The sequence below is a fragment of the Leguminivora glycinivorella genome, chromosome 15, assembly GCF_023078275.1.
Source record: "Leguminivora glycinivorella isolate SPB_JAAS2020 chromosome 15, LegGlyc_1.1, whole genome shotgun sequence".
NCBI lineage: Eukaryota > Metazoa > Arthropoda > Insecta > Lepidoptera > Tortricidae > Leguminivora > Leguminivora glycinivorella.
In genome coordinates this window covers 13,150,911-13,222,999 of record NC_062985.1, presented here as the reverse complement: position 1 = coordinate 13,222,999, position 72,089 = coordinate 13,150,911, and the positions used below count along the sequence as shown (strand labels likewise).

At 37.6% G+C, this 72,089-nt stretch overlaps 1 protein-coding gene and 1 long non-coding RNA gene across 3 annotated transcripts; one reads left to right on the top strand and one right to left on the bottom strand.

Annotated features, from left to right (window-relative positions):
* Nucleotides 1-4,798: 4,798 nt before the first annotated feature.
* On the top strand, nt 4,799-7,369 carry LOC125234205. Its single transcript, XM_048140413.1, has one exon. The coding sequence runs from the start codon at nt 4,799-4,801 to the stop codon at nt 7,367-7,369; it is 2,571 nt and encodes an 856-aa protein (XP_047996370.1).
* A 50,384-nt stretch (nt 7,370-57,753) lies between these two features.
* LOC125233928 lies at nt 57,754-67,195 on the bottom strand. Of its 2 annotated transcripts, XR_007177903.1 has the most exons (7): nt 66,934-67,195; nt 62,999-63,113; nt 62,630-62,798; nt 59,450-59,593; nt 58,784-58,861; nt 58,524-58,650; nt 57,754-58,135 (listed from the first exon to the last, which is right to left on the bottom strand). It is a non-coding gene; the product is annotated as an uncharacterized LOC125233928 (long non-coding RNA). The 2 variants fall into 2 exon arrangements; XR_007177904.1 differs by lacking the exon at nt 62,999-63,113 and having other exon boundaries at nt 66,934-67,184.
* Between the last annotated feature and the right edge of the window lie 4,894 nt (nt 67,196-72,089).

The following is a 72,089-nucleotide window of genomic DNA, read 5'->3' as shown; positions in this document are numbered from 1 at the left end:
TCTGCTGCGCCGACCCCAAATAATGGGAAGAGGGCAAGAGAAGAATTAAATAAATCTACAAATTTATTTACTTATTTTACTCAAATAACACGTTCCTTATATTTGTTTAAATAAGTATGTCTAGTTATTGCTACTAGGAAGCGCGTCAGCTTTCGCCGTATATAAGTAATTTGAATGTGCCCTTAAATTTTGTAACCGCTTTGAAGCCGTGTCGACTTTACACCGTTAGATTCAAATAAAAGTTATTTCAAAGAAAAGCCTCGATACACTAATATTTCAAGAGAAGACCGCAGCACCTCGCTTATCTTCGATTCTTGATTTGAACCACTCAAACGATTCTACACTCCATGTGTATTTACTTAAGAATAATTCTGCGTTATCAAGGGAACTGAACCATTGTAACCACAATAAAAGTACAGGGTGGCTAGCCGAATGGCACAATCGCTCACGAAACGCTCACGAAACGAAGCGCTAGTAGATATCTATCTCTATCGCGCTTGCGTATTGGCGCGACAGAGCCAGCGGCGTATCGCTTTCGTTTGGCGTCGGAGAAATGCCATTCGGCTACGGGGCCTGAAATGTAGGCTTTGTATGCGTTCAAATAAGATGAAAAATCGTTCGTAAACGCAAATCAATTCGCACTGAGACCCGATCGCTCCTTTGTTCCTAATATTCATTACGTATTCTCTGTACTGTTATGGGGTACGTATAAATTTTATAGGTTTTATAGTGGGCTGGATTTGTTTGGTTTACATTTAGTATGTCTGCCGTCCTATCACTAAAACCCATCTAACCCACAAATGATAGTTTTGAGATATGGGCAAAAAACATAAAAACCCATATCTCTAGGAAATGTGTCGATTTAGTCCAGATTTATTTTATTCTTAAATTAAAACTAAATTCACGCTAACATTATTTAAAATCAATTTAATTAAATATTGTTTAATTTATTAGAAGTTCGCCATTTTGTGTTTAAGTTATGCAAATAATTCCTAAAATATGTATGATTTTACTGCTAAAACACGGTTAAGTATACTTTAGCCGTTTTTAGGATTGAATAATACATAAAACATGGCTTAATAACGGCAAAGTAAATTTACGTGTTTATAGTAATCGTAACTGAGCATTGCATAATAATCTAAAAACATAGCTTAATAACCGCAAAGACACTAAACAATTTTATACTATCGTATATGCTCTAAAAAAATGCTGTAACCGTTTTTAAGCTATGCAATGACTACTAACATCGAAATAATTTGTATGCATTCCTAATCTAAAAGCCCGCTATATGACAAACCAGCGACGATTACTAGGTTTTAGCTTTGTCATTCTTTTTAAAAGGAGTTTATCATTTTAGCAATGTCCCGTTTACCTGCAGTACCTGTGTGCAAGACTGCACAAACTTTTTATATTATTTTACCTTTTTATAGTTTATTGTCTATGATTTTTTTATATTCCTTTTGTCTATTTTTAGTGATTGACTTCATTACATTTTGTTTTCTCAACGATACCAGTGCCTATTTATTTAATTTCCTTAAAATTTGGTCTTTCTACCGTAAAGTGAAGCAAGTTAAGACAAAACAAGTTAAGTAAATGATAACACGCTCTAAAAGTGCGAAAATGAGTGTAACTCATAAGGGAGACGGTGAGGCCGCCGTGAGGGATACTGCTCCGCCCTTGCAAGGAGGCGAGGGCGCCGCCGCTGCCCCTCCCGGAGCGACGCCGACACCTTCCCGCGTGGCGAGCGCCGTCTCGTCACGCTCCTCTTCTACAATCGTGGCGCGCCAGCTGGAGGCGAGGGCGCAACATGCGCGCCGTCTGGCTGAGATGGAAAAGGAGCGCGAGCGCCAAGCGGCCGAACGTGCCGCGGAGCGCGAGCGCCAAGCGGCCGAACGTGCCGCGGAGCGCGAGCGCCAAGCGGCCGAACGTGCAGAGCGTGCCGCGGAGCGCGAGCGCCAGGTTGCCGAGCTCGAGCTGAAAGCCAGTCTCGCCGCCATAGAGGCGGGCGCTAGCCGACGTGGAAGTCATGGCACGCGTAGTCGTGCAAGTGTACAGGAATGGGTAAATAATACGATGCCTAATACCTTTGAACAACATTTATTAAGTGCCAACCCACCTTTCAGGTCTGTCGATGTTGCGGCCCAGCGCGAGCCACTGGGACCGAGAGAGCCGCACGGCATGAGCGCCGCGGCAAATAAAAACTCTTACGAGCAATATTGCCCTGAAGACGGAGGAGTGACTCGCTTAGTAAATTCGCTCGACAAGCTAATAAATAAAGTAAACCAAACGAAGACGGATTTACCAAATTTTGACGGCAAGTCGTACCTGGATTGGTTAGCTTTAAAACGAATCTACGAAAATAAAGCAGATAGTTTTTCTCCTAGTGAAAATTTAGCTCGATTGTCTCGCGCCCTGAAAGGGACGGCGCGCGAGGCCGTGGCGGGCCTGCTGGCGGCGGCGCGCGACCCCGGCGCCGTGGTGGCCGCGCTCGACGCGCGCTTCGGCCGCCCCGAGCTCGTCGTCATGCATGAAGTGGCAGCGGTGCGTAACCTGCCTAAGGTAAGCTACGACGGTAAGGATTTAGTGATTTTTGCAAGCCGTGTGCGTAATTGCGTAGAAGTTATCCGCATGTTAAATAAGCCCGACCATTTACGCTCGCCTGAGCTGTTTCAAGCACTATGGAGCAAACTGCCAGTGCTGCTGCGTCCACGGTGGTTGGATTATGCTCATTCGTGCAATGGCAGCGCTTCTAAAATAGAAATGTTTGCAGATTTCCTCTCGCGCGAGGTTGACTTGCAGTGTAGATTTGGAGGCAATATTGACCAGGCTTCGGCCTTAATCCCCCGGCCGATAGGCAATAGGGATAAAGTCAACAATATTGCTGAAAATAATCATTCCTCTAATAGCATTGAAACTTCTATAAACTCGAATAATATTTCTGATAATAATTGTTCATTATGTCAACAAAAACATGATTTATCGGATTGTGACAATTTTGTCAAAATGTCAATAAATGATAGGTGGCAATTCATTAAGAAAAATAAAATATGCCATAGGTGTTTGAAAAAAGGTTTCCATAAGAATAAAACTTCATGTATGAAAAAGTATGTAGCGTAGTAGGTTGTGAAATGCGTCATCATAATTTGTTACACGGGTCTAAATTTGAACGTGTCGTCACCACGCACGTCGACGCCGAGGACAACGACGACGCCGCCAACGACGACTCCGAGGACGACGATGACGAGCAAGTGCCATCGACGTCCGGCGTGAGCGCGCCCGCCGCCTGCGCCGCTACCGGAGCAGCCGCGACTACTCCGCTGCCTGACGACTCGGAACATGACATTCTGACGCATGCCACCTCTTCATCGCCCAAGATGCCTTCCGCGCGGCCGTTGTTGAAAATTGTCTCTGTCACCGTGTCCGGACCGTCCGGTAGCGTTGACACATTTGCTTTATTAGACGACGGATCGTCAGGAACATACATAGACTCAGAAATATCTTCTCAAATTGGAGCCAAGACGTCTGAAAGGCTTATCCACGTAGATTGCGTACTCGGTTTAGGCAAGGACGTTAAAGTGCAGTATGTCAATTTTAATATACAGGGTCGTCATTCAACTGAAGTTCACTCCATTAAGAAGGCTAGGTCAGTTAATGGTTTAGGCGCCGCGCGTGAGTTTGCGTATCAAGATAGTGTACGCAAATACCCTCATCTAGTAGATATAGCCGACGAGTTTTGCTACGGAGACGTAAAACCAATGCTGATAATAGGTCTTGACAATTGGCATCTCTCTATTCCCACAGACGTGCGCAAAGGAACCAAAACACAACCTGCAGCTATTTTGACTGCCCTTGGCTGGGTTTTGTTTGGTTTCGGTTGCAGTAAGACTAAGCGGGTTGACGTTGTCAACCATATCTCATTAAGTGAAACTGACGTCGAAAGTGATCGTTTTATGTTAGAACAACTTATCAGGGAACAATTTAAGATCGACGCAATCGGTATATCTAAAAGGAGGCCCGCAATGCTGACGATGAGCGTGCCATACAAGTTTTAGTGAACACTGCTCACCGTCTGCCGAGCGGCCGGTATGAGGTTGGCTTGTTGTGGAAGGCTGATAATCTGGATATTCCTGACAGCTATAAGTTAGCAATGTCCAGATTCGTAAGCTTAGAAAAGAAAATGATTAAAGACCCCTGCTACGCGGAACGTTATCGTCGCAATATTCATGACATGTTATCTAAAGAATACGCTGAACCATGTTCATCACGTGCTGGCCCTGGACGTCCTCTTTGGTATCTACCTCATTTTGGTGTGATTAATCCCAATAAACCTAATAAGTTGCGAACGGTGCACGACGCAGCTGCAAAATCTCACGGCGTGTCACTAAACTCTTTGTTATTGACTGGCCCTGATCTTTTGCAACCTTTGCTAGGCATTCTAATGCGTTTTCGTGAGGGCGCCGTCGCTTTAAACGCTGATATCCGTGAAATGTTTCCGCAAGTCAAAATTATTGAAAGTGATAGAGACGCGCAAAGATTTTTGTGGCGAGATACCCCGGTGAACCGATTAGAACATACCGCATGTCATCCATGATTTTTGGCGCCGCGTCGAGTCCATTCACTGCCATACACATAAAAAATAAAAACGCTTTAGAATGGCAGGAAACTTACCCCGACGCGGCTCGAGTAATCATCGACGACCATTACATGGACGATTGCATTACTAGCTTAGACGACGTCAACAAAGCTGCTAGGCTGGCAGCTGAATATTTACTCCGTACATGCGCATGCCGGCTTCGAGATGCGCGGCTGGACGTCGAATAATCCTAGTGCGCTTTCGTTGTTGCCTAAAGAGTCTTTGCTAGAGGTATTACCTCGCGCCAATAATGGAGACGTTGAATTGGGCCGCCTGTCTACGCCCGTTCGCACGCTGGGCCTTATATGGCAGCCCTTCAACGACCTGATTGGTTTTAATACAGGTGTAAAAAAAGATACGGTGTTACCTGAAAAATTAACGAAACGAGAGGTTCTAGTACACGTAATGAAAATTTACGATCCGCTTGGGATCCTTGCCCCAATCGTCGTTCGTGGCCGTATAATGTTCCAAGACGCTTGGCGCAAGGGTTTAGACTGGGATCAAGAGCTCTCTCAATGTGACAGCGCCGCGTGGAAGTTATGGTTTCAAGACCTGATCTCCACTTCCAGTTTGCGAATACCACGCCGCTACAACTTGAGCGAGCTCAAAGTAGAGGGATGCGAGTTACATGTGTTTTCGGATGCGAGTGAGTCTGCCTATGCTGCTGTGGCCTATTGGCGCTTTCTATATGTAAATGGTGACGTGAGACTCTCCCTCATCTGTAGTAAAATGCGCGTGTCCCCAATTAAACCTGTCTCCATTCCTCGTTTAGAACTTCAAGGTGCACTAATGGCTGCGCGCCTTGCTACGACAATATGCGAAGCCCATCGGTTGAAGCCAACGAGACGTGTTTTCTGGTGCGACTCAATGACTGCGCTAGGTTGGCTTCGTAGTGATGCGCGTACCCTTAAACCCTTTGTGTCCCACAGAGTTGGTGAGATACTGGAGCTTACAAATATCAGTGAGTGGCGTTGGGTACCGAGTGACCTAAACGTAGCCGATGACGCTACACGCGTCAAACGTTTTGTGTTCTCTCCAGAATCTCGCTGGATCTCAGGGCCTACCTTTCTCCTGTCCTCGTCCTGGCCCGCTGAACCTAAAATTGATGTTAGCGGATTAGGACGTGAAGAGTTTAAAAATATCATTCATCTGATCACCGAGATTGAGCTGCCCGCACCAATATCTGCAGATCCGTATCGTTTCAGCTCATGGCTGAGAATGGTGCGAGCAACGGCAAAGGCGCATCAATTCATATCATTATTGCGAATGCGTAGTATGAGAAGACGAGACGCGAACTTCAACCTCCCTCGTCTTGAAGGACACTTATGTACCTTCCATCCACCTTGCACATCCTCTCCTGGTACCGCGAACCCCCCTTATAACCAACCAAGAATAACTGCGAACGATATCCGTCTAGCTGAAACCCATATTTTACGTCAGAGTCAACTTGATTCCTTCAAAGAGGACATTTTGAGAGTAAAGAACGGAGACCCGTTGCCTCGAAGCAGCCGCCTTTTTAAACTATCCCCATTCATAGATAACAATGACCAACTCAGAATGTTCAGTCGTATAGCAGCTGCAACAGGCGTCACTGATGAAGTTAAACGACCCCTGATCTTGGACGGAAAGCACCCAGCAGTACGCCTCCTTATAGCAAGATACCACCAAAAGGCTGGCCACGCAAACAAAGAAAAGGTCCTGAACGAACTCCACCAAAGATTTTGGATATTGGGCCTCAGAAATGCTGTCCGATCAGTAACCCACGCATGTCAGTTTTGCAAACTTCACCGCGCCAGAGCATTCACGCCACCAATGGGAGATCTACCGGAGTCCCGATTGGCTCATCATCAAAGACCATTTTCCTTCGTCGGTCTTGACTACTTTGGGCCTGTGCTCGTTTCAGTTGGTCGAAGAAGAGAGAAACGCTACGTTGCTCTATTTACGTGCCTCGTCATCCGCGCCGTACATCTTGAAGTGGTACATAGTTTATCGACAGACGCGGCCATAATGTGTCTACGCCGTTTTATTGCTCGTCGAGGCACACCGCAAGAGATCTGGTCAGACCACGGAACAGCCTTTGTTGGGGCGAGCAGGGAGTTACAAGCTCTTTACGGCAACTCAGTTGAAATTTATGCAGCTAATGAATCAATCAATTGGCGTTTCATTCCTCCGGCAGCACCTTTTATGGGCGGAGCATGGGAGCGTTTAATTCGCAGCGTTAAAGAAGCCCTGAAGACAACCCTAAGAGAACAGGCTCCCTCAGATGAAGTTCTGAGCACACTATTGGCGGAGGCTGAAGCCATTATTAATACACGACCACTCACGCACGTTTCACTTGATTCTGATGCTGACGAAGCGTTGACCCCGTCGCATTTTTTACTCACATCTCCGTCTGGGCCCCCTATTCCCGCTACTTTGACCGAAGCCGACCTCTTGAGCAGAAATAAGTGGCGCAGGGCGGTAAGGCTAGCCGACCACTTCTGGCAGCGCTGGGTCAGGGAATACCTCCCCTCCTTATCACCACGGACAGGAGGAGGATCTCCGCCTAATATCGCGATTGGGGACATCGTAATAATTTGTGATTCAAACCTGCCTCGAGGCTCTTGGCCTAAGGGTCGTGTCACCGCCGTATACCCCGGCAGAGACGGGATAATCAGAGTAGCAGATGTCGCCACTGCTGCTGGGGTGTTTCGCAGACCCCTCAAGAAGCTCGCGAAAATACACGTCGCTCTTTAAAAAAGGGGAGAATGTGCAAGACTGCACAAACTTTTTATATTATTTTACCTTTTTATAGTTTATTGTCTATGATTTTTTTATATTCCTTTTGTCTATTTTTAGTGATTGACTTCATTACATTTTGTTTTCTCAACGATACCAGTGCCTATTTATTTAATTTCCTTAAAAACCTGCACTAAGTTTCAAGAGCAATTCAATTTGTTAAATGAATAAAAGACAACTGTATGATATTGTGACCATTTATTAATGCATAAAAAACCTCGTTATAAGTTATGTTACAAATCAACATATTTAAACTTAATATAATATTCTAACATTAGTGAAAACTAACATAACATTAATATGAAACAATAAAATTCGCTTTTTACATTGCAACAAATCAATTTGCTATACCGACACGGCGAAAGGTGTCGCTCTTGGATATCCAAAGTTATTCGTATTATTACTATAATACACTATAAAATAATGTTTTTATTACCGAGTTATATAAGGTTAAAAACGGTTGACATTGGCAGTTCTTACAAAAAGAAACACGGATTTCATTTATTATTCGCCAAGCAAGTGAAAATAGCAATCTTTATTTATTTTATACTTCAAAAATAAATGGTTATATGTACTTATGTGTAGGTCAGTCCTCCTTTTCTGTATGTAAAACTTCTGGATTTGAAGGGTCTGAATGAATTGGTATAGCAGAATACTTATATATCATACATCTTTTTTTTTCTTTAAACTAGAATCAATATAGAGATTTTTGTTAACAATTTCTGGTAAAATCAGGTGCATCATTGCTTAAAATTGTATTAACTAGGTCAAATTTAAGTCTGTTTCTCTGTTGTTTGTATGAATTGGAGCGGATAAATCAAGATAAAGCTTCATTTTGGATGATACATATGTTGTCATTTTACAATTTTTACATGCTTGTAGTTTCAATGCGTCTGCGACGGAATAGTCAAAAACCTTCTTTCCTTATATCAAGATGAGAAGCATTTTACGAATGATTAAAGAAGTAAACGTTGTTCGATTTTGTTACAACGAAGGATAAACCCAAATTCGATGATCGTCAGCAACGGTTTTAGCTTGGACCAGTAAAAGGGAGTTTTAAAATTGATGTATTTTCGTCAGCATTGAAAATTAAAGCAGAAACGTTCGACGTGGCTAAGTTAGGCAAAGAATTCTGAGGTATCAATCTCAAAAATTCTTGAAACAATACACAACGATAGAATGTTCCTTGGTAAAGATCGAGTTGAGCAATCCCCTTCTGTTCTACATTTATTAAACTTACTGCTGGTGTGATGACTTGTGGTCGGTTTTTCGGTATTCATTTTATTCGCAGATCTCTGTTATCGTTTGTATCCTGAAGTTCGTAACAAGCCTAAAAAAAAAAACATTAATTAATTTGATTTTTGACTGCATTATTAAATCAGCTTGACGGTAATATAATGTTGCGCAAGTAATCCATACCTACATAGGTACTAAAACATTGTAAGGTAAATAAATGCTTACAAAATGTATGTGGCTATGGCAATGCCTACATGGCAATAGGATGGTACAATGTAATTTCTTGACTTTTTTGTTTACGCTTTATTTGTACACAATAGTTTTAACTGGGCTCTTGATCGAATAACTTATGAGTTAGGTATTTACTTGTCGCGGCAAACGTGTGATAATACGTTAGCAAAACGCAAGGTGTGCTTGAAAAAACCTTAAAAAAGATATTTAACACTTACCTGGTCTTCGGTTTCTTAACATTTTAAGGAGAAAATGTTCATTCACCGGTCACTACAGCCTTCGCACAACCTCCTGCGCGCGAGCCGCTCGGCCGACTGTCGGACTGGCGCAATAACTTTGGAAGGTATACTTTTACAACTAGCGGGGTTTTAGCGTAGCTTTGCTGGTTTGTCCTGTTTCAGTGTGGCATTATGAATATTTTTTAGTAATAAATTCACCGTAAAGCGCAGTAACTAGGTTTTAGTGATGTATTTGTAACCGAAATTACAATGAAAGTCTTTAAATACACGGTTAAAGGACTTTAGCCGTGTTTAAGCGTAGTATTTTATTTAAAAAAGTGAATGTTATAAAATGTAATAACGCAATTAAACGGCTTTAATGGGAATTTATGAAGCTTATGTCAAGTAACGTTGTTATAGTTATGTATCGTGTGATAAAACTATGAAGATAAACAACTGCTAAGCGCTTTAATATAAGTTATAGAAGACAAATGTGGGTTTGCGGTTTTATACTATTGAAAAGGGTTATAAAATAGTGCACTTAGCGAGGTATGTCGACTCTGTATCTCGGTAACTAAAAATGGTAAAAATATGATTCCAAGACCAGTCGATGGGGAATTCTTTCCTATTTAAGAATATTTATCCAAATGAAAACTGGTAATATGCAGCTTAGAGGGGTTCTAGTGATAGGACGGCAGATGTGTTTACATGCGTAGTGAATGCTTGTTTTGGCATTATTTATTTCGTTAATACCTTGACCTAGGTATTGTCACAAAATAAGTAATAAATACTCTCGACACAAGCTTAAAACTTTTGAACCTCAGTTTTGACAATTTGGCCCATATTCTTAGCTTGATATGTGTTAAAATGTCAAATATTAATATTAGCGCCATCTACTACACGAGCGTTCCCCTAAGGTGTATCGCCATCTAGGTCACCGTACCTTTTTCGATATGGTTTTGAGGTACGTTTTTTTCTTAGACTTTATCTGTCTATACGAAGTTACATATGTCTTTGAGAGTACGTACAGATATGACACTTCTTACAAAACCGAAGCTAGACAGCAATTCAGGGCTGAATCGGGTTATCATTTTCTATCGCAGCGCTTTAAATAAAATAAATAAAAATAAAAATTGTTTATTTCGGACCAATTAAAAATCCATAGAACTTGTTAGTATAGACTTAATATCTAGGTTGTTAGTTACTTAATATCCTAAGAGTAGGTAACCTATCGATGTTTCGAAAATCCTTTGTCCGATTATCACTTGTCCGAAAACGGTTGACAGAATTTTTATAATCCAAATACATCGTTTACCATACTTTCAATATGCCGCTAGTTTGCTATCCCACATTATCGTTTTCCCGAAATTCAATATCCAGAAGAACGGTTGCCAACTTTATCATTTGACAACCGATTTGTTAACCACCTTTTTATAAATCCCATGCTACGTAACATCGAAATGTCATTTTCCCTAATACCATTTTATAGAAACTCAATAACCAGAAGAACGGTTGCCAATCTTATCATTTGACAACCGTTTCGTTAACCACCTTTTCATAAATCCGATGCTAACGCGACATCGAAATGTCATGTTCCCTAATATCATTGTAAAAAAAATTGGTTAAGTTACGTCACGGAAACAAACATTTGCTAGAAAAGTGGGTTAGGTTAGGTTAGAACTGCGACCATACAGAAACAAACTTGTGCTAGAAAAGTGGGTTAGGTTAGGTTAGAACTGCGACCATACAGAAACAAACTTGTGCTAGAAAAGTGGGTTAGGTTAGGTTAGAACTGCGACCATACAGAAACAAACTTGTGCTAGAAAAGTGGGTTAGGTTAGGTTAGAACTGCGACCATACAGAAACAAACTTGTGTTAGAAAAGTGGGTTAGGTTAGGTTATAACTGCGACCATACAGAAACAAACTTGTGCTAGAAAAGTGGGTTAGGTTAGGTTAGAACTGTGACCATACAGAAACAAACCTTTGCCATAAACCCTTATGGCAAGGATTCTTAAGTCAAGTAAGAACTGCGACCGTGAGGGTCGGCAACAAACTTTTGTTAGAAAATTAAGGATTTACTGAACTTTTGATATAGCGGCTTAATAATATTTCGAATTATAAAACTATACGCCATACAAAATAGCTGTCAAATGATACTTAGGAATTTTAACAAGTGTTAATTCGAATTTCGAAGTTTTGATATAGCGGCTAAGTAATATTTCGGATTAAAAACTTTACGCGACAAAAAGTAGTTGTCAAATGATTCTTAGGCATTTTAATAAGTGTTGATTCGAATCATAAGCGAAACAAAATTACAGCGAAATAAGAATGGGGAAAATAATAATAGGGGAAAAGTACTTTCGGGCAAACAAAACTTAGGGCAATTAATAAAATGGGAAGCGTTTTCGGGCTACTAATATTCGACATTACAATTTTCGACTTTTTCATAGGTAACCCCTAAGAGTAGTTTTACAACTATATTTTAAAATTAAATTAACTAGACTAAACTAAACTAACTAAACATGTATGCGACATGCCCTACTTATTCCTCCCAATCACAACATCGACCCAGTATTTAGTTAGCGGGCAGTCGAGTCGCTCTGCCAACGTTCTCAGCATGCTGTTACTGCTACCTCGCATTCGTCTCAGCAGTGACGCAACTCTCTTGCGCCTAATGGCAAAGAAATCATCCGCCCTTGCCTCTGCAAACATACCTGAGGCACTGCAGTGTTTCGGCAGCTTCAACAGCATTCTGAGGACGTTGTTATATTGGACACGTATTATATACGCTTTATCCCTTTCGACTATTTTAAGCCTCCGCCACACGGGCGCGTTTCGAGGGCGTCGGCGTCGCGTCAGCGGAGCGACACGCCGGCGTGTCGCCCGCCGGACGCTGGCGGGAAGCGCGCGATGCGCGATAGGGATAGCGATAGCGATAGGGATAGCGACAGCGACAGCGACAGCGACAGCGACAGCGACAGCGACAGCGACAGCGACAGCGACAGCGACAGCGACAGCGACAGCGACAGCGACAGCGACAGCGACAGCGACAGCGACAGCGACAGCGACAGCGACAGCGACAGCGACAGCGACAGCGACAGCGACAGCGACAGCGACAGCGACAGCGACAGCGACAGCGACAGCGACAGCGACAGCGATAGCGACAGCGACAGCGACAGCGACAGCGACAGCGACAGCGACAGCGACAGCGACAGCGATAGCGATAGCGATAGCGACAGCGATAGCGATAGCGATAGCGTTGAATTCAGTTGGCGGGCTATGTCTTCCCACAAACGGTTCTTTTGTAATATATTTTTGTAATTTTTATTGGTGGTATTAATCTTTCTACGTTCGAATTCATGATGCCGCAAATCCGTCCGATCGCAACGCGCGCTGTGTTATGTGTGACTGCACAAGCGTTCCGAGGGCGGACCGCTCGCGATGCGCCGGCGCGACGCCGGCGGAGCGCTCTGCCAACGCGCAGAAACAGCGCGCGTTCAGCTCGCGTGCTGCTAAGCTGACGCAACGCTCTCGAAACGCGCCCGTGTGGCGGAGGCTTTAGGGTTGTTAAAAATGGCTAATTATCTAATCGCTGTGGTAGCGCACGCAAAGGGATGTCAAATTATACCAAACCTAATAATTGCATAGTGCAGCAAAACGAGCCGAACTTTCAGGAATCGCCCGATTGGGAGATTGTCCCATCCCTGGTATCACAGTATAATAAAGAGTACTAACGTATAGTATGGCCACTCCCGCTCTCCGCTGAAAGTGCCGCCCAGCCCCTCTCGGTTACCTCACAGTTACCGCCTGTCAAAAACGCGACCAGTCGGTCTGTCATATCTCACTCATACAAGCTTGGAACGCGTTCAGGTACACAAGCTTAGAATGTGTGCTAGGAACGCGCCTCTTTCATATATTTGATCGCCAGTGTCCGAGGCGTGCTAGTATTTTTGCTTTTCTATATAATAATAATAATAAATCCGTTTATTTCAGACAACATATGGTCCAAACAAGCAGTAATAAAAAGGGAATTTCTCATTAAAATAGCAGTTTTTGGAAAAATAAAAAAATACGTGTATCTTTTACTATTGAGTTCTTTCAAACCAAACAATAAAAAGTAGTACTCAAAAATATGAAATACTGTCAATTAAAATAAATAAATCACAGTTCAAAAATACATAATTTAGCAGCAATTTCAAATATTAAAATTATATTTGCGACAATACTGACATTAAAAGTGAAACATTATTATTGGTGGTGGGTTAATATTTAATTGATGAAAAATTCGATACCGCTCGTCGTTTGAGATATGCATTATACCTAACTATAAGAATATATGGTGAAATAGTCTCTCTTTCTCAAACTTTCAAGGATAATTTACTATGCCCTTTTTGTTTTACTCCCCTCCTCGTGCGAAGCCGGGGCGGGTGGCTTGTGTAACAATATGTAAATGTGACACTCGGAAGCGGGCGCTGTCACTGTCAATTTCTTTGACAAAGTAAGTAACGTGTGTACTTATCTGTACACTTGTACAGTCGCAAAACCACAACACTAACAGTTCACTGTTAGATATTCCGCTATCGTGTCATTTAGATCAAGTGGACAAATAGTCATAATGAGCACGAGTGTTGTTTTATGAAATGAGCTGAATGCATAATTATATTTATATACAGTTTCATAGATAAGTTTATCTACTCGTATCATCATCCTCCTTGCGTTATCCCGGCATTTGCCACGACTCATGGGAGCCTGGGGTCCGCTTTGACAACTAATCCAAGATTTGGCGTAGGCACTAGTTTTACGAAAGCGACTGCCATCTGACCTTCCAACCCGAAGGATAACTAGGTCTTATTGGAAATAGTCCGGATTCCTCACGATGTTTTCCTTCACCGAGAAGCGACTGGCAAATATCAAATGACATAATTTTATTATGATTATTTTTCTCCAATTCTATACAGTATAAATTTAGGTAAGAGGTAATATTATCACAGCAATTCCCGAAAAGTTTATACATTTTCGGTAACAAAAAAGGAAAGTTTCATACAAACTACCTGGGACATTTTGGGAAACCTATTGGATCTTGGACTCTATCAGCATACCAATTTTTATCAAAATCGGAGACGTGATCGAAATGTACAAACTTTTAGGGAATTGCTGATCAACTAGTGATTAACTGTCAGTTCACTTTTAAAACGTTCGATATTTGAAACTGTTTTGTTTGACTAATGAATGACTAATCGACAAATTCGGTCATCGCAAATATGACTCTTTCTTTATAAGAAAAAGTTCTAAATTTAAACATAATTTAATAAATAATTGGTTTTTAAAACGGCGCGACTTACAAATCCCTTTGCACGTATATTATGGGCATTTACAGAATTTGGGACCCCCTAATTAGCGTAAGTATTTTACTTTTATCACATTCTGAATGTAGATTATCGCTTAAAGTTTATGTAATTAACACAAAAACAATATTTTTATAGAAATTTCATGTTTAATTATCGTCACAAACTGACAGTGAAATAATTTTTGTTAACAACTTACGCTAATTGGGGGTCTTCTGAAAATGCCCCTTTGAAGTTTAGTTATAGGCATAACTACTTTGCGCTCTAGTGCGAGAAAATAGCACCAGTTATATACTGTAAAATTATTTCAGTAAACATGATAATATCACTAATAGCTGTCATTTTACCGACCGCGTGGAAAGTAATCAGTGAGACAATGCCTCAAAAGCTTGCAACTTAAGACCCTTGTTCAAGATATCCTTTGATCAGTATTAATTAATAGCGGAAATAATTTGAAATAATAATGCAAAGTTAGCGTAAAGTATTAATTAATATTCCGTTAGGGAGTTAAAACTATTACTCGTCTAGAGGATAATTCATATTCTCTTTTTTTCTTATCAAAAAAGAACTCTATGATCATAGCTAAGCAATAGTACATTACATCAGAGGCCGGGAAAATGAGTATTTCCGGCCAAGTGGGTATATACGATACGGCCGAGCGAGCGTGCGAGCGAGGCCGGATAGGGATACGAGGCCGGGAATCCGTTTTCACGCCGAGGCATGTATAATGCTTTTCTCAAACATACAATGAAATAAAAAAAATGCTCTAAAGGACAATATTTTATAAAAAAAAGTTACTTTGCAGGCCTAGGCCTAAAAAATAATATGAAATCCCTTTACAGTCCTCTCGAGTTGTAGCGCCCAAAAAGCGATACTTCCCAGCCCATTTTAAGGAACGTAAAGATTGCATGTTTGAGAAAAAATTATTTCACGCCACCAAAATCGACATTTGTCATTAAATTTAATGTCAACTTTCAATTAATAGTTGTACCGGCTACATTGAGTCTACCACGATTTTCTATAGCTGACTTTACTCATCTTTTTCTTTTTTTTATTATATTAATATTTTTATTCCTTCGGTTTGGAAGCGCTGGTAGCCTAGCGGTAACTACCCACGACTTTCGTTCCGGAGGTCGCGGGTTCGAACCCCGGCTCGCACCAATAAGTTTTTCGGAATTTATGTGCTGTTTTATGTTTGATGTCTGTACTTGTCCGTATATGTTATGTGATCGTCATGAATAAATGTCTTTTATGGTTTTTTTTTATGTTTTTTTCGAAATGTCATTTGATATTTGCCAGTCGCTTTTCGGTGAAGGAAAACATCGTGAAGAAAACCGGATTCAATAAGGTCTAGTTTACCTTTCGGGTTGGAAGGTCAGATGGCAGTCGCTTTCGTAAAAACAAATGCCTACGCCGAATCTTGGGATAAGTTGTCAAAGCGGACCCCAGGCTCCCATGAGCCGTGGCAAATGCCGGGATAACGCAAGGAGGATGATGATGATTTTTATTCCTTCGGTTCCAACTATCAAGGTGTCATTTTATTAGGAATTTGACCAAACATTACAATTATTGTCATAGCTTTATGAAATACGAAGATACAGTACCTACCTACTTATTATTAACCTCATTAACTGGATAACAATACATATTCCTCTGGGATGGAATGGCGTTGGGATGTGACGACCCCATCGCCCGTTGGTTTTACCAGTGCAATCAGTCAACGCAGGGCAGCTTGTGTCGAGCTGTTGGGGAACAGCGACCCCGCGTACCCGAGTGCTCATGGGGAGTTCTGTTACCCGTAAGGCGGGTGGGTGGGACAGGACTCCCTACCTCTGGCTTGCCTTGGCTGGCCGTCCAGAGTGGGGTCGTTAGGGCTACATGCCCCAGGGGTGGAAGTGAAAATTTGCATAAGACGCGAGTTGGTACAGTGGCTTAACAGCCACTGGGCAGAAAGCGGTGTACACCTCTCGACACCCTTGAGTTCTCACACCGGTGTTGCCCTTGAGCCATCTTGGATATCGCTTTTTGTGGGGGCCCATCTTGTGGGGACGAGTCACCGTCTGCCGGAAATAAAATTGGATACCGTTTTATTAGGCAGGCGTCCGGTTTTTTATCCATAGCCCAGTATTTAGTCCATCACTTTCATCAAAATAGACCAGTTCATTTTAGATTCCATTAACTCTCAAATAGTCCTTACACCCTGGCGGGTGTTGCCTCTGCGTGTGTCCCATGATACGGGCAAGGGCAACATCCGCTCGGTGTACCCCTTACATTTCATTAAAGTGTCGAAAGGGCCTCTACGCGTTGGCTTCGGCCCCGCGCACGCCTCCCAAAGGTCCGGAACAGCATTGTTCCGTGATGGGAAAGATATATTCCTCTTATCTTGTATATACCTATCTCTAGCAGCAATGTATGAAAGCATCCCTCGCACATTAAAAATAAATACCCCCGAGCCGACTTTGGTGTGACTGCTAACAAGCGTTTCATTATTTAGAGACAACGACGTGAGCATAATTAAAATATCATATGCAAATGAGTACATTTAGGTATAAACCATGTCATTAATTAGATGCGTACCTTGACTCGCACTCGAAGTATTTTATTAGAGGTTAGATTTGACAAATCTGCACGCCATTGTTGACGACAATACGCTTAATAATTCTAATGGTTTAATAACATTAAATTAGAATTCATATATCATGCTTTTATCATTGTGTGAGAAAACTTTCACATCTACCTATAGGATAAATTATTTTTTAACCGATTCAAACTTTAAAATACTTCAAATATTAGATCAACCTGACATATCATTTATGAACGGCGAATACGCGCGTATCAAACATGATGTTTGACTTTGATGAAGATTCACTTTGGACAATGACGTTTTTTGTCCTAATAAATGTCATTTTAAAACATTTACAGATGACTATTATATCTCATTGTATTATAAATGTATATGTTTTTTATTATTAACCTATATATTTAGACGAAAATATACCTATCAAAATATATTTTTATCTAACCATAGCTGATAGCGTTGACCGGCCCAAAGCAATTTTTGCCTGCAAATATTTAAAAAGCTTTATTGGTTTTAATAAAAAAGTTCCCAGAAATTCTAGCGCATTCTAATGAAAAAAAAAAAATAACAATTTGAAGCAAATTGATCACAGCCAATTTCACCTAGTAGATTTATTACGTAATCATCGACTGCAAATAAGTCTACAACAACAAACCCGTCTAGGGACTCAAAAAAAGAAAACGTGATTCCAGACGAAATAGGTTCTCTGAATTTATTTTACAATCCCGCGCAGTATTCTCCAATTTTGCGCCTTTAAATTGAAAAGTAAGACCAATTTTGCTATGGTTTATAAATTAATTTAATTTTGAAAAAATATTTTTTATTTAGAATAGTGTTTGTTATGTTATGTTTGAACGTGAAACGAAAAAACTGTACGTCTAGCCATAGATCAAAATATATAAGAAGATCATACCATCCTATACATTAAAATGCGACGGCCTAAGAACGCGTATACCTACACCACACATACATAGATGACGATGATCGATTATTTGTAGATTGGCGTTAAGTGTCACTTTCGAGCCATAAATCTATGTCAAAAGTGACACTTAACGCCATCTACAAGTAAAATCGAAACCTACAAGATATTTTTTGTGGCGCCATGTATGTGTGGCGCCATCTATGCGCGTTCTTAGGCGGTCGCATTTTAATGTATGGGGTGGTATATGATCTTCTTATATTTTAATCTGTGGTCTAGCGTAATAGGTACCTAATTACAGAAAATAGTTTTGGTACGTAGCTGCGTAAATCGTACCTTTTCTAAAGTATACCTTATCAAATGTAATTCGAGCATAAAACTACTATTTTGCTATGTGATGTGACCCGATCCTTTAAAACGTATTTAAAGTATAAATGATTTCGATAAATTTATTTGGTTGACTTTGAATTTTGTTCATGCTGAGCTGAACCCCCATGGAGATGCAAATTGAATAGAAATTCATTTAAATATAAATATAGAATACAATGTCCAAGAACACGTTTCGCAATATCAACTGACGCTATAAATAAACCTGTTATAAATATTATTTTCTCAAAAAATGCCACAATGAAATAAATTGAAAACAATAGATTTTCAGTGCAACATTGGAAATCCAATTAAAATGTCAGTTGGAACGAGCATGTTAAATCACGATGGTTCAGGAAAAGGAGAATTAAAACTTACTAAGTAGCAAAGCTTGCGAGCGTAGAGGGTCATAAGAAGGCTTCTCTTTTAAAGGCTGTTGCACCATACAAGGCAATTATAGGTAATGTTAATTTAATCCTTACTATGTATTTTCGCTGGATGCGGGTGGCGCAGGACAGGTCATTGTGGCATTCTTTGGGGGAGGCCTATGTCCAGCAGTGGACGTTTTTCGGCTGATATGATGATGATGATGATGTATTTTCATTGAATTTTGTTCGGATCTTTTTCATGCAATCTGCACCTTTTAAAAATTATGATGTCTTTAGATTAGTAACTTTTCATTCGAATTAATACTTTTTAATGTACTTACACCAGGGGCGGCTCACTCCGCGTTTCTTCCGTACATTTCGACGGCCACGAGTTCCCGGCCCATAAAGTTTGACAACCTTCACGCTGCGCAATAGAACTCAATGTCGCATGCAGTCTGTTGACAGGTTGTTGAGAGTGAGCCTTCTGTACTTGTACTTTTATATATTCTGTGCCTACACCATCACTGCTGTACAGATGTAGTACGAAAAGGGTCTCCTTCGTTAGTTTTTCGAAAACCTTCGTATTTGTCATGCTAGTTCAGTCAATGTCACATCAAAGAATCAAAGATGTCAAAGATGTACATCTTGCACCGATACTGACTGAAATAGCATGACACGTTCGTACGTTTCCACGTCAATATGAAGGCAAATCTTTTCGCCCTACATCAATAAACCTTACCGGCTGTGCCCGTGACGTTTCAAAATTGCATGTTAGAAAAAGAAAATAGAGGGTGGTGAAAATAATATTAAGTTGATGCCAAAAATGGTAGCTGGTTAGTGCCTACTTATATGGACCTAAACTACCTAATATTAGCCGTTACCACAGAGAACCTCCTATAGAGTAGCAATCTTGTATATTTTGTTCGCGATACGAGTCACCAGTGTTTGGGGTGCGAGGAGCGGGCGGGGAATGTGTTAAGCGCGCTGTGATTGGCCGTTTCAAGGACGACGGGCAGTCGCGCCAGATGAAAAGGGACAGAAGTATGACTGTCCCTCTACTGACGCGTAAGTGGCCAATGTAAGTTGACCTATGCCGGCTCTGAATAAATTATAAATATGACTTATTTGTGGAATGTAATGCCGTCTGTTTTTAAATTTGAGCTTGTTGTTACCTTTCCACACTACAGGTGGACATCTTTAAGGCATCAAAATACCCTTTTCCAATTTTTTTGTGCGAAAAAGACGCGCTGCTTTCGGGTCTGTTACTTGGTCGATACTGATCGGGCACGGCGAGCGCCCGCGCTTATATCAGTGCAAATACTAGGAAGGCTGGCGACCGCGAGTCGTCTTGTAATGGATGTCTATAGGGGTTGGTCTGTGGCCGTTACACAAGTAAAATCTTCCTCAATTACTATTTTATGGACGTGACTGTACTCGACAACAGCTTATGGAATTCTTACTTACTGCTTACTGCTAGCCTTTCTCCGCAGACGTTTAGTCTGGTTGCCTTTGGCATAGGCCTCTCCCATATTTCTCCATGTTTCTCTGTCTAGAGCTTGTCTTCTCCACAAGGCTCCAGCTACCTTTCTGAATTCATTTTCCCATCTCATTTTTTGTCCGCCATCCTTCCTTTTGCCATCTCTTGGGTACCATGATGTTATGTCCTTAGACCATTTTTCTCTTTTATCTCGGAGCATGTGGCCAGTCCATTTCCATTTTAGTCGCTTCATTGTCTAATTTACGTCAGTTATCTTTGTTCTTTTTCTAATGGTATCCAACTTTATTCTATCTTTAAGTTTTATATGCAACATGCTTCTTTCCATGCTATTTTGGCAATCTTGGAGAGCTCGCCTTTCCTTGTCCGTTAGGGCCCAAGTATGGAATTCTAGATTATATTAAAGTTAAAAAGTGCAAAATCATTATTATTCCTCTAGTTAGAGGCTTATTATACCAGTTGTGGCTACTAGCATACGAGTATCCCATTTCATACGAACATGACTAAATTAACCATACACGACTAACTAACGCATCAACAATTTTCATCTAGACTTCATGAAGTTGAGTATGGCTACCGGCGTTGAAGGGTAAGCCTCCGTCACAGTATATTAAATAATACAGTGGAGTTTAGTATCAGTGCACTTCAGGTGTCAGGTGAATATAGATGGAAATCTTGGCTATGTATGAGAGGATTGCAGAGTTAACTTCCTGATACATTGAAATATTCCAGTCATTCCATCAGGAAGCTACAATGAGTCATGACATGGTGATTGGTAATAGTGCGGGGTGAGAAGGGCAAAGGACATTGATAACATAGGTAGTAAAGTGGTTGAAAACATATAATTTGAACGCATACCGTTTGTACTTATTCGAGAAATTGGCTTAGTTAAATTTCGTCAGTTAAACATAACTGGTTACTAAGCGAGTTTCATTTGAAATTATTTGTTTCGCAATGAAAATTACATGTTTGGTAACAATATATGCACATAAATCACGCCGACAAACCCCCCCCTACACGTAAAGTGGGGAGTGTTTTTTTTTTCTTTTTCATTACAGGTTAACGTGTGATGTGTTGAATAGGTATCTAAAAACGAATAGGGGTTTACGGAAATCATTTCTTGATATTGTTAGTATTTACGGAAATACTCGCTCCAAAAGTTACAAAAAGGGGGATCTTCTGACTTTTGAACCATAAGTTTAAAAAATATGAAAAAATCACAAAAGTAGAACTTTATAAATACTTTCTAGGAAGGGATTATTATGAACTTGATAGGTTGAACAGATTTTGAAAAAAAATACGGGAAACTACGGAACTAACGGAACCCTACCCTGAGTGTGGCCCGACAGCGACACGCTCTTGGCCGGTTTTTACACTCAATAGACAGGTGGGTACGTACGTAAATAACCTTGTTCGGGGATGAATTTTTCGTAAACATAGAAAAAGCGTTGGCCCACTGTTACTTTTGCCACTGTGCCGCCGTCGTGGGGATTAAAGACTATATTAAATAAGTTGGCCAGGTCAGCGACAGATGGCTTAAATGATTAAGTTTCACTTAGGAAGCGAATGGAACTTTTATATCCGTGGAAAGTTATAAGGTTAGTTTTCCTGTCTCCTTTTAGACATAACGCACTAAGTAGCTTTTTATGACCGGTGTTTTAAAATCGCTAACAATGTTACTATGTAGGTACTATTTTAATACAATAATTGTTTGTAAAGCGGAATATTATCAAATAATAGATTTCGATGTAGGGAAAAAATCAAATTATTTTATTAAATATTTTATTATTTGTTTTTTTTAAGTAGTAACACTACTATAATTATATAAACACTACTACAGCCGCGTTAGCTGGAGACCCGGCTTCGCCACCAGTGAGCTTGATCGCTTTTTCTTTAGTGTATGGTATCTATTTCAGTTTATAACTAATAGATTTGTTTCCCAGATATTAAATATGCGTGCTTTATTATACTCACAATATTAAATTAAATTAGATTAACGAATTAGAGAATTAACCAACCAATCGGTTTAATATTTACGAAATCGGAGACTTCTTTAATTAGTCATGTATAATCGTTTAAAAACAATATAGATTACAGAAGTACATTTTTTTAAAACTTCAGATTTCATCATTTCTTGAAAATGAAGAGCATTTAGGTATCCGGTGCTACGAGAAAATATAATATAGGCAAATACAGTTGAGTTTTATCCATTTACCATAGAAATCGAGTGAATAATAGTTAGTGGCAACTTTTGTATAATGGAGAAAGAACTAGCAAAAAAGCCAAGTATTTTCAGCAAACGTATTTTTAACCCCCGACGTAAAAACGAAGGGGTGCTATAAGTTTGACGTGTCTGTCTGTCTGTCTGTCTGTCTGTCTGTCTGTCTGTCTGTCTGTCTGTCTGTCTGTTTGTCTGTGTGTGTGTCTGTCTGTGGCATCGTAGCTCCCGAACGGATGAACCGATTTCGATTTAGTTTTTTTTATTTGAAAGCTGTGTTAGTCGGGAGTGTTCTTAGCCATATTTCATGAAAATCGGTCCAGTAGGTCGCGGTCGGGGGTTTTTTCAAAATTTTAATTTTGTGGTTAGGTTATTACCTTATTGTAATGAAAAATCTAATAAATACATATAAGCTCAGCAGGATTGTGAAATTCGTTCTTTAAAATTCTGAGCCACCATTTTCCATTTTTTTTTTCTAGAAGATCTCTTTGAATTTGGAACGGAATATTTTTCGGTTTTGTGACGGAATAACAGTTTATTAATAAATTTTAATATCCTATATAAAATCCTTAGAAATTATAATAATAATAATTGCGAGCTCAATACTTGTAAAAAGCTGTTTAAATAATAGTAGGTATGATGGTTTAGGATGTGCGATAGTGCTACACTCTGGTGGCAGAAGAGTAACTTACAAATAAAATTAACAGAATAATGGAGTGACTTTGCAACCTTTAGTCCTTCAAACTTTCTTTAACTACTAACATTTAATCCCCAAATTTCCCAAAAACGCCGATGTGAACTAGTCTCAAATAAATCTTCGCGAATTTTAGGGAGTCCCCAATTTGTGACTCAAAGGACGGCACTGAAGGCATTTATTTAATCTTCGACATCAAAGTGTTTAATTACCCACTAAGCCTACAAACATAACATCAATTTGGCGACAACAGGGCCTCAATTTGATTCATGCTTGAATAAACAAGTAGATATATTAGGATTGATGATTTCAGTTCTCAGTTTAGCTGCTCCTTATAAGTATTTACATATATTTACTAAATACTTGCTTGATACGTAATAAAGATGGGAAATATTCAATACATTAAACCTAAGTTGTAAACTCATTTTGCCTACTTACCTATACCTACTTTTTTTTTTTCAGTAGCCTACATAGTGTCCCACTTCTGGGCAAAGGCCTCCCCCCTAGATTTCCAATCCTCCCGATTAAGTGCAGCATCCGTCCAGTTGTTAAGAAAGGAGTCCAGGTCATCCCGCCATCTCTTTCCGGGCCGACCCCTCGGGCGTTTTCGTTTTGGCACCCACTTCGTAGCTAGCTTAGCCCACCGCTGTGGATGCATACGCCGTACATGGCCTGCCCAGTCCCACTTCAACCTGGCGGTTTTGACCCCAACGTCGACGATGGCTGAGATACGCGTCATACTCGTGAACGGGTGCCGTCTGTGAAGACCGGTCTGTTTAAGCTTACTGGGGCTGTTATAACTTAGTAACTTTAATTCTAATTTTTATTAAATTAGGACACTTTGTTCGGTTGTCGTTTGTTTCCTTTCTTTTAGTGAATATTTTAAATATATGATTTTGACTCATGGAGACCATATACATCTCTAAGGAGAATTAGATTAAGTAGATATACATTTTATTTTTAGTTGTGACATTTAGAGTCATTTGCACCTCTAAAGTAATTTTAGACTTTTTTTTTTTGTATTTGTACTTTTTATATTAAAATTTAGTGTAGTTCTTGGTTGTAATTCGACATTTAGAGACCTTCTACATCTCTAATTAATTGTATAGAGTTAACTTTAGTTAGAACTTAGAATTAGTATATAATAGTATCAATTGTAATTTCAACTCAATTTTAAATATTTTTTTAAATACCTATGTACATGTGACGTGTAAAAGTGCCCCTGTGGCCTATTTGCTGAATAAATTATTTTGATTTTTTTTTTTGATTTTTTTGAATGCCTATACCTACTAATTTTCACAAATTTATTTATACCAATATTTCTTATTTGCCACCTGAATGGGTTGAAAGAAAACAAATAATATGATATTGTAGTGACGGCCTGTGTGGTGACGGGTTAAGAATTTCACCACCCCTTTTCTTCCCGTGGGTGTCGTAGAAGGCAACTATGGGTTAAATTGTGGTGTAGGCGAGAGGCTGGCAACCTGTCACTGTAATGCCACAGTTTCGTTTTCTTTTAACCCCTTATTTGCCAAGAGTGGCCCTGAAGCTTTAGTAGTTTCATGTGCTCTGCCTACCCCTTTATAGGATACAGGCGTGATTGTATGTATGTATGTATATTGTAGTGATAGGTTGCCAACCCACAATGGAACTTATATTCGACAGTCGATTTCTACGACAGCCTACGAGAGGAAAGGGGGTGGTAAAATTATTAAACCGTCACCTCATTGATATACAATATTAGTACCTAAATAAGGTTAAGAAACAAAGACAAGTGTCTATGTCCTAATGAACATGGAAATTAGTTTTATGCTAATCCAGCTGGGTCCCAAAACAAATCTACTTAAAGGCTTACTCGGCTTTTCTTAACTCATTTGAAATAAACAATGGCACAGTAATCTATATTTAGATTTGTTTTCCATTAAAACGTTAAAAATATTTCATTAAAAGCGATACCTTCATATTAACTGGGTATTTATTTGTTGAGATTATAATTTTCTCTCGATTAGGACAGTCAACCAATTGAAACTGTAGAACTATGTCACAGTGACGTTATAAATCAGATTGTAAGACACTCTTATAGCTTGTTATTTTGACATGGTTGTAGAGTGGCATAGGGTTCCAATTGGTTGACTGTACATATGCACAAAGAAAACACAATTATTCAACTGTTCGCAGTTTTACAAATTATAGTCAAATGTCAAAATATTCATACATACATACAATCACGCCTGTATCCCATAAAGGGGTAGGCAGAACACATGAAACTACTAAAGCTTCAGTGCCAAAATATTGGTGCACAAAAGTTGCTCAATAAATATGATTACCTGGCCCTTCCATAATTATGCCCTGGCAGGCAATTAGGGCCACTTGATAAATGCGACTACTTACAAATAGTGCGATAGGGACGGATGTTTTATCATTTATCGCGTGACCATAATTGTATGCCTGATATACAGATGGATATGGACATATTTTTGAGAACATTTTATACACCATATTCTAACACTTTGCTGTCTATTTATCAGTTTTTTTTTTTTTCACTAGATGTTCTACAAAAGTGCACATCTTCATGTAACAAATTAAATCAGTACTTACTTTCTAATATACAGTATTTTGATAGTGCGCTGGTAGCCTAGCTGTATGTACATGCGACTTTTGTTCTGGAGGTCTCGGGTTCGAACCCCGCCTCGCAAAAATGAGTGTTTCGGAATTTATGTGCGAAATGTAATTTTATATTTGCCAGTCGCTTTTCGGTGAAGGAAAACATCGTGAGGAAACCGGACTAATAGTTTACCCTTCGGGTTGGCAGGTCAGATGGCAGTCGCTTTCGTAAAAACTAGTGCCTACGTCAAATCTTGGGATTAGTTGTCAAAGCGGAGCCCTTCTTCCCATGAGCCGTGGCAACGACCGGGATAACGCAAGGAGGATGATGATTCAGTATTTTGATATTACCTTGCAAAAGTCGGCAGAGATAGCCTAAAAGCAACTTGAAGAGCGAGCCTCTTATAAAGGCGATTAATTAAGCATAATTAACATAAGGTAGCGGTCACTAATACTCGGGGCTGCTGTATAAAATCGCTATAAATAAATGAAAAGTTGAAAAGTCCCGGGAAACTCACGGGAAGTTTCACACAACTTATTTAATAACTCGCTCAGACATGGGCGAGAGATAAAGAGAGAGGTGACACTAAGGGTCTCTTGTACCACCGAAAAAGGTTAACCCGAGGTTAACCCAAGATTTTATATGGAATTTGACAGTTGACAGCCCACTAACCTTGAGTTAAGCGGGTGGTGCAAGTGTCCCAGAGGTCTAAAGTATAACCATTTTCAGAATCATGTCTGTTTCTATTTTACTACATAGTATATTATTATGGAAGTTAAAACAATGACTATTATAGGTCATTAATTTCAGTTTCTGATTTACATTATGTTACCATCAGATTGTAAAAACCGTTACTTGTTAACCTTATAGGCGTCAAAACTGACATTTATTCAACTAAGCATATAAGGTAGGTACAGCGGGGCAAATCTCGACTGGAGGGGCAAATGTAACTGGTCCATTTTTCCCATGTTTTACAATGTTTTCATTATTAAATAGAGTCCACCGGTTATATATGGTAGATTAGTTACAATTGCCCCCTAGTCGAGATTTGCCCCGCTGTACGTTATAATAATTTTTTACTAAGAGTTCGGTATCATACCTATCATAAATATTATTATACTAGTAGTATCGTATCATTGGCTATGATAACATCGCTGTGGAGTTTCATATACGGCGATACATACATAAGTCGGTTCCTCATTACTGAGGATCATGACTAATTGGTTGCTACAGCGTGTCAGCATTAACGTGTCTTAAAATTTGTAATTTGAGCTATCTTCACGATTCTATACACCGTGGCTCGTCTCGGACGTTCGCTGTTTTAATCCATCGCAGTCTAACTCCGCGAAGGAAGCCAAATTTATCCCCAACAGTTTTGTTGCTTTTGGACCAGTTGGCTAGTTCGAAACATCGTGTTTATTGATTTATAACCACTATACAAAATTCAAAATATAAAATTTTGTAAATTGTAGTCCGTTTTTAATCAAACATGGCTAAGATTGAACACTCCCGACTAATTCAGCTTTCAAACCAAAACAAAACGAAATCTAGATCGGTTGGAATTCTACGATGCCACAGACAGACAGGCACACACACACACACGCACGCACGCACGCACGCACGCACGCACGCACGCACGCACGCACGCACGCACGCACGCACGCACGCACGCACGCACGCACGCACGCACGCACACACACACACACACACACACACACACACACACACACACACACACAATGTGAAAATATGCATGTAGACTCAAAACATAATTTGGTTGGCCACGATGCAATGATAAACAAACAGGTCGTATTCACGAAACAAAATATTTTTGTTTGGCTTCTACGAATGAAGTATGTTTTGGTATTTATAGGTAATTGCAATCAACGGTCCCTTAACGGAACCCCAAATTTCGTAAAAAGGCACCCCCGAATATCGAGTCAAAATAAACAATAACCCGGGGCGGATGTCAAGATGATTGGAATACCGACAAATGAAACGGTAATATAATTACTAACCCCCGGGTGATATTCTCCCCCGATAATCTGACAATATTCATATGTCAAGCGTCTAGAATGAGATTAACATTGCACAACTATTTTAGTTCGGTTTGGGGGCCGTGGGCGTTGGAGTATCGCAGGCGGTGAAGGAGGAATTTGCCCATATGACGTACGTTGGCCTGCCATGGAGGGACTAGTCCAGAGATAGGTCAAGCCATGGAGAGACCTGATATCCAGGCGCGAATCAAGACATGGAGATACTTGTTGTACAGAGACGGCTCAATGGACGAGTCAAAATAACGTTCCCGAATGCTTTGGATGAATCAGATGAAAGCTCTTACCAACACACCAATTAATACATGGCCTGCATGGGTCAGAGAAGCGTCTTCCAAGACCTGGCGTAGAATCGTTCGAGATTCAACGTGACCACGACTGCTTTGCCATTAGTAATTTGACGGAAAAGAAGGGCATTGGAGGGCTGGCCATCACTTGGCTTGAGGATACATTTCGTATTACTAACACTAATCAAATCAAACTCTAAAAGTGTTCGGAGGATGAGGAGATGGAATTTATTTAAATAGTGTTTCCACTAAATGGAGGCCAACTTCAGTCAATATCTATTTATTTTCTTTATTCAAAATAAAATATGAGTACTATGAAGTATTTATAACAAACATGTTTTTTACCGGCAAGTGAATCGTATATTCATACTTATGACATAAACACTGCCTTTTCCTAGCATTCTTGCATATACGAGTACGTAGTGCATTTAATTTCAGCCAAAAATCGCCATCACCATTATCTTAAGTTTGTTTTCTATTTTATTTTATTATATGTGTCTCATTTGTTCTCTAATGTTCTTTTTTTATTTTTATTATTTATTAATTTATTGTGTTTTATTGTGTAATTCAGTGTAGCTATAGTATAAGCTGTAAATAGTTATAGTTTTCGTTCCTTACATGTGTTTATTTCATGCTGCGCATACATGTTTTGGGTGGCATTCTAACTTAAAACCTATGTGTATACTATTTTATATCATGTTGTAAATGTCAGCTGTTTTGTGTGCCTAATAAATAAAATAAAAATAAATTTTGTAGGTAGGATACGCAAGAGCGATAGATATATAATATATATATCTACGAGCATTTCGTGAGCGTTTGTGCCATTCAGCTACGTACCCAGTTCAGTATTTTTATATACCGGTTGAATATAAACGCGATATTTTGTCGAAGCGAAGTAAACTTCCACGTGAACGCACTTGCGTCAGTACCCAAGGCGTAAGGCCACAGTATACATAAAAAAAATGACGGCATTTATTTATATAATGAGCACATATATTTGTTTCTGAGTCATGTGTGTTTTCTACATATTTATCGTTAATGCTGCAGCTTGCTGTTGAAATATTTACCAATAAAATATCTAATAACTAACTTCAAAGTTATAAAATTAAGTCCATCATAACATTCTTAACTCGTTCTTCAACCATAAGTGAGTTTTCACGAAAAATTTGCAAAAATAACACAAAAAAAAAAACTAATTAAAATTTTGAAAAACCTCCGACATAGTGGACCGATTACCATCAAACATGGCTAAGAACACTCCCGACTAATTCAGCTTTCAAACAAAAAAAACTAAATCAAAATCGGTTCATCCGTTCGAGAGCTACGATGCCACAGACAGACACACACACAGACAAACAGACAGACAGACAGACAGACAGATAGACAGACAGACAGACAGACAGACAGACAGACAGACAGACAGACAGACAGACAGACACGTCAAACTTATAACACCCCGTCGTTTTTGCGTCGGGGGTTAAAAAAGGCAAAGAAATTGTACGGAAACCGTCTGAAATTAAAAAAAGAGTAAATGTACCTAGTGAAATTACACTGAGCCGGGTTCAGTGGATCATATAGCACTTTAATCAATATATTGTAAAACATTAATTAGGAAAATATTTTCATTATTGATATATTACTCGCCAGTCTAAAATTGCTCTCTGAGCCTAATATTAGAAATGAATTATATTTAATTAATAACAATACAAACAACCTATAAATAAAATACGAATATGTTAATCTAATAATTGTGTTCAATATACTGGTAATTTAATATTTCGACATACCTACTCAATTACCATAATAATGAAATACGCAATATTTCCAATATCTGGCGACCAAGTTACCTTATCGGTTTTATATAATAAACACTATTAATTCGGTTTTATCGACGCAGGCAGCCATCCTCATTATGAAGCCAAACACCAACTCGCCAATGTTTTAATTATCTTTTCAACCATTTTAAATAGCCTCGATCAAAGTTCCACAAAACTTCAATAATTGGTTTTTCGGAAAATATAAATATACAATCAACTGTTTTTTACGACAAAATACAGTGGGACCACTATTGTACGAATCTCAGAGAGCTTTCAAATATTTTGGCGACCATAATCCCATTCCTCACCATTGGTATCCATAATGATCTGCGGTGAAATGAATGGAAATGGCAAGATAAAGATATAACTTGAATATAGGCAGACCCATCATAGCACATACTATTCCATGTAGCAGAGCCAAACTGGAAAAACCAAAGAAAATATACTCACAATGTTGTGTGCGATCCGCAACGTGCCTACGTCTTTTTATAGGACACAGCGTACAAATACAGCTGCAATACACAATCTTTACTAAAAGAACTGTATTGCTGTAATGTTCTGTTTGTATGCTCCATACATTGTCCTACACAATGACGTCATCGCATCCAACATTAAAAAAAACCGGCCAAGAGCGTGTCGGGCCACGCTCAGTGTAGGGTTCCGTAGCTTTCCTTATTTTTCTCAAAAACTACTAAGCCTATCAAGTTCAAAACAATTTTCCTAGAAAGTCTTTATAAAGTTCTACTTTTATGATTTTTTTTATAATTTTTAAATATATGATTCAAAAGTTAGAGGGGGGGGGACGCACTTTTTTTTCGTTTAGGAGCGATTATTTCCGAAAATATTAATATTATCAAAAAACTATCTTAGTAAACCCTTATTCATTTTTAAATACCTATTCAACAATATATCACACGTTGGGGTTAGAATGAAAAAAATATCAGCCCCCACTTTACATGTAGGGGGGATACCCTAATAAAACATTTTTTTTCCATTTTTTATTTTTGCACTTTGTTGGCGTGATTGATATACATATTGGTACCAAATTTCAGCTTTCTAGTGCTAACGGTTACTGAGATTATCCGCGGACGGACGGACAGACAGACATGGCGAAACTATAAGGGTTCCTAGTTGACTACGGAACCCTAAAAACCGATATTTTTATATGACTAATAAGAGTGAATAGGCTTAACAGTTAATCGCTGAGTTCCATCTAACGCCGTGGCTTGCGTGGGCGACGGTCGCGCGATGGTCGCGCGACGGCGATGCGACGCATACGAAGTCAAACCTTATCGATATGGAAGTATGAGAAGCGACGGCGTCTCATACTTCCATATCGATATGGTTAAGGTTATCTTGCGTGGGCGACGGTCGCGCGACCGTCGCCCAGGCAAGACACGGCGTAAGACTGTACTCACTTTCCATCAGGTGTGACTGAAGCTAGAGTCAATTGCTTAAATTAAGATTTTAATGGATTGAAGTGAAAAATGTAGGTATACAATTTTATCAATCATACGCAATTAAAAAAGAGGTTGTTTTGAATTTTTAAATTTACAAAATGCGAAGCCCAGCTACAAAATAATCCACGAAACTGAAATAAAAATACTAAAATCCTCTTCCCCGGTCCAAGCCTTTTTCGTCATGAATAGTTTTTTCACGAAAAGTTGGTCGTCGGGGACTAAATGAAAATTCAGGTCTGAAACTTGAAATAATACTGGCAATTTTTATGCACGGTAAAATCTAGTATTACTTGTGCTGTATTCTGGACATTCTGGTAATATTGTATTCTGGACAATGTTTCTGAACACTGAATCGTTTTAGATATATTATGTTGACCGAATGGGCATTTTCATTGCGCAGGTTTACCCGAAGAAAATACGCAGTGAAATTGGTACTAAAACTCAACATGTACATACTTTTATATACGATATGTTTACTTGATTACAATTTATATAGAGGGTAAATAAATAAATACATATTATGGGACATTCTTACACAGATTGACTGAGTCCCACGGTAAGCTCAAGAAGGCTTTTGTTGCAGGTACTCAGACAACGATATATATAATATACAAAATAAACTGGGGAGCTGGGGAACAGACGCGAAGTGCTTTGCACGCGAATTAGGCCGTCGACTCAGGCAAAAAGGAGAAAGCCCCCGCTCCGAGTCGTTCCTGGTGCAAAAGCTGTCCATTGTAATTCAACGCGGAAACGCTGCGAGCGTCATGGGCACTTTTGCACCGGGAACGACAGGGAATAGTTTAGTAGAATAGTATTTTGATAGTTCTAAGTTTTTATTGTTATTAGTGTTTAGTTATCTGTTTATTTTGAGTGGATTAAAATTTATAATTAAACAAAAATAAATATATAGTCTAATAATATACAAATACTTAATACTTATATACATAGAAACCATCCATGACTCAGGAACAAATATCTGTGCTCATCACACAAATAAATGCCCTTACCGGGATTCGAACCCGGGACCGCGGCTTATCAGGCAGGGTCACTACGCGCTAGGCCAGACCGGTCTTCATTTAGGGGAAAAGGGTAATTTAAGATTTGCGTAAAAAAATCTCGCGATGTCTCGTGCGGTTTGATGGTTTAGAAAAACACTGACGGGCCAAAATGACGAGTACAATAAATTATATGATAATGATTATGATGATGATGATAATTATTTTTATAAAGCGAAATTAACCTTTTTAATGCTCATCTGGATCAAACCTATAAGAATAGTTATACTCGTATTAAACACAATATGCCTTTAAAAGACATCCAAATTGGAACACCGACCCATATTTTCGACGACCTTTACAAATCAAATCAACATTTATTTCCTCCACATACCTAAAATATATCCCTTCCTTTTTGCAGCACATACGGCATTTTTGATATTGACATAATATCCGATCCATATCAGAATAAATAGTTAATATTTATACAGCGTGTGGATTCCAGATGGAATTCCATGTGGAATGTATCCAGTTATAGTATCTGATCATACGAATCGTAATAGAATAATCATTTTGTTAAAAAGTGTCATTAATTAAGAGTAATTAATTTTTTAAATCTGACCAGCAGCAATGTACGCCGTCCAACTTAACTTGAAATGACATAAACATCATGTCGTAATGACGTTTAGGTAGGTACGCTAATACATTGCGTGCTGAATTATTCTGTATGAAAAAATATATCTCATTTTAGATTCGGAATGAATTCGTGTGTTTGTAACTTTGTTTATAGTAATTTGAATTACTGAAATATGTATTTAACTATGGAACTGGCTCCAAATGTACCTAGAAATGTTAAAGTAATGTTTATCTTTTATCGTTTTCACCATTTTTGGGCTAGTGTAAATCATTCCCGCTCCCAAAACCCCATGTATGCTCATCTATTTAAAAAAAAACATGTAGTTAGGCTCCTTAGGTCTGATCTGATACTAATCGTTATTAAGATATTCGCCCGTATGGAATACACTCGCTGTATTAAATATTATAGGACATTCTTACACAGAATATTTGACGTATCTCAAAATGCAATCAAAGTAGAAAAACGTGATTCTCCAATACCTATTACCACACTGAAAAGCCCGAAAAGGTCACTGAAAATGTATGTTTGGTTCTAGTACGTATCCGAAAACGTCGTCAAAAAAAGGTATAGTGGAAGTAAAATATGCAGAAACCTGAAAATATGATCCAGAAACCATGTGGAATTCATAGCTTGGAAGATAGAATAAGTAGGTAACCGTTTAAGGGCGCTGTTCACCTTCTCCATACAATGAAAAATTACAATCTCAAGGAACACCAGTAATTAATTTTTATTTGTTTGTGAAAGTGAGCCTACTCAGTCATTTGACGCCGGTAGTGTCACCTACGTTCACACCGACACGTCACAAACAATAAGTGGAACATTAAATCAAACGCAAGCCCGGGGGGCACTGAGGGTTGCCAGACGATTGCTGTTGTTGAGAATAATCTTAAAATTGTTTTATCTTACCAGTCTCAAAATTCAAAATCAAATAAAACTTTAATAAACCATCAAGAAATATTCGAATTCAATGTACATCATAATGAAAACATATTTAATAACACAAACAAGAAATCGCTTGTAGAGGTACAAATTACAAACAGAATTATTTATATGCTTTTTATTTATTTATTTATTATTTTATTTATTATGTGTATAGTAAAATTAATTAAATTCGACGGTTCCCTAATAGGTAAAACTTAAAGATAATTTAAAAAAAAACCTAGCCTGTTTACCTTTCTACCTAGTTGCATTTAACAGGCGGTTTGTCAAAAAATATTATTACAACATGGATTATTCATTATTGTGGTGTTTAATGGTATTTTCATTACCTGAAATATTTTCCAAAACACAGAAATAACGTTAATTTATTTCACTCTGAAACGATAAAATATTAACCTCAACGCAACATTACTCCAATAAAATACCGCAATTGAAATTGATATTGTATATTTTGCCCTTCAATCTGGTATCCCTAGGGGCACTTGAAATTCCGTACAACGTGACGTGCGCTAAGCCTCACCTGCCAACTTGCGCCAACTCACGCCAACAAGCGCCAACTTTAGCCAACTTCAACTACCACCTTCACTCAACTTGACGGAACTCGCCTTTTTCTGATGCAAAAGTTTGTGTTGTTTCTTAAGAAAGATAAGCTTCCGTTTATGATGTTTTGGTATTGGATGTCGGATACTATTTAAATACTATTATGCTGCGTTGAAAAATTCCGTATACATTACCTACTTATAATAGTCATGTATGAGAATGTTGCGATGGATGTGTGGTGTGACAAGACGGGACAGGATTTGGAATTAGTATATAAGGGGAAGTCTGAGAGTAGCGCCAGTGACAGAGAAGGTGAGAGGAAGCAGATTAGCATGGCGTGGGCATGTAATGCGGAGGGATGAAAGAAATGTTATAAAATGAGTGGTAAATATGAAGGTGGATGGCGACAACGGTAATGGAAGGCCTAAGAAAAGATGGATGGAATGTGTGAACAATGATATGAGAGTGAAAGGTGTTTGTATGGAAATGACGACTGAAAGAGAGGAATGGAGGAGGAAAATCTGCTGCGCTGACCCCAAATAATGGGAAGAGGACAAGAGAATGATGAATAGTCAAGTATGTGTGAAGCTTTCATCATATTAAATTATCAGTGCTGTATACTAATAGTAAATCAATGTAGCAGATTTTTTTATCATAATATAAGTAGTTTATTCATTTGTAACCAGAAGCTTAAGTGGGCTTGTCGAGTGCTGAATGACTTGTGGGCTAAAACGGCAACAAACTGGGTCAACTTCCACAAAATGGAGTCCGGGGATGTGGCAAACCTGGAAGGCGTTGGCTAGATGACCTTGACGCCTTTGACGAAGACTGGTGGGAACACGGTCAAGACGAGACGACAACTAATGCCAAGATTTGGCGTAAGCACTAGTTTTTACAAAAGCGACTGCCATCTGACCTTCCAACCCGAAGGGTAACTAGGCCTTATTAGGGGATTAGTCCGGTCTCCTCACGATGTTTTCCTTCACCGAAAAGCGACTGGCAAAATATCAAATGACATTTCGCACATAAGTTCCGAAAAACTCATCCGAGCCGGGGTTCAAACCTGCGACCTCCGGATTGAAAGTCACACGCTCTTACCGCCAGGCCACCAGCGTTTCCAAACATACCTACTAGGCTCATAAAAGAAATAAATTAATTATTTATCATATTTTTGAAGTATAACTACCTATGTAAGTACTCCTAAAAGTAATAATATTGCAAATATGTATATTTATACATTTTTTCTACTCCCGTACTGTTTTTCGTGAGTCGTGCATAGAACTTTAAAACCCTACATAAAAGATGTCAGGACAAGTCTATCAGTCTATACCCTGAAAACATTTTGTAGCACTAGCACGATAGAGCTGTTAAAGTTCTGTAATACATTGCTACCAACTTAACAAACCAATCACTTCATCGTAGAAAATGTCAGATAAAGCCTGGCATTCGCAGAGTCAAGTCTCGTTCGTTTTCTGCTGCGTTCATTGGCGACGCGTCGAATCGCATTCAAATGTATGAGAACTCGATTCGACGCGGCTCGATTCGTCTTAGTGGCCAGGCTTCAGAGAACCATACCATAGACAGTTTTATTTTCATGTTTGCACTCAAACTGCGTATTTAAAATGGTAGGTGGTCCACTAGATAACTAAGATGACTGAAAGTAGGTATTTGTTGAATTTATAATTTTCTTTCAAAGTAAGTGCTTGGTCGTAGAAAAAGAATTGTATGCAACGGTGTTTAACTGAGTCAAAAAATGCTCGTGGCGTCTTTATTAACAATTTTCGGCTTCGCCTCAAATTGTTACCCACGCCACTCACCTTTTTTTACCTCTTTTAACCACCAGTTGCATAAAATACTATTATAATTCATTCAGACCCGTGACTGCCACAACAATTCAAACTTGCAGTGAAATCAAACAGATATCAGACTGATATTTGAATCCATCAGTTAGCCATTGGGCAAAACGAACGTGCGAATGACAGACGACGTGCGAATGTGATTCCAGTATCATTGCAATTTCGATTTGGAGTCGAATTGGCCTCTTAGTTTCTGAAGTTTAGTTTGAACAATCTATTCAGTCATCATGGGTGAGTTGTCAAAGATCTTAGCCTTTATGATGTTTTGAATTTCAACATTTAACTGGATGCATTCAGAAACCAGAGTTGCTTTGCAGTTGAAAGTTTAGGAGGAGCGTGCTTCCTTCATCATGTGTCCAATTATTTAGTATTTACTCACATTGGTAAATGTTATATAGCTATTTCCCAGATTTCACGCTATTTTACAGGGTTTTCAAAATGTTATAAGTATAAATAAATGGTACAATACAGATACCTTTATTTACATAAACATATTTACATAATTACATAAGAAACTAAGACTAAACTTAAAAGCTAGCTTATGTCTAAAATAAGCCCTTGAGGCATTGTACTGTAAAAGCCCCCTCGCCCCACCTAAACGTTACCTTAAACCCAAAGACCCACTGACCCAATAACTAATCTAAATCTCAAGGAACCCTAAAACAAATCTACTTTAACTATCTGTCTCTGTCTTGCATTTAAACGTTTGGCCATAAAAGTGATGTGATCGTCTAGTAAGTGGTAGGACCCCGTAGTTGTGCGTAGTAACCCCTGGTTCTTTAACAAGGAGGAGAGTTGCATACCTTACAAAACTGGAATTTAATGAAACTAAGATAATTAATTAAAGGTAATTTACTATAAAGTTTTTGATCTTAGAAAGTTAAATTATATTAAAGTTAGGTTATTATGAGAAGTAGATAAATAACAAAAGCAAAGTAACAAAGAACATGTTTTAATCAATGTAATATAACAAACACAATAATAATTTAGTTAAGTAATCATTCATGTAATTGTACTATACTGCAGAATCTGGATACTGGAACTCTCGTCAGTCGTTGGAGTTGGTTGACAATAGCAGTAGCTCAGCTGGAGTAGAAACAGTGGTCCTTGTAGTCCTTCCAGGTGTAATGATGTAGATAATAAATACATAAACATAAAAAAAGGTTTTTGGTAAAAATCCCCAACTCCTACTTGTGACTCCTGTCGCACGAGAAGCGTCGGATAAGCCGAAGTGACTCTAAAGTTATGGAATTTAACCTAATAAAATCTGAATGCTAAAACTAACGCTTCCTATACTAGGTGGGGTATGGAGTCTCCCTAAACCAATCACTGTGGGAAAATCCCTCGATTGGGCTTCCTAATCCCTACCTCCCTATTCCTAGGAGTATAAGACTCAGCGAATGGCTAGAAAACGTTTCACAAGTCCTAATGGTATTCCGATGATTGAAACGTCAAGTATTCACCAGAAACCCCTACCTACTTCATTTCACTCTAAGCTAATCCCATAACCCATTCCCAAAAGCTGTAAGCTTTGATGGCAGATCCGTAGATCAATTTATACCCTTAGGTAATAAATGCAATAGGCCTTAGCCTTAACATGACCTTAGTCAAACTGTAAGCTTTGATGGCAGATCCGTAGATCAATTTATACCCTTAGGTAATAAATGCAATAGGCCTTAGCCTTAACATGACCTTAGTCAAACTGTAAGCTTTGATGGCAGATCCGTAGATCAATTTATACCCTTAGGTAATAAATGCAATAGGCCTTAGCCTTAATATGACCTTAGTCAGACTGTAAGCTTTGATGGCAGATCCGTAGATCATTTTTACCCTTAGGTAATAATTGTAATAGGCCTTAGCCTTAATATGACCTTAGTCAGGAATACAATTCATTAGGTATAAGTTGCGCGAATCGACTGTTTCTATTATACAGTACGACTCCTAACTCTGCGTTCCGCTCGGTTAGTGCACTTAAACCATAAAATGTCCACCTGAACATTATGTCAAACAGCAGCGAAGAAATAACATAGATCTTACTTCGTGCCATCAAAATGAACTGATATTTCATATCAAACAGCAGTGAAGAAATAATAAAGATCTTACTTCGTGCCATCAAAATGAACTGATATTTCATAAATGTTAAAAAACATTATCAAAATTAATTTCAATCAAATATTCAAAATCTTCTAAGTAGAAACAGCTAATAATAATATAGAAAAGAAAATAGTATAGATGGTAAAATTATACCAATGATGTTATTCAACATACATGAGAGAGGATTGTCCACATATGGACTTTTTAGGAATATGATGCATAATATATTCATTATATTTCAGTAATGCAATAATTCTATGTTAACTCATCTAACTTCTCGTTAATATTGATGAGTAACATTTGTTCACATTTAATATATTATTTGGGACATAATTCCCCATAAAGAACTTTTAGTAATATGTTGCATAGTGTATTCATCATATTTCAGTAATGCAATAAGTCTATGTTAACTCATCTAATTTGTTGTTAATATTGACGAGTAACATTGGTACACATTAAATATATTATTTGTGACATAATTCCCTATATTCAATATATTTCAGTAATGCAATAAGTCTGTGTTAACTCATCGTATTTGTTGTTTATATTGATGAGTAACATTTGTACATGTTATATATAATATTTGTGACATAATTCCCCATACTCATTATATTTCAATAATGCAATAAGTCTATGTTAACTCATCGTATTTGTTGTTTATATTGACGAGTAACATTTGTACACATTAAATATATCATTTGGGACATAATTCCCCATATTCATTGTATTTGAGTAATGCAATAAGTCTGTGTTAACTCATCGTATTTGTTGTTTATATTGATGAGTAACATTTGTACACATTAAATATATCATTTGGGACATAATTCCCCATATTCATTGTATTTGAGTAATGCAATAAGTCTGTGTTAACTCATCGTATTTGTTGTTTATATTGACGAGTAACATTTGTACATGTTATATATAATATTTGTGACATAATTCCCCATATTCATTATATTTGAGTAATGCAATAAGTCTGTGTTAACTCATCGTATTCGTTGTTTATATTGACGAGTAACATTTGTTCACATTAAATATACTATGTGTACTCAAATAGTAATCAAAATACATAATAAACAAAATAATCATCTAATCTCATGATATCATAATATAGTTATTTCCTTAGGAAAACATCGTAAAGTCACTTCTTTTATCAAACCGTAATTCAGAACACTAAACAAAAAATATCACTCACTTCTTTACTTTACACTCAGTCAATTTCTGTAAGAATGTCCAATAATATTTATTTATTTATCATCATTAAATTTATACTACAGTATCAAGATTGCTCAGTCTTGCTATAATTCATAATCAAAAGTAAAACTGCTTAATTGTAAATCAAATCAAATCAAATCAAATAATTTACCTAATTACCAACGCTAAAGCGTTCTCTTTTAACAACCGCTTTACATCAGGCGAGCCGTATGCTTGTTTGCCACCGACGTAGTATAAAAAATACGTATAATTGAATGACACTTACTTAATGTACACATAATTCAAGTAAACATAGTAACAACACGCCCAGTATAAGTTGATCCCGACGCGCTCAGTTATCCACCAATAGACACAGTGTAATTTAAAATGGCCGTCCGCCTCGCGTCGCGTCGAACGTGCAATCCAAATTATTTTCAACTTTTAGGAATACACTAAGAAATCACTATTCATATACACAGTAAATATTAAAACAACTACTAGATCGCATTGAAACAGGATATTGGATTAATTCACAGAATATATATTAGTACGTTAAATAGAATATCGAAAGTACAGAATTCGCGACTAAGTGTCGCGTCATCGCGAGTCGCAACAATCCGCCATTTTGAAACTTGAAGGTCAAATCCCAACACTGTCTCGCCGGCCCGCGGCGTGGCTAGTACCGAATCAGTAACGTTACGTCACGGGAATAATTCGCATGTCATTTTCGCTCGGTTTAACGCGATGCCTTTTTAATCTAAATTGTTTATAATTGATACATAACGATAGGCAAATACTTAAACTACGTGGTGAAAGTATACTTGCAATAACAGTGTAATAATGAACTAAAATTATAACCGCGAAGATCTAATCTTACGTACTTTGTAGACTTGTCACAGAGCCGGGATGTAGAGTAGATCTTTAAATTATCAACACTTTATTAACTTTTTGTGTATGTGAAAAATAATGGAAAGCAATAAGCATTGTGTTATAAACTGTGTTTGTGTCTTAGTGAATTGGTTAGTGAAATATTTACACTATAAAAGCAAGTTAGTGTCCCGATGGATTGTAAATGTAAAAAGGTATGTAGCTAAAATAGTTTTATTGCAATTACGTACTTAAAGCGGGGTTCTTTAGTTTATGCCACACGAACTATATAGTATTATTTAAATAACACACATAAAAATGCCAATGAAAACCGTCACGTAATTAATTATGTAGTTCACTTGCGCACTAAAATTATTAAAGAATAATTAATACCTGTTTTCTTAATGTCAGAAGGTCTTCTTTATGTCGCCTTCGATGGCTAGCTCCTTCATTCTTCATAACTGTTCTGTTGGCTTACTCACTAAACCTCCTTATTCTGAACTATGCAAACCTTAGCTCCAGCCTCCTCCGTAGTCACAAAGTACTTCTTCAAGCTTCTCGAATCAAATTACCTATTCTTTTAATGTTATGTCTTCAACGTTCCCGAACCTAATGACCCCATCTGACGCTGCGCTCAGAGTTTTATTCCCCGAATATGACGCATGCGCTGTTCTTGGTGACGCTCCCCAAACGCCCGGGACGCGATTCTCTAGCGTCTCATTGGTTGAAGTTTTTCGTCCAAAGTTCCGCTTTCCTCGATAACAACGCTTACGGCAATAGTGTAAGGAATGTTTGATTTTGTAAATTACGCTAACTTTTATATTTTTATCCCGATTTACTGCTTTCCTCGATAATAACGCTTTTGGCAACAGTTTTAGAAATGTTGATCTTTGTAAATTATGTACGTTTGAATTCCGGGAATAATTATTATTTTTCTATCGTGTGATCTCCCCAGCGTGGCCTTGTGCTGCGGGTAGCAACAGTGATCGTTGTGCGAAATGTGCGTGCCCAAATTCCGAGAATTGTTATTTTCAATTTCCTGGAATTTTTGTTTCTAAGCATATTTAATTTTACAAATACTGTATTCAAATAGTGTAACTATTTGATTAGAATATTACTTATTATGAAATCATACAACACAACATTAACATAGACAATTGTCTAAAAGAAACAAAGTCAGATTATTCAAATAATTATATACATAGATTTGTAAGAGGCGAGGACATCGGGTCGTTACAGTACCAAGGATACTGGCGACATTTCCTCGCTGTATCGCAATGCTGATAACTATAACTGGGAATAGTAAGCAAAACTCTTTCCAGTGGGTGCCCCAGGCACAAACAGGCAAGATGGCCTACCACAAACTACTTTGTCACACTTGTGAATTCGCACGTAAGTGTACAACACTTCGAACGTGGTTTATGGTAGGATTTGTAAACAAATATGATAATCGCAATTCAATTCAAATTTATAAGCTGATAGCACTTTTGTAGGTGGTTTTGCATAGATATTCCTTTAACCGAAAATATCTGAATGCGTTGTACCTATACAGATGTAGTACGAAAAGGGTTTCCTTAGGAAACGTTCGTATTTGTCATGCTAGTTCAGTCAATGTCAGTACATCTTGTACTGACACTGACTGAAATAGCATGACACGTTCGTACGTTTCCGTAACAATTCGAAGGCAAATCTTTTCGCACTAACATCTGTACGTATTTAGCTAACCATTTTGCTAACTCGTAAGTAAACTACTTATCCATATCGTCACTAGGTACTTTAAAAAAAACTTGTATCTCCGTCTGTCAATGACAAGAAAATTGTAGTAAGTATGTATGGAATGCATATAGACTTACTGCGTTTTAACTTTGAGGAGCAGCGTGAGATACGAGATTTTTTAAAAGTAGTGACGATATGTTAAGCAGGCATAAGAAGAGCCTGGAGTAAGTTGGACCGCACGGCTTGGTCACCCTGTATAGTTTATTCGAGTAATGATGCGGTTTGCCTGACTCCGTCAAACTTATCAAGAGCTTTATTCGACTTGCCAAAACTGACGTTTCGTGCTGGCTGATTCACAGTGTGGATGAGCAAGTTGTCGAATAGGTATAATCATTTGTTGAAATTTGTTATTTGCAATCCACAGTTAGGCCACAATTGTGAAAGTGTATGTATATTGTAGTAATAAAACAAAGTTGATTTCTATTACATTGTTTTCTCAATGAATAATAATAATAGGCCATCTATGACATGATTTAAGCAGCATCCTTACGACATTTGCGTTCGTGGCTGTGTAGCCTAATTCGAGAGAAGATTCCTCGTCCACGCACACGGCAGGTATGCTCCCCCAGGAGGGCAGGGGTTAGAGTCCTGGGGGGCTACCATGGAGTGCTAAATCCGTTCAGTTTAGGTTGAGAGAGAGGGACGGAGCTATGGAACTGCTATAGCTTTGTCCCTTTCTCTCAACCTAAACTGAACGGCTTTAGCACTTCATGGTAACCCCCCTGCTCGTGGCGCCTCATGCGTTTATCATTTAAAGAGGAGCATCAGGCATTATCGTGCTTGGATTGACCATCATGGACACCACGCCACGTGGGTTGGTCTTCGGCCAGTCGCTGCCACTGGTTGCATGGAATGTCAATTACTGTTGTAAGTAGTATTTGATGGAATCAAGACTCGATAGAATCAAGATGCTATAGTCAAAAGTAATGTGAAATAGGCGTATTCAATCCAAATCGCCAGGCATATTCGATCTCCTTCCTTCTATTCCTAGTATGTAATTTTTAAGTTTTTTTTTTAAAACCACATCCATTTACCTCTATTTCCAATTAGACTTCTGTGAATCGGTCTACATATATTATCTGTAAATAGTAGACAGATGCTAATGTTTAACCTCCTGGATCCCCCGGTCCTCACTTGAGGACATAAGATCAAAAAAAATCTCCTGTGAAATGTCAAAGCAGCACAACAAGTTTGTAGGCATAGAACGTTACCGAACGAAACTGTCAACCAAATAAAACAGACACCTAGCCTCAGATGGCCAATCAGCGATCAGTGCGGCTTTGACATCTGTCACTATCGGCTACACGGTGTCCCGCGGTAAGTAAATCCGAATTTATCTCATTGAAAGTCTAATTATATATTTTTGTTTGGTTTTAATTAATAAATATATAATGTATTTCATATGCCAGTAAGTAAATTTTATCCATATAGTTAAAAAACTTTGGTTTTATATAGCTCTGAAGTTTATGTACTCGTGTGAGTACTAGCGGATTTAAACAAGTAAGTTATGTTCTCGGACGAGTACAACCGGTCTCAATAATGTAAGATTTTTTATTTCACATAAAAGTTGATTACATTTTAATTCCGATTTTCAGGCTTAAAAAACTGTCAAATAGAGGAAAGAAGAAGATATATATCAGAAGTTATCAGATAGAATAAAATTGTATTAGAGCTAAACACCGTCAGCTGTGATGAAGAAGATGTTTCTGAGGGTGAACTGGCTCCAAAAGATAAAGAGACGAAGATGGAGATTGCACATGCATCTTCTTCATTTAGACTTCATCAGCAAACTGGCTCGTCATATGCCTATGATGACTGAAAAGCAAACAAGGATGCCTTCAAACTGGAAAAAGAGTAGAATCACATGCTCTAAATTATAGCTAGAGCATTTGGCACTACTTCTTTGGGTATCCGTGTCTAACTATTCAGAGAAACTGTTATTTATACTGAATTCCATACCAAACAACAGTCAATACTGTGAGTCTTATTATTTTGTATTGTTAATAAAATTAAGATACAAAATAATTATCTTCACTAGTCACTGATACCGAAAAACACATGTACTAAAAACTAAATTTTAATGTAAGAAGTCCTAATCAATGTAAGACTGAGAATTTAAGTTACTTAATTAAAGCTTAATCTATAAGGTAGGATAAAAATGTCCTATGAAATCTAAAACTGAAGATTAAGGTTAGGTACTGAATTAAAACTAAACTATATGTTAAGATAATATAAAAATGTCCTAAGAAATGTCAGCCATAAAATGTTATTTATTTAGTAAGGAAAATTGTTACTGTAATTTCTAGTTTAGTTTTCATTCAAGTAATTTGCTTAATATGCAACTTACGTACCTTTTTTACACATGTACTAATATACTAATAGTACCTACACAATTTATTCCAGAAGAGTTTAATATCAAACCAAAATTTTATTTTTTGCCTGTACTATTAAGTACCTACAGAAGTATTTTTTTGTGTTTATTATGCATGATTTATAGAATTTCGGTTTATTTCAGACTGAAATAATATAGTTTTAATATAATAAGTATTTTTTATATTTTTTTATGTAATTAAAGTTGATTTCTGTAGTATTTTGTTTTATTTGTTTGGTGTCTCGAGTGAGGACAAAGTCCCCATGTACTCGCCTGAGCCCATAAGGAAAAATCGAGGGGAAAACACTATGATTTTTTTTACTATTTTTCCTACGTTACTGGTTACTTATTAAATCGATTTTTCCAAAAAAAATACAGTTTTTCCAGATTTAATACCTTCAGGATCCAGGAGGTTAAATCTACTTGATTACATTGGATTGTCCATAACATGAGCAATATCCATTGTAATTGTTTTAATCGTCTGATTAACAATGGCAAAAAGTTATTGCCCGCTAGTTAATTAGCTTTACAAACAGGCGTGTAATAATTAGGCATTTCAATTAGTACATTGTAAATAAATGCATTGGTTGCTTTTATTTTTTTAGGGTTCCGTAGTCAACTAGGAACCCTTATAGTTTCGCCATGTCTGTCTGTCCGTCCGTCCGTCCGTCCGTCCGTCCGTCCGTCCGTCCGTCCGTCCGTCCGTCCGTCCGTCCGTCCGTCCGTCCGTCCGCGGATAATCTCAGTAACCGTAAGCACTAGAAAGCTGAAATTTGGTACCAATATGTATATCAATCACGCCAACAAAGTGCAAAAATAAAAAATGGAAAAAAATGTTTTATTAGGGTACCCCCCCTACATGTAAAGTGGGGGCTGATTTTTTTTTTCATTCCAACCCCAACGTGTGATATATTGTTGGATAGGTATTTAAAAATGAATAAGGGTTTACTAAGATCGTTTTTTGATAATATTAATATTTTCGGAAATAATCGCTCCTAAAGGAAAAAAAAGTGCGTCCCCAACTTTTGAACCATATGTTTAAAAAATATGAAAAAAATCACAAAAGTAGAACTTTATAAAGACTTTCTAGGAAAATTGTTTTGAACTTGATAGGTTCAGTAGTTTTTGAGAAAAATACGGAAAACTACGGAACCCTACACTGAGCGTGGCCCGACACGCTCTTGGCCGGTTTTTTTTAATTGCATGATTTTTGTGCAATATTTTTTTTATCTAATTAAAACCAAGTTTCTTTGTTTGAATTTGACGTGATCAATTTTCGCTAACTTAACTTTTATGAGAGATCGCTCCTTTTACCTTTGTTTCCTCCGTACCTACTGTTGTATTTTATTGAGGTATCCAATTACAAAATAATCGCGTCCTCTGTTTGTAAGAGCGTTGACTTACACAATTCACCACTTTTGTTAGTAAAGATGTGCTATCTGGTGGACTAGCACTGCTTTCGTTGGTCCGTTTTGTAGTAATCGAAAAAGTTTAAACCAGTTTTCTACTTTTTATTTTTTATTAGCTTCTCTTGGAGTCCCACTGCTGGGCAAAGGCCTCCCCTCAGTGTTTTACCACCATTTTGAGTAGAATGCGTCCAGGTCGTCCCGCCATCTCCTTTTTAGCCTGCCTGAATCCCGGCCTGCATCGGCTATGGTATTCCGCGGGTCCCAGGCTGTTACCATTTTAGCCCACCGTTTCGGGATTTTCTTTCTACTTTTACTGTTGAAAAAGTAATTTAAGATAAACAAAAAATAACGTAGCCTTTTTTGGGCCCTCGTGAATACTCTATCGTGTTGTGTATGTATGTAGGGTAGTCATAAAACTGTATTATATGATATAACGTCTATATTGCTATAGTTTGTAGGTTAGATATAGGTTTAGCTTAGGAAAGTCTACCGTCTCCAATTCTCCTTTAACTGCTCTAAGGTTAACTGGAAGAAATCCCTTAATGGGATAAGTTCGCCTTTGTACAAATGATAAATAAAATAAATAAATAAATAAATATTATAGGACATTCTTACACAGATTGACTGAGGCCCACGGTAAGCTCAAGAAGGCTTGTGTTGTGGGTACTCAGACAACGATATATATAATATATAAATACTTATATACATATAAAACATCCATGACACAGGAACAAATATCTGTGCTCATCACACTAATAAATGCCCTTACCGGGATTCGAACCCGGGACCGCGGCGTAGCAGGCAGGGTCACTACCGACTGTGACACAACTGGCTTGTGACTGGGTCACAATGATGTGTGTGCTCTTTTTTCTTTCCTGTGTGTGTTCTTATTTTTGTACAATAAAGTGTATTACTACTACTACTACTAATACTCTAACTAGAAATCAGTGTCTAATGAAACAAATGACAAGCTAGTCTAGATCAAAATCCAGTATTGCGGTTACAGGAGCAATAAGGCTGTCATGGCGGACGCGACTAATCCAGGCAATATTAGTTATGTTCCGGACCCTAGGGGTTGCAAGAGTTTTTTAAGTCAAGAGCGGAGAGCGACATACATAAAATTTATGTATTTATGTAAATTTATGTAAATTTATTTAATATTAAATACTAGCTTTTTCCTCCGAATTCGCTCGCGTTAAAAAGAGACAAAAAGTAGCCTATGTCACTCTCTATCCCTTCAACTACACGGATCTCCACTTAAAAAATCACGTCAATTCGTCGCTCCGTTTTGCCGTGAAAGACGAACAAACAGACACACCCACTTATAATATTAGCATGGATATAGGACTTCATACACAAATTGACTGAGTCCCACGGTAACCTCAAGAAGGCTTGTGTTGTGAGTACTTAGACAACGATATACTCATATAGGTGTAAATACTTATAATAGGTATGTACATAAAAAAAAAAACTCACACTCGACTCACAGGAATCGATGCGAAGCGTAGCGTTTCCATGCAAACAAATTTTTATCTTTAGGCCTTTAAAGCTCGGCCACACATGCGCGTTTTGAGAGCATAGGCAGAGCGTTAGCGGAGCGCAATGATAGCGGTGCGCCGAACGAACGCTGGCCTTGCCCCTAGCGGACGCCGGCGGGAACTAACGAGCGAGAATTGAGAGCGGAATGCGCGCGAATTGCGAGCGGAACGCCAGCGCAGCGTTCCTTCGGCGCACCGCTATCATTGCGCTCCGCTAACAAACGCTTTATGTGTGGCGGAGGCTTTACTTATACTTCTTGTTTAAAGTAGAATACTTCTCGTCTCTTAGATTGAAGTTTCTACAGCTATTACATAAATTACCTCAATTTTAAGAGAAACAAAAGTAGGTTTAGTAATGTGCGTTTTTGTTTCTACTTACTCTCCATCTTCGCGACTAGCTTATAGATTGGCCCACAAAGAAACATATTAATACAACTACACCTGACCACGCCTCAGGGGACTAGCGCATAAAAATATAGACTATATTTCATACGAGCGTAATCGGACGGCACGTGCGAGGGAGCAAATCAAGTGGAGAATAAACTTTGTTGATTAACTAAGCGCAACAGAGCAAAAATGTTTCACAAGCTTTTTATAGGCCAGTCGGCGTCAAAAGTGCAATAAACAGCGTGTCAGATTGTCTACTATTCCTTAACTGGTAAATAAGAAGAGATGATTTGGTGCCTATTTGTAAAATGACAGATGTCTATATTTAGAAAAGTTATCCGGGATGTCAGATACTTTTAGTGCGTTGTTTCATTCGCTACTATTGATGCTGACTGTACGTACCTATACTTATAAAATAGTGACAAGAATCGAAAGCAAAAGACACTAAATTGTGTAGAATAAGTTGAAAATTTTCGTGGGGTCTTGAGACAGCGCATCAAGGCAACAATTATCAGTGCTTTTGCTTCAAGTAAATTAATCTAAGGGCCGGTTGCATCACAATATCTGTCACCGTTAAAGCGTTCATTAAATTTTATTGTATGGGAAGTTCCATAGTCGTCTGCTGCGTGAGGATGATGTGTCTGTCAAATATGGTTGATGCTATTGGCCCTAAATCTGCGAGTGTCGTCTTCGAATAGGTCAACGAACCTGAATCTGACCAGCGGTAACGTTGAAAGAGAATGCAGCAGTTGCGCATGGATGAGGGTAGTCCGAGCGGCAACACTATTTTCATTTACCCGTGATCATGATGTATGCAACTGCGTCGAAATATCTGCTCGATGATAAACCGAAAGTTAATCACGGTCAATTTACGTCAAGTGAAACTAACCGTGAATCATTAACAACCTGTTATAGGTAGTACCTATGTAGCTGCCCAGAAAAATACTGAATAAGTTTAAGAAAAAGAAAATCGTAATTAAGCTTTCATTAGGCCTACGAATAAGGCCGCAGACATGATTTGTCCTATCTTTCCTTATCAAACTGAAACCGCCTGGGGCTAAAACACAAGCTTTTCAATAAAGACTCAAGTATAGCTAATAGAAAATTTAGATACGTCCTTCTTATCAAATAAGCATAGCAGGAGGCACCTGCGCCAACTAGTATTAAACTACTATTAAGGTCTACGACGTGCTCGCAACTTCGCTCACCTACAATAATAACCCTGCTACCTAACCCTTTATTGTACTCAAATAATTATTATCCACTACGCTCATATTCCTACTCAAATGAATTCGTATTCTAAGACACACGGCAATGTACATGTCGCAAAACGATAGGATCGTAGGCTGCCGTGATTACAGAAGCATGTTGTGCAGAGGCTAGACGGAAACATAAAAATGTTGTTGTTTTCATAGTAAAATGAGTTTAATTCAAATCATAGTTTTGATTGCGTTGCCAGTTTATTGTGATTAGCTTATTATTTTTTGCGGTCGCGGCTATTTTTACGGAAGACGCGTCTACATAAAATGTTACTTAGCCTAGTTTAACAAGTCATGGAGTTTTCTAGAAAGCTGTTCGGGTCACACAGCTAGGACATCGTGAGACAAATGATTTCACAATAGTTAACTTGCTATAAAGTTAGCCACGAGTGGTCCACGTGTGTGGACCCCTGGGATTGCTATGAACATTTTATTTTGTTATTTGTAGACTAGCTCTAACTATTGATAGATTGAAGTGACGGTGGGAAATTAATGATTCAATCCAGGTGATCAGCTGTTTTAGGTAAATAGTAATAAGGTTTCAAGGAGCTGGCTCAAGTATACATATTTTGAGGAGGATTTACTTACTGATTCTAATAAAATAAAACATTTTAATTGAAACAACGTCCCCTCTTATGCGACGCTCTTTTCACATCGAGTGAATTTCGACATGAGTATTTATCTTTCTCCTACCCTTGAATCGTGTTTAAAATAAATTGCCACCTAAGGGCAGATCTCATCGTTACTTTAATACAAGCTGCCGTCGCTATGCAGAAATTTTATTAGTAACATAATTCTGCATGATGAAAATGAGGAAATCAGATGAAATTAATCAATATCGGGGAGAATAATCGAGTTTTCCTGTTAGCTTTTAGACTAAAATTTTAGGGATACATCACATCTAATATATGTAGGTATTTTTGGCGTTCAAATACAGCTTGGTTAAGTTTGTCTCATAGCAAACAAATACAACTGAGAAAATCAAAGAACACGGAACTTTGGTAGATATGATCGAAAACTCAATTAAGTTATATAATAATACACTGAACAAAAAGAAACTACTTATTAGTTAGTTAGAGGGCGCTACGAGTCCTTGTATAGATTACTCATATGAGAGATAATTTCGACCTCGACAGCTGTGACCTGGGTGGCCGAACGGATTAAGAGGCATTTCCCCGCGATAGGAAAGTACGCTGGTTCGATTCCAGCCTCAGGCACCAGAGGACTTGGTCACTTTTTCTTTCATATATGTAATTTATTTCGGTTTTACTTATTAGTGTCCTTATTATTTCACACAATTAGAAACATATGTCACACGAAGCACGCTAAGTCAATCGTTATTACATATATGAATATCGAAACGCCCTCATAACTTTTTGCAACCCTAATGAAATTTTAATATACCGTGATTTTACCTACACATTCCACCAACCAGAGCGCAAGGGTTGTCACATCGTTCCCGCGGGGTTAGCACGAATTAACTTGGTTGTATTCTGATTTAACCTCTCCTCGTCTAGACATCCAGTTATTGCAGCGAATTCAGCAATTTCAGGTAAATACAGTTTTTAACATTTGTTTGAAATTATAAGTTCAACGATCTGCTATTTGTTTTTGTCCGACATCGCTTATGTCAAAGTTTTTGTAAGGATTTTTACAGTTGTTTATCGCCAAGTATGTAGCTGCAATATCGCAATTTCGTATCAGGTACGATTAGGTCCTAATCTTAGATGTAAGTAATTCATTGATTGATTGTATTCTAACAAAAGACGACGTCTAGACTCTAGAAATCTAGACACTGTTACTTTAGTGTTAAAGGTGCTAAGGAATAGGTATGTCTAGAACAAATATCAATATTCTCGGTATTTTTTCGTGTGTGTGTATTAATTTATATATTATGACACTACAGATACCTACAGATACAGATACAGATACAGATTAAAATATCGCAATTTCTGCAATATATTGCAATATCGCAATTTCGTATCAGGTACGATTAGGTCCTAATCTTAGATTTAAGTACCTAATTCATTGATTGTATTCTAAGAAAAGACGACGTCTAGACTCTAGAAATCTAGACACTGTTACTTTAGTGTTAAAGGTGCTAAGGAATAGGTATGTCTAGAACAAATATCAATATTCTCGGTATTTTTTCGTGTGTGTGTATTAATTTATATATTATGACACTACAGATACCTACAGATACAGATTTGCAGGTTTGTAGGTACCTAGCCATAGTAAGAGTACGCTCAATTAGTGATGTAAATATCAAAAGATTTAGTCGTCAACCGTTTATGAATAAAATCGGAAGTATGTACATACATACATACAATCACGCCTGTATCCCATGAAGAGGTAGGCAGAGCACATGAAACTACTCAAGTTTCAGTGCCACTCTTGGCAAATAAGGGGTTGAAAGAAAACGAAACTGTGACATTGCAGTGACAGGTTGCCAGCCTCTCGCCTACGCCACAATTTTTAACCCATATCCCACAGTCGCCTTCTACGACACCCACGGGAAGAAAGGGGGTGGTGAAATTCCCCACACGGGGAATCGAAAGTTTTTCATGAAAATCCAGAAATTTCGGCAATTTCGAGAATATTTTGCAACTTCCATGTTCCTAGTTATGAATTTACATTTTACGTTGCCTGGATGTACTCGACAGTTGCTGAACCATTCTCCGCTCCACTCATCGCTACGCTTGGGGTTCTACGGCTCAAGAGATTTAGATACCTACTAGCTTTTGCCCGCGGCTTCGCTCGCGTTAGAAAAAGACAAAAAGTAGCCTATGTCACTCTCCATCCCTTCAACTATCTCTACTAAAAAAAATCACGTCAATTCGTCGCTCCGTTTTGCCGTGAAAGACGGACAAACAAACAGACACACACACTTTCCCATTTATAATATTAGTATGGATTACGCGTTTAAAATCCAAAAAGACACGTGCAATGTACATACGTTTAAACTTGGAATAACCTTGATAATCCTTATTACCGCAAGACGAATATTTGCCTGAACACTTGGATTTCTCAAACTCCAATAATAGTTATTTGTTATACAAGGGGGCAAAGTTGTATTTTAACGCCGAGTGTGGAATTGAAAAACGAGCAAGTGAAAGGATTCTATAGTTGAACCACGAGCGAAGCGAGTGGTTCGAGAATAGAATCCTGAACTTGCGAGTTTTTTAACACACGAGAAGTAAAATACATTTGCACTCGAGTGTAACACAAAACTTTTCCCCTCACTATAGCGAGGAAACTACAACGCAAAAGATGCGTTTATCACTGCTTCCAGTAGTTCCACAGGTGGTAAATCCTCTTTATTACTAGATTCACCTACTTTTATCAATTTTAAAGCAGTTAATTTGACTTTATTCAAGGTCAAATTACTTTACCCACTAGTGGATAAAATGCGTTTTTACCCGCTGGTATTAAAGGACAAAACACGTGTTTCCGAGCTAGTGAGGGGAAAATACGTTAATTACATTTCAGCCTCAGTTACGTATTTCAAGAAATGCGAGAGCAAAATAAATAGAAAATATGGCAGAGAAGGATTTAAATTAAATGTGATGACTATTGTGTACATACTCTGAAGATTAATGCTTCAATAAAAAGTTACCTAAGTACTTTTTAATGAATGAAAATTATAATTTTGATTCTGGATTCCCACCTCCTTACTGGTCCTGTCACGGAGCAGAGCTTGTCTATTGCGGCTAAGGGCGGAAACGTCGGGAACAAATTGCATCGGGACTAAATAAATAGTTAGTTTTATTTAATAAAATAGGGGTAAAGTAAATTTAATACAAATAATAAATAAATCAAATTAAAACTATTCTAAACTAATAGTTAACATGCTAAACTAAACTAAAATTAAGACTAAAGAAATAATTAAGTACCTAATTAAGTTACGTTCCGGCTATCACCTGATCCAAAAGTGACAAAAATGCTAGCAGCATTGCCGCGTTGCAGGTTTTAGTTTTGCATTCTTATGTATATTTAAACAACATTTTATTTTTTGGTATGAAATGAAATGAAATGAAATGAAATGAAATGAAATGAAATGAAATGAAATGAAATGAAATGAAATGAAATGAAATGAAATGAAATGAAATGAAATGAAATGAAATGAAATGAAATGAAATGAAATGAAATGAAATGAAATGAAATGAAATGAAATGAAATGAAATGAAATGAAATGAAATGAAATGAAATGAAATGAAATGAAATGAAATGAAATGAAATGAAATGAAATGAAATGAAATGAAATGAAATGAAATGAAATGAAATGAAATGAAATGAAATGAAATGAAATGAAATGAAATGAAATGAAATGAAATGAAATGAAATGAAATGAAATGAAATGAAATGAAATGAAATGAAATGAAATGAAATGAAATGAAATGAAATGAAATGAAATGAAATGAAATGAAATGAAATGAAATGAAATGAAATGAAATGAAATGAAATGAAATGAAATGAAATGAAATGAAATGAAATGAAATGAAATGAAATGAAATGAAATGAAATGAAATGAAATGAAATGAAATGAAATGAAATGAAATGAAATGAAATGAAATGAAATGAAATGAAATGAAATGAAATGAAATGAAATGAAATGAAATGAAATGAAATGAAATGAAATGAAATGAAATGAAATGAAATGAAATGAAATGAAATGAAATGAAATGAAATGAAATGAAATGAAATGATATTATGTACCTACACAAACGGCATCTGCAGAATTACTCCTGCAATGACGACGCCAGTAATGTTAATGTCAAACCTTGACGAAGAGCCTAATTGTTGTTGAAGAAAATGCGGTAAAAATGTACAAACTCCGTCCGATTGTATTATTGGGTTGGTAAGAAAGTAATGAGCGAATCATAACCAATATTGTAATTTTTATTTAATTTATTATTTTAATCATTTATCAAAAATATAACGGCCTTCGATATCTACTTCTTGTCTCCGTCGTTCTGGTAAAGAATGAATAGCATCGGCGAAGAAGTTCTTAGGTTTAGATAAAACTCAGCTATGTACTGTCGTAGATGGACTTGATCATCGAACTTTTTTTCATTCAAGGCATTGTTTAGCCATGTCTGGAGAGTACGGTGGATGAGGTATCACTTTCCAACCTACTAGCTCCAATAGCTTTAGCCGAGTCACTTTTGCAATGTGTGGGCGAGCATTGTCGTCTAAGAAAAAAACTTTAGCATGCTGTGGACGATTCTGACAGATTTTTTGGTTTAAATTTTCAAGCTGATTACAGTATACTGATGCGGTAACAGTCATTCCACTTGGTAGGAGTTCCCAGTGAATAATACCATGAATATCCCACCAAACGGACAGCATAACTTTTTTCGGGTGAGGCTCTGTTTTTGGTGCCTCTATTCCTTTTTCGTTTGGAGCTAGCCACTGACGTTTGCGTGTGTGATTTATATATAAGACCCATTTTTCATCTCCAGTGATAAGATGGTCCAACCAGTTGAATGTGCGGCGAAAAGACAGAAGTTGTATGCAGATATCGGCACGGCGGTTTAGTTGATGTCTATCAAGTTCGTGCGGTATCCAAACACTGTATTTGTAGTTTTTTCCCAACTCGTGTAAATGTGTTTCTATGGTGACATGAGAGCAGCCTAACTCGGTAGCAAGAGTACGACTCGTTAGCCTCGGATCTCCTTCAATTAAGGTTTTTAATTTGGCTACATCAATCTTCACCGGTCGACCAGACTTAGGTTGATCTGATAATGAAAAGTCGCCACTACGAAACCGCTGGAACCATCGTTTCGCCGTGGCCTCAGACACAACTTCAGGAGCAACACGCTGACATATATTACGCACTGCTTCGGCGGCTGAATGGCCAGACTGAAATTCATATAGTAAGCAATGCCTTACATGCACTTTTAATTCGTCCATTTTCTTCCTTATATTAGCTCGGCGACAGCTAGTGAATGACTGACGAGAAACTGTGCGACTCGCCCTTTATATACTTTCGACCATAGAAGATTCTAGAACTCTCTCAAAAATTTTATGTGGAATTCAATCGATCGCTCATTACTTTCTTACCAACCCAATAAAACAATAACTGACATATCCAATAATGCTCCTAAAATCCTAATTCTCATTTCGTCTCAGACCTTCAAAAACCTAATAACTTCTAATTATGTTTCGTTACCTTTAAATTTTCTCATTATTGACACTTTTCACACAAAACTTAATTCTGAAATCTGAACATGATCATTGATATTGATCATTTTGATGTTGGATTTTTTGTCAGACATCACAGCTCTTGTAAACTAGAAAAGCGCTTGAGATTTCAAACCGCATCGTTACTGCGCTGCGTGTTTCTGTGATATTCAAGGTTTTTTTTAAAATTTTCTAACCGGCAGATTTCTTTGATTAGTAATCAAAAATTACCATGGACGTGCTGCTGGGTCAAAAAGTTTCAAGCTCTTGAAAATCATGTTGCAATGAACGACGACCGGTCTGGCGCAGTCGGTAGTGACCCTGCCTGCTACGCCGCGGTCCCGGGTTCGAATCCCGGTAAGGGCATTTATTTGTGTGATGAGCACAGATATTTGTTCCTGAGTCATGGATGTTTTCTATGTATATAAGTATTTATATATTATATATATCGTTGTCTGAGTACCCACAACACAAGCTTTCTTGAGCTTACCGTGGGCCTCAGTCAATCTGTGTAAGAATGTTCTATAATATTTATTTTATTATTTTTATTTATTTATTTTAATGAAGAATCATCATTGAAAATCATTTTGAATGAGTAAAGTCGTAAAAATCACTTTTAAAAATGTAATTGTGTGCAGTCAGCATAAAATGCAGCGGATAGACTTTTTTGATCACGAACTGTATAGATTCCTGTATATTTAGAAAATTTATACACTCTAAAAAAAATTTGTTTGCTCCTATCAATATTTTGATCGTCGTAGTCAAGCATCTTGATTCCATACGAGCCTGATAAGATCTTAGACAAATGGAATAAGGTAATTTTGATTGCTCTTACTTTTGCAACGTAACTGAGACAATTAAGATCTTGTTCAATAATTACATGAAAAATAATTAGGCGAACTAAATTACCCTAGTAAGTTCAACTAAGCACTTGATAATTATTATCATGATACGTAACTGTATCAACTAACGCAAACCAGTTAGTTCAACTATGACGTTGCTCAATATTAACATGGAGAATGATTGTATTAATTATTTGACCTAAATAAATTCAACTAAGAACATGATTACATCTACTTACGAACCTTGTGAGTCTGAACTAAGATATTGGTCAATTTGAATATTAATTGTTTAATCAATTCAACTAAGACATCTGTCAATATTAACATGAAGCATTACTGTATTAACTATTTAATCCGAATAAGTTCAACTAAGAACATGATTACATCTACTTACGCACCTTGTGAGACTGAACTAAGATATTTTTCTATTTGAACATGAATTGTTTAATCGATTCAACCAAGATGTAGGTCAATATTAACATGAGGCATTACTGTAGTAACCATTAAAACCAAATAAGTTCAATTAAGGACATGATTACATCGATATACACACTTTGTGAGAGTGAACTATGATATTGTTCAATTTGAATCTTTGTTTTGTTATACATTTCAACTGAGAAGCTTGTTCAGTACTATCATTCATGTTCAATTGTACTATGACTTACTTTGTCTCATTTACTAAGACAACAACCCCTTATTGATAATTGTCATAAAACACCACGGGACTGAATTAGACAAATTATGTTTTATACCTATTTACAAATACATACGTTAACTTGACAGATAACATAAAACGATTCATATCTAATTCAGGCTGGTGATGCGTTTATGAATAACGCCATAAATAAAACAAAAGTTATAAAAAAATGACATTTATTCATAATATACTTGGCACCTACTACTACTACCTACTTAGAATAAATAGTTTTTTTCTTGCGGCGGTTATCACATCACAGCTAACCTAACAACTTACAAGTTCAATGGAGGAAGAAATCGAAATTTTAAAAACATGGGAGTTGGAGAACTTAAGACGCTACAGGAGCGAAAATGCTAAAATGGAAAGGAGCCCCCTTTCAATTTGGGAATTCAAATTTAATATACAAGTGTTATTAACTAGATTTATCGAAAAAAAATGTCCATTAAGAACTCAGTTAAAAAATATTGCGAAAAAAATCTTTAAAATCGAGGTTCCGCTCTCGACTGTTTCCCCCTTCAAAATTAAGTCAATCGTAACTAAATTTGAGAATCTGAATAACAATGAAATAATCAGTGTCGGACCGTTCAGTTTTTGTGGCTAATTGTTACCAATTTTGAATACCACACCTTTTTTACGCCATAATCAATAACACCGTTTTTGAAAATTTTCGATGGGCTCTAGCGTCTTTAAAAATAAGAATCTCAAAAAATCAAAACGGTCCGACACAGATAAAAATTATTATAATCTGTCTTGAAAAAAATCATTGCTGTATCTTGAAAAACCAGGGAGGAAATAGTCGAGAGCGTTTGTATGGAGAATAGATCACTCCTGTATCGTCTTAATACCAGAGTTCACCAGTAAGTACAATGTATTATATTTTCATTGTATTATATATTTTGTAGCACGTATCTACTGCGTTCATAATGGACTGTCTTTCATAGATTATCGATCTGCTGACAACAACTAGAAATGATTCGATTTTTTCAAGAGACTCACCCACAACAATTATGTATGGCTGGCATGACAATCCTATTTTTTGAAGTGTGGCTATGCGAAGTTCGATGGTCTGGCTAATTTCTACACTAGAGCGGATATGCTTTATGAAACCTTCCCTTACTTCCATTTTACTGGGCTTCCAATTTTGACTTGCACCGGAACCTCGCTTCTTCTTTTGGCGGACTGCCGCAGTGTTCAGCAAAAATGGAATGGTGAGAAATCCGGCTATATTCGTTGTTTCCTCATAGGGCGCTATAAAAATGGGACTAGTTAGTAAAATATTATTACAAACGATATAATATAAGGAAAGATCAATGCGGGTAAGTGAACAGTGGGGCAACTGAAACGAGCCACGAAGGGCACGAAGGTTAAACAAACTTTGCCACCGAGTGAAATACAAAATTTTACACTACACCGACACAAACAAAATATTAACTGTAAAACATCTAACTAAATCAAATCTATCAAGCTTGAGACATCCAGTTAAAATTTGTATGAAATTTCTTTGCACTCTTGTGGACAAAATGCAGTTTTGCTATCTGTTTTTGAAGACTAAAGAGAGCCTTTGCCAGTCGGTGTGGTGAAACTAACTATTTTAACATAGACAACATCTGCTTTATCAATTTTATCATATACTTACAATTGGTAAGTGCAGTAAGTTCGACTTTTTGTATTTCAGCTGTTCCTGAAGATTTATTTTCATTGATGGAAAATTTATAAACAAATTGTCCTAGTAAATTTCATGTGCTTTTGAAGTCGTTAAGCCGCTGGAATGATAAAACAAACAATTAAAAACAAAAAGTAAAAAGAAACGAATGCAGTATTCAGTTATACATATAATAATTATTTTAAAGTTACATAGTAAAAAGTGACTTAGCTAGTTAATGTTATTATATTTACCAAAGAATATCCTTGTGGTTTTTTGAGAGCAGAATATTTTCAAAATAGTGATGCAGAGTCCAATGACTTTTCCACAATCTGAAAAATATTTAGAAACTTTACTTTTCATTTGCCTCTTTAATTAATATAATTATAATACAATTAATTACAGTCATAACCTATACACTCACAGTATAATGTATCATAATAATAAATAAATTAATTAATGTAATAGGACATTCTTACACAGATTGACTGGGTCCCACAGTAAGCTCAAGAAGGCTTGTGATGTGGGTACTCAGACAACGATATAATTAATAAACAAATAATTATATAAATAAAAAACATCCATGACTCAGGATTTTCAGGAACATACCTGTGCTCATCACACAAATAAATGTCCTTACCGGGATTCGAACCCAGAACTGCGGCTTAGTAGGGACGGTCACTTAGTCACTACTCGCTAGGCCAGCCCGGTATCTTGCCTAACAATGCAGTTATATTAAAAATATTATTGTGATAAGATTAGTATGTTACTTCAAAAATGGTTGGAATAAAATCTCTCTCTGGTATGTTGGTCTGCCTATGCAGTATTCATTTATTGAATTGAAATTCTTATAATGTTTTTTACAATAAAATACAGAACCTCCTCCTTCTAGGTAAAGAAGTCTGTTAGAAACTGCTTACCCTGGAATTATAACTGGGCTCTGCTTTCTTCTCAGCAATTGCAGATGGCACATTTTCCTTTTCCGAGGACAAGTTTTCCTTTTCTGAAGTTTCTATAACTATTAGGTCTGTGCTTATGTTAAACTCAGAAAAATCCATCAGGGTCTGGAAATGAATGATACAATTAATATCACATACCATACTACAAAATTATGAACAGCGTGGAAAAATATTTGGCCCTAGAGGAACCGTATTACATCTTTTTTTAACTCAAAGTTAATATTTTTCAATATTGCTACAATATCTATAATTGGGGGGCCATTATGCTAGCAGACAAGATTTAAAATTGAAACAACTCTTAAGGGCAAAAGGTAATTATTTCTCTGTTAATTAATCTATTACAAAGGACTCCACTGAGCCTTGCCTTATATTATGAAATTACTCTCTAATTTACTAAGTTTACAGAGCCGAGGGCTAGCTACACTTGAACATGAGACTAAGGTTTTAAATTATTTAAGGGAACAAACGTGGATCAGCGAACTCTTGAGTAGGGTTTGCAATCCGGATATTCGAATATCCGAATTATTCGAATATCCGCCAATATTTTTATCCGAAAATATTCGAATAATCCAATTGAAATTATCCGGATAAACGGATAATTTCTATAAACATTATTTTTTATTTATAAGTAATATATTTAATAGATAGACGTCACTGAAACCAATTTCGATCAATTCTTAATACGGACAATGTTATTGCTAACAAGTCAACACCTATTTATCTTCAAAATCAAACTAATATTTACAAAACAAAGAAAGCATTCGTGGACAAGAAGTAAGCAGAATGCCTCACCCCACGCACTCAGTTCTTATCAAATATTCGATTAATTGGATGATTTAAAAAACAGAAAAACGTTCAAGTATTATTTTTTAATATGAAAACGTTACCCCAACCTACTTTCATTACTGCTAATAGCTAACGTGAAGTTATCTGTAAAACCGTACTTAATTTTTTAAAGGGAGATTTATACCTAGATTTCCTGGTCCCTTGTTTTTTTGAAATTGAAATTTAGCGCCTCACTCCGAATTTAGCTGTTATCAGTTCCATGGCAATTTAGTACGCCAGAATTCCCTCCACTTCACTAAGAAATATAAGGCATTTTCCTTTTAAGTCCTTAGTTACATTCATACACAAAAATCGGTCTAATTACTACTTATACTTTGAAATCTTAGTCGATCTACTGATCAACTTGGAAACTAAAACCCATCAAATTGCTGCCGAGCAATTTGAGGCGTTTTGGATTTGAATATTTAAATAAGTTCGCCTTTGTACCTCCTCCTTCTTCATTTTTTTTAAATTTATGTCTTGTATATTTTATGTTGGTGGTACAATATTTATTTATCGCCTCTTCCCTTCCATTGGTACTTTGGTACCAGCCACTGTGCAACTAAGGTCTAAAATGATCCACACCTGGATAGGAAGTGTCTTCGACTAATTGGTCTTCTTTTTTTTGGTTATTCTGTTTTGAAGGAGTACCTATGCTCAGTTGCTTATTCCTGTTCTAAGACCCTAACCAGGACGCTTTTGTTTAGAGCCTACGAAAAGAGTTTTCAACTTTTTATATTAAGTATCCGATCCGGTCCAAGATGGCATCTGGTATGGGCGTAGGCATTTATGCAAATGACTAGTGACTACAGTGGTAGTATCAGCATGGGCAATTATGCCACTGTCTTTTAAGCCGAGACATACGCAATAATTACCTGTGTACATAAGAATATAGTTAGACAAACCCAAGGAAAGAATATCTATATACTCAGCGACAGTCAGGCGGCACTCAAAGCCTTCACATCGCACAGAGGTGACTCTTGACTGGTATTAAACGGCATCCAAGCTCTTAACAAAGCTTGGAAGGCAAAACAAGATACAACTGGTATGGATACCGGGGCACGAAGGCTTCATTGGCAATGAAAATGCTGATGAACTTGCCAAGGCCAGGTCTGAAGACAACGTCACAAGGAACCATTAAAACGGCTATGAAGGACCATACAAAGGCTAATCACAAAAAGAGTGGGATGCCCTGGTAGGTCTGAAGCATTCAAAGCTCTTTATGCGGAGGGTAGAATCTGGATGGAGCAAAAAGCTAGGAAAGCTAGGCAAAAGACAATTCCAAATTATAACGGGGGTGTTCACAGGCCATTACGGGATCAAAGGAATGTTGGCCAAGATGGGACACGCTGACTACACAGATTGTCGCATGTGCGGCGAAGAGGAAGAGACCGTCAGACATCTAATGTGTGAATGTCACGCCCTCGCCAGACAAAGAATGAAGAACTTTGGAGCAGGCTACCTAGTACCAAAGGACATCAGAGAGCTACCCATGAGCCTCATCATCCGATACGTGGAGATGGTCGAGAAGCTCCTGAATAGCTGAAGGATCTTAAGATCTAAGGGGTAATTGCACAAAAGATCCCGATGGGTCGAAGTGTATCCGGAAGGGCCCCGCAGATTTAAGATAAGATGAGTATCCGATCCGATCGAGCGAAGGACCGACTCCTATACATTCTCGAAATCATTCAAGGCGCCATCTTTGATTTTTGCCTTTGACATCCTTCCTATATCCGATATCGGAACGGATAATATGACAACGCTGTATCGCCTATAACCATCATCATATCCAAATTTCCAAGGTAAAGGTGTTGTCAGAAAAACTTCTCGTTATACCTAACACCTAACTAATCACTACTACTAACTGTCTTATATCGACAGCTCACTATCTGATTGCAAGATTCTAGTCATAGAATTAAAGATAGAGAGCAAGGTGTGTTTTAATTTCTACAGTTTGCTGATTTACGCAAAAAATAAATAAAAATGTAGGTAAATTTTGCATTATGGCGCTCATCTATCTCAGCCGTTATCAATTCCACGCTTATACGCACCTGTAACATTAATTTTGTTCCATTTAATAAATTATCCGAAATTATCCGAATTATTCGAATATTCGAATAATAAAAATTGTATTATCCGAATTATTCGAATATTAAAAATCCGTCGGATAATGCAAACTCTACTCTTGAGTTAAAACTACGGGTAGAAACGGTGTACGGCGGATATTAAAATAAAAGGTATAGTAACACGGAGGGTGCCAGAACCATAATTATGCCGGTTCGATGATGTAGATAAGAGTGATTGGAAAGGTCTAACCTCAAACGTGCTACGTCAGCCGCCTCAGACCACCACGACTGCCACGTCAGCCGCCTCAGAGATGGTGTCGTGTGGATGACGGCAGCGTCAGCTTGCCGCCTGTAGGTTACCGGAACACAGCGGGGAATGCTGGCGACCGGCGCGAGGATTAGGCGACGCGGCGTGAACCCTGAAATGTGTATACCAGTCTTTAAGTAAAATTCCAAAGACGGCGTCCGTGAGACTTGGATCGCCCGTAGGACAGGGGAATTGCCCCGGAATTCGAATTCCGAACGTCAACGCGTTCTGTGAAACGACCTACTGCTAATTTGGAATTACACATAACCTAAGTGACAATTTGACAAGGTTTTTAAAGAATGTACAATTTACCGTTGGTGGACAAAAGGCGAGCGGAGAGCAGTTTTGCACTTATTTCAGCACCCGGGCACGCTGGGCGTCGCCTATTACCATCGGAACATGGTTTTATTAGCGTCCGATTCCGGGGCTGGAAAATATGCAACGCTTTGTTAGAAACTATCCAACTATAAGAAAATACACAACAGAATCACTATCAAAACTCACTCAAACGGGCGATTGCGCCCGATTTTGACTCGGGCTAAAGATCCCCTCGCAATTCTCTCCCTGGCAAAAATAATTCCGGTCTCTCTCATTTTGACGGAACTATAGCACAGATCAAATAATACTAGTACAGATACCTAATCCCATACTAAAAATGGGCGCCGTCCTAAGTATTCTAGACCTGTAGGCTAAATTTAATCCACACTCAAAGAGCTAGATGGCGCCAGTAGCCACGCGTGGCCAACAAAACTCTTATCAGTATCCTACGTCGAAATAGTCATCAAACTGCAACATCTTGCGACATCTGTTTTAGCTTTCACGCACTAAACCTATAACGTCACATGGACGTTTAAAGTCGAACATTACTAGATGGCGTTGCCGTGCGGCTTGTATGTGTGCTCGCCGCGTACGTATAATATACTCGCTCTGTTCGCAACACATGTAAGCGGAATTGAATGAACGAGATCCGCGGCGCCCCACCCCGCGCCCCACGCCCCGCGCCCCGCGACCACGGCGCCGGCGACCTTGAGTTGAGAGGCCCCAGCCCCCGACCAAAGGATGCATTGATTTGTTAAAATTTAAAGCACTCTAAAGCAGGCGCGTAGTTAATTAGAAATATGGAAATGAATATTATTATGTAAGAAATACATAAGTATAATAGCTAAGAATGTACATGTAGTAAACATAATGAACAAAATGTAAAGTACGTATTTGATAAAACATTTTCGAGAGTAATATTTTTATTCATAAAATTGTGCAAACACTGCAAACTTAATTTAAACTCCGAAACTATTTATTTTCTGAAACATGGTATGAAATGTTGTCATTACGTCCTTTTAAGTTAAAATATGCTTCCCGGTACCACAACATAGTGTAATTTAAAAATACAGATATAAAATTAATACTTCGCAAATAAATTACGACTATAAACACATAAAATTATTAAAACACCAAGACCAGACAATTTAAGCCTGGCGTCCACTAGGCGCGCCGATCGAGCCTTGGTAACCTTTGTTGAAAAATTTAGGTTTTTAGAAAAAAAAAACGTTTAAACTCTTTTTAAGTGCCAGTCTGAAAAAATATATTCAAAAATATAAAATACATAGTTATTTGTTATACAAGAGTGCAAAGTTGTATTTTAACGGCGAGTGTGGAATTGAAAAACGAGCAAGCGAAAGTATTCTATAGTTGAACCACGATACACAACAACATTTTCCCTCACTATAGCGAGGAAAGTACAACGCAAAAAACGCGTTTATCACTGCTTCCAGGAGTTCCACAGGTGGTAAAACATATCGTCATCACTAGATTCACTATATGACTATATTCAAGGTTAAATTACTTTATCCACTAGTGGGTTTTTACCTGCTGGTATTGAAGGACAAAACGCGTGTTTCCGACCTAGCGAGGGGAAAAATGCAAAAATGTAGTGTGTTTTGGTTTGGTTTGGTCGGGGGGGGGGGGGGCTGATGTGGTTAATAAATAATTATATTTGTACAATAATAATGTTTTCAAATGCTGTTGCGCTTCGCGCGACGCAAGTGCGGCGTCGCGTCGAGGTCTAGGCCCACTCCGCCGCAAATCGGCGACCGAGCGCGCATTCGTGTGCGTTCGGAAATCCTAGCCAGTCGGCAATCGTCGCGTCTCATACTTCCATATCGATAAGGTTTGATTTCGCATGCATCGCATCGGTCGTGCATGTAGCAAATGTCGGAAGGATTTCAAAGGCAAAAATCAAATATGGCGGCTTCAATGTATGGGATATCGGTCCTACATCCGATATCGGATCGGATAATGTGAAAACGCACTAACGGTTAATGCTTAGGCCGTTTTCACATTATCCGATCCGATATCGGGTGTCAGATCGACATCCTACATCCGATAAACGCTTCCGATAGTGTCGGATGTACAGTCAACCAATTGGAACCCTAGGCCACTCTACAACCATGTCAAAATGACAAGCAGTAAGAGGTTTCTTACAATCTGATTTATAACGTTACTATGACATAGTTCTACAGTGGCCTAGGGTTCCAATTGGTTGACTGTAGGTCCGATAAAAAGCATTGTTCCAAATCAATGAAGTATGATTTTGTATCAAAAAGTATTTAAAAAATGTTTTATATTTAATAATTATAAGCACCATATTCCAAATATTATATTGTAAAATTAAAATAACGGCATAAAAAATACTCAAGAGTGTCAGGCAAAATAAATAATTTTACATTCAATTGTATCTACTAAAAGATGATAAAACTAGTATCCACAATTCGGACCGATGCATTACAAACTTTTTTTTTCAATGGAAATTGTTCAACTAATTTGAATTTCGATCATTGGCAGCTGTTTAATAGAAAAATAGACGACATTTTTGTCACGCACACTACTACAAACGTATACCTACATTATTAACGTACACAAACAAATATTATCGGCTGACAGCTGAATATTCTACGAACACGCGAGCGGGAGCGAGGCTGCGCGATTTTGGTGACGCAATCATAGACTAAAAAGTTAACCGCGCAGATGTGCCATTTTCATTGTTCCTACTAATGTGTTTCACCTCTAATAGATTTGCGAAATATATTTATTTCAATTTGGAAAATTATTAGGTAACTACTTACTACTTACTACTTTATGAATTATGTTACTATAATATAAAAAAAAAGTTAATTTGTTTATTGATTGGTAACAGTTATTGAGTAAAATTGTATTTTTAGCACGCTCACTTTTTGCTGTTTTCTTTGGCCTGGTCATGAAAAAAGAGAACAATGGATACCTACGCTTTGTCCAAAAAAACTGACCGCACTATATATATATTATTATATATAAGTATATATTTGTATTTTAAAAAAGAAGATAAATCTTCAAGAAAAGAGCGTACATCCATCTTAAAGGCCGGCAACGCACCTCCAACACCCCTGGTGTTTCGGGTGTCCATGGGCGGCAGTGATCGCTTACTTTGTATTTTTTAAGTTGTAAATAAATAAATAAATAATTTTGACAGGCGGAATATAATAATGTGTCACATCTGATGGTGGACTTACTACTCTACGCGTAAATTACCGCTTCGCGCACTCCGCGCATTTGTCAGCTTGTGCAGAGTTTCCGTCTGGCAACGTCGCCTATAGTACGTAGTACATATATTTCAATGAACGGAACGCACACAATCGCACCGTTTCGTTGGCAGTATACTGTAGATAGTGACAGCTCCATCTAGTGACAATATGCAATAAAATTTAGGTAGCTCGATACTGTCGCGCGCAGGTTGTTCACGTTGTTGCGTCATAGTCAGTAGCAATATATTACGTGATATTATTTCTTTGAAAATTTCTAAAATAATGCATTAAATTTGTGTTGTCATCGATGTTTGTATTTAATTTATAATGTACTTAATTTATGACGCTTCAAATACCTTTAAATCTATTTGATAAAAAAATAATAATCGTCAATCGTGACACTTAGCGCCATCTATGAGATCTATTTGGAAATAATTTTGCACTGTTCCGGATGAGACCCCATGACTATAGTTACCATACCAAGTCTAAATCGGCTCGCGCCGCGAAAGCACATGCCGGACGTTCAACGAAAATTGAGCCAACTTAAATGTGTATTTTATAGACAAGAAATTTAAATGTGTATTATTACGAGATTGCATCCATTATCGGCCGGGGCCGCAGCCCAGCAAGCTATTGGCCTCGTGTCATTAGCAACTTGACTAAATAATGAAAAAAATACATTGTACTTACTGGTGAATTTTCGTATTAAGTTCTCCAACTCCCATGTTTTTAAAGATTCGATCACTTACTCCATTGAACTTGTAAGTTGTTAGATCTGTGATGTGATAGATAACCGCAAAAAAATTAACACAAGACGCGTTGACAAATCACTTCGGCGTCAGTGTTGCCAACTCCGATTTTGAAAAACGCTAGGCTAATGTATAGAAGATGTCTAAAATACGTTAACATTTTTTTTTAAATGAGTCTACCTCGAATTAAAGGCATAAAGGTACTTAAAATAAATGATTAAAAATAATTCATAAATGATTAAAAATAATTCAGTACCTATCTAAAATTGAAATGCCGTCAAATGATACCTAATGTGCAGTAAAATTCACCTTTGTTATTTGGTTACGAGTCTGTTGTTTTTTAGCAATATATTTGATGGAATTTTTATTTTAACTAATAGATAGTAATCAATAGTAAAGTAATCAATAGTAAATTACGATACAAGTGCGAAAAATGGGAAATTTGAAACGAGTTGTGATTAAAACACGAACGAAGAGAGTTTTTTAAATCGACAGGAGTAGTGAATTACCTATAATACTTATTCTATTCGTACATGTATCGTACAACGTTTTACAATACATACCATAATTATGTAATAGTACATTACGATACAAGTGCGAAAAGGTGGAAGTTCGAAACGAGTGGCAATAAATTAAAACACAACAGAAGGGAGTGTTCTAAATCAACACGAGTTACGAATTTCCTTTTCGCACGTGTATGGTACGACGTTTTTCAGTACAGATGGTCCTCCGAAGTTTCGACCTGACAAGAAATGAATCACTTTTCACACTAGTGCGTAAAAAACGCAACATCTGTACTGAAAACTATATTATAAGTCAATAAAAATATATATTAGCCCCAGTGTCAATATATTGTAAGTAATATATTATATGTTGCCCGTGTGGTGACGGGTTAAGAATTTCACAACCCCCTTTCTTCCCGTGGGTGTCGTAGAAGGCGACTGTGGGATACCTATGGGTTAAATTGTGGCGTAGGCGAGAGGCTGGCAACCTGTCACTGCAATGTCACAGTTTCGTTTTCTTTCAATCCCTTATTTGCCAAGAGTGGCACTGAAACGAGTAGATTCATGTGCTACCCCTTCATGGGATACAGGCGTGATTGTATGTATGTATGTATGTATATTATAAGTCATAATTTATTGATTATTTCTCCTCATTTCCTCGCAAATTAGGACAAATTAAATAAATTTACTAAAGCAATCTAAGCCTTGGAATGCTTGAATTTTCTGCCTTAACATGTACCTATATAATTATATGCTTAAAATCCTTGCACTTTAAGATGAAGCCTCACGCGCCACGCCGAGTCACGTGATCACGCGTATATATATAGCGTAACCGAAATTGCTCTAGTGTGGCTTCACCCTTTAGGGCTTCTAGATAGAACTTGCTACAGGCTCTGCGCTGCTTTATCCGGCACTGCGTCTGAGCTGAGCCAATTATAGCATTTTTTCTGGGAAGGGGTGGATCCGTTCCTGACTTGGATACTCATGAAGAATACAAAACTGAACCCATATCGAGTCCGGCTATGCTAACGCTGCAGCGTTTTTGATAACAGTGTGCAAGCGTTATTGCGATTATTAAATAACTTTAACGATTCTGACAACACTTTCATAGTGGGCTATCAAATATGAAAAGCATGGTTAGCTTAATAGGATCAGCATGGCAATCCGTAAATAACTCACCCTTCCATTTATTTTGAAAATTGTTATATTACATCGACGTCCGCCACACACGAAAATTCATAATAAAATTGAATACCATATGGCGATGACAAATATGGTTGCTTTCAAGTTGATGCCTTAGACCAAATATGTAAAAATATGTGCCCAATGCTAAATAAAAATTTTCGATGAAAGAGCCGTGAAAATATCCCAGATCTGGTATATTTTATTCCGAGTTGGCAACACTCGCACGCGCTGCGGGAGGGGCGCGGGCGGAAGGCGGATGTACAAACGCTTACCCCTACTATTCACTTGATTGATCAGATTACCAATTATTTAATTTGTTTATTATGATAATAGATTTAACAATTCATTCTTAGTAGAACTCAATTCATTTCGTAATTGATACAACAATTTGATCATAATGGGATTGAGAAATGTATCTTCGTTGTTTCAAAATTTTATATGTCTAGAACTATTGACATACTTATCTGTCTTAAAGAATTAGTTGAGGATTGAAGCAATCTAGATTTAGTTTATGTCAAATACCAAGTCTTATTTGAATCAACAAAGACAAAATAATCAAATTAAGCATGAAAATGCTTAAAACCATTTGTTTTAATGAATTAGTTCAGAATTGAATGTACCTACACGTTTAGTTGTTTCAAATACCTAATCTTATTTGAACCAACAGACAAAATAATCAAATCAACTATGAAAATGTTTAAAACCATTAACATACTTATCTGTTTTAATGAATTCGATCAGGATTGAATCTACCTATGTTTAGTTGTTTCAAATACCTAATCTTATTTGAATCAACAAAGATAAAATAATCAAATTTACTATAAAAATGTTCAGAACTATTAACATACTTATCTGTTTTAATGAACTAGTTCAGGATTGAATCAACCTATGTTACATAGTTTTGCCTAACAAGTTAATAATTGATTCAAGGTGTTCATTGGTTAGGAATAACAAAACACCTAAGTTATTAGTTCAATCATACATTCCTTTATTGTTTTAGTAATCAGCTTTATTTGAATTGTATAAGATCGTAATTGTAGTGATTAACTTAACGTCAACTAAGAGAAAACTGCTCTTAGTTGGCCTTCATTTTTTAGAGTGTACCGGATGTCAGATACTTTTGGTGCGTTATTTCATCCGCTACTATTACACGGTATACGGTATTCAAATTTTCGGTAAAACTAATAGCACCCAAGGCAGTAGACATTTAGTAAGAGATTGCAAATGGCGTCGTTTCAGCGCTAACTGCGTGTTTATATGATACCACTAATCAAGACGGAGCGCCGCGATTTGTTTTAACTTGAAGCTGGTGACTGCTATACTTAACTCGGTATTGGGACTGTGGTGACACGGGCTATGCATTTCACCACTTCCTTTCATCTCATGTTTTAGAAGCCGACCGACCGTGGGATATGATCACTAAAACCTGTCACTGAAACATCACAATTTGAAACTGAAATAGATACCATACAAAGGAAAAGCGATCAAGCCCACTGGTGGCGAAGCCGGGAATCGAACCCGGGTCTCCAGCTATCGCGGCTGATGTGTTTACCGTTACACCACCTCGACCGCCAAGATACGCGTCGAAATTTCTCTAGTGTATATTATCTCTGAAGACTAGGCGCCTTTGACCAACTCTAAGGGCGAGCAATGTGTGCTTGCACCTCCTTTTACGAATTATATCACAATTTAATTCTCTTTCAACCCCTGCCATGATAGGGAACTATTATTTGTGACTACTTTTAAATGTGAACGTTTTAAAAGTTGAATTTATTTCCCATATTTTTTTAACCGCCGCCTCAAATCTCTCAAGGAAGGAAAGTTTTCAATTCGTTTGTATGTTTTTTTTTATGTTTGTTCCATGATATCTCCGTCGTTGCTGGACCGATTTTGAAAAAAAAAAAAAAATATTGAATGTATATATATACAGATTGGTCCCATTTCCATCAGAACCTAGTTCTGATGATGGGATCCTAAAGAAATCGAGGGAACTCCTCAAATCTGAAAGGCATACATATGGTGATTTTTGTGTTTTTTAAGGAACAGCATGCATTTACATACGGAACAGTGACATTTGGTGCAGTGGTACTGCTGATGATGGCCAGAACGGAACTCCTCAAATCTGAACGGCACGTTTATAGTGACTCTGGTATTTTTATAAGAACAGCATGCACTTACGTCCAGAACAGTGACATTTGGTGCAGTAGAACTGCTGATGAAGATCAGATCGGAACTCTTTAAATCTGAACGGCACACTTATAGTGACTTTGGTATTTTTATAAGAATAGCATGCATTTAAGTTCAGAACAGTGACATTTATTTAGTTATGTTTGTTAAGAATATTGAGTTTTCAAGTAAAATTTTGTCAAGCTTCGATTTCTACTAATCGGATTTATGAGGAATTGGTGAAGAAACTACCCAAACCTTAATGGTGTACGTATATTCATTTGTGTTCCCATGAAATAATTAAAATATTAAAAGCAGTTTTAAAAAATATCTACACATTTCTACATAATCCAACATTCGCAAGTAGCTTTCACCAGAAACCCAAAGGCGACGGTTTTTTTTTTCTTAAAAATTATTCAGATATATATTTTTTTACCTTATATATTCTTTTACCTGTGTGGTGACGGGTTAAGAATTTCACCACCCCCTTTCTTCCCGTGGGTGTCGTAGAAGGCGACTATGGGATATGGGTTAAATTGTGACGTAGGCGAGAGGCTGGCAACCTGTCACTGCAATGTCACAGTTTCGTTTTCTTTCAACCCCTTATTTGCCAAGAGTGGCACTGAAGCTTTAGTATTTTCATGTGTTCTGTCTACCCCTTTATGGGATACAGGCGTGATTGTATGTATGTATGTATGTATGTATATTTTTTAAATTTTATTCTTATATTTTAAAGTTTATACCAACTTATGGCATTTATCCACCTAATGGTATTTTTGCTAATAATAAATGCCTAAGGGTGACCTTTCTACGGACGAGTCATAAAATATCGGAGAAAATTGTTCATGCAATGCAGTGTATGCAATAAAATTTTGTTTTGTTGTATTTTCCTTTGAAGTAATCCTCATATTAAATGTCAGGTGAAAATATAAATATGAGTAGGTACCTTTGCTCTCGCTAAGGCCAGTCTGGCTTTATGAATTTTTAATTTACATTTACTGTGCCTTATTCCTAAAGTAAAATGGAATAAGTAATAGTTCCAAAGTTAGCATTGAAATAACTACTTATAATTATTTATACTATAGATTCCCCTTTCAAAGTCTTTCCAAACCTTTTCTACTCTAACGATATGCTTAATGTTTTAAAGATTTGACACTGAAATGAAAAAGCTAGTCACAGACATTCGGAGTTCTGACTAGTCCACTTCATCTAGATTCATGCAAAGTGTCTCCTGACACCAATG

Coding starts and splice junctions, on each gene's coding strand:
- LOC125234205 (XM_048140413.1), top strand. CDS start 4,799: ATGCGCGGCTGGACGTCGAATAATCCTAGTGCGCTTTCGTTGTTGCCT.